Source organism: Garra rufa, chromosome 21 (assembly GCF_049309525.1).
Source record: "Garra rufa chromosome 21, GarRuf1.0, whole genome shotgun sequence".
Lineage (NCBI taxonomy): Eukaryota > Metazoa > Chordata > Actinopteri > Cypriniformes > Cyprinidae > Garra > Garra rufa.
The window spans coordinates 34,426,804-34,498,892 of NC_133381.1; positions in this window are offsets into that span (position 1 = coordinate 34,426,804).

Sequence of the window (72,089 nt, forward strand, 5' to 3'; positions counted from 1 at the left end):
GTCAGTGTTGCCGACTTCATCTCTTAAGCCAAAAACAAAAAAAGCACTAGTGTATCAAAAAATTATTAAAACGGTAATGCAGTCTCCCTGCTGTTTTTCCCTGACACAGGAACTGAGGGCAGCCCTAATTTAGACCCGTAATCAGTCCAAGTCACTTAAAGGAGTAGTTCACTTCCAGAACAAAAATGTACAGATAATGTACTTACCCCTTGTCATCCAAGGTGTTCATGCTGTTCTTTCTTCAGTTTTAAAGAAATTATGTTTTTTGAGGAAAACGTTTCAGGGTTTCTCTCCATATAATGGACTTCTATGGTGCCCCCAAATTTGAACTTCCAAAATTCAGTTTAAATGCGGCTTCAAGGGGCTCTAAATGATCCCAGCCAATGAAGAAGGGTCTTATCTAGCGAAATAATCTGTTATTTTCTTTAAAAAAATAAAATAAAAAAATACGATTTATAAACTTTTTAACCTCAAACACTCATCTTGTCTAGCTCTGTGTGAACTCTGTTTATTCCAGTTCATGACAGTTAGGGTACGTCGAAAAACTAATCTAATTTTCTCCTCCAACTTCAAAATTGTCCTACAATGCTGTTTTTCCTTTTTTTGTAAAGGGCATTTGACCTTCTTTGCATGTTCACTTTGTAAAGACTGGATCAGTACTTCTGAAGCAATGTGGGACTATTTTGAAGTTGGAGGAGAAAATGAGTTGAGTTTTTCGACATACGTCAACTGTCATGAAGTTCACGCAGAGTTAGACAAGACAAGCGTTTAAGGTTAAAAAGTATACAAATTGTACATTTTTTTTAGAAAATAGCTGATCGTTACACTAGATAAGACCCTTCTTCCTCGGCTGGGAGCCCTTTGAAGCTGCATGGGGGGCACCTTAGAAGTCCATTATATTAAGAGAAATGTTTTTTTTTTTTTTGTTGTTGTTTTTTCTCAAAAAACATATCTTTATGACTGAAGAAAGAAAGACATGAATCTTGGATGAGGGGGTGAGTACATTATCTGTACGTTTTTGTTCTGGAAGTAAATTATTCCTTTACAGATGATGGTTTTAAAATCTGAAATCATTCTTGTGATTGAGAGTTTGCAATTTTCTGCAACATGAATTACAGAAACTATTGGTAATGTAACATGCCTCTTTTTAACTTAAAATATCTATAAAGCCTTTGTCACAAAAAAAAAAAAAAACTTTCACTTTCAAATAAATGTTCTTCTTTTGACCCTTTTCATTTATCAAAGGATCCTAAAAAAATGCACTGAAAATATACGACTAGGCAGACGCTACTAATACAAAAAGAAATAGTATTTTTCTACACCTGTATTCGGTCCAAGTTACTTAAAGGCACAAATCTCCACAATGCACTAAAATTGGGTTTGTTCAAATCACTAACTCTACAAACGAACAATAGCAGTAATGATCCCTGCCTTTTATCAAGAAAAGCTTTTAAATATATATATTTTTTTTTTCTTTTTTTTTTTCCTATTACCCTCCTCACAGCTTCTGCTTGCAACAAGCGCAGTCCTGTAAAAGTTCTCAGGTACTCTTGTGCTTTGCTCAAGGCCGATCGATCCTGTTGTCAGCTGTGTCAGCCGGCGAAGGCTCTTCTGAAGTGTTTTCATTTTAAGCCCGGTGCTGCTGCTGAAACACTTTTCTATCTCATATTGATTTTATGTGTCAAAACCCAAACCCCTGCTGTTCGGAATGTTCCAGGACATCGGGTTGGTCTGGGTCTATGGTTCGCTTCTGACTTTGAGGCAGCCGGTGAATTTGAGTTGGCTCACTGATTTTCAAGGGTGGTGCGTTGTTGATGTTGGCAAGAGTTTCTGGCTGGAGTTGAGCTGACTGGATGAATGAAGCAACCCCATCTTCTCTAGTACATTTCATTCACCCCCCACCAGTGCTGCCGGTTGACATGGCATCATCTGTAGTTCGTTATGGATTACAAGGGTGGGTGGTTTAATTTACCCTGATTTAATCCAGCAAATTTTAAGGTTAATTATAATCAAATTTTCAGATTTATACTGTACTGTGTTACTTTAAATGGAATATGTCCTCTGGCTTGTATGGAAATCTCTAATGCATGCGTAAATAATACATTGCTCTGCATCTAAAGGCCTATACATTTCCAGCCGACAAAGCTTTAGCTCAGAAGAGTTACTTAAAGACACAAGCAAACCCACTTGTGACAATTCAAAGTCGTTGTGTGACTATGACTTTAATGCTTATCCAGAATGCACAGAATATATGTCAAAAAGGGATTCATTATTTATATATTCACTATTATGTATTCATTATTTTCCATTTCTACATATTCATCACTTTACATCAGAGTGCGACTTGACAAGCTGGCTTTATGTCAAGAGCTCTGACTAATTAATTTAAGTGCATTTACATTGTTTTTCCAAAATAAATTCAGCCCAAAGCTTGAAAATGACAGTTTTCCACATTCGCATGAATCTAGTTCAGCTTTGGTTGTATAGAAGCCTTCTCTTTCCAATCAGACCGGCTTGCGTGGAAGGGCTGGGGTTATTTTCATTATATTTAGCCGGAGGGGCTCGAATGAAGGCTCCTCTCTTTTGTATTCCCTCTTCCTCCCAACGGTAGCCTGTGGAGAGGTCACGCTAGCTCAACAAACAGACGGTCTGTCTGAAAATGGGGCAGTATTCGCATTCGGATCCATCCCACTGTAATACTACGCTCGCTTTTCCAGTGATTGATTGGGCAGGGTGGTTATTTTGGCGTTTAACAGCTGAACAGCTGGACATCTCTAATTGGATATTTATGGTATTATTTGATGTTCCAGACCACAGAAAACCCAGAGCAGTCATGCAAAGTTAGAGTGTGTTCTTTTGTCATTTTTATCATAGCTTTATAAACTCCTAGAAATATGGAAACTTAAGGGATGTTCACACTGACAACAATTTGAAATGATCAGAAGTCATTCTTATCAGTGAGGGTTTGCAGTTTTCAGCAATATGAGTCACAACAACTGGTGAGCAGAGAAAACTTTATGCAAAATGTAGTGGCATGATGCAACAACTACCAACTAATACTCTTTAAATTACATTGCAAATAAATGCTCAATTAAAATAAATGCTCTTCTTTTGAGCATTTTATAATTAAAACAATCTTTTTAAAAAATGGTTTAAAAAAACATAATTGTAATTAAATTGTAAAATGTCAAATTGTTTTTGCTTTATTTTTTATCATCTATTTGCCCATAGAAGCCCATTTCTGCAACTTATTTAAAAAGATACTCTCAGGTACCCTCAGTTTGTCTTAAAATTCACAATTCAGATTTTTTTCCCCCACAGAATTCCATGATATGAACTCACAGTTCTGACTTTTTCTAAGAATTCTGTGATATAAACTCACAATTTGCACTTTTTCTCTCTCAGAATTTTCCCGTGATATAAACTCACAATTCAGATTTTTTTTCTAATAATTCCATTATATAAACTTTCTCAGAACTCGCAATTCAGACTTTTTTCTCAGAATTGCTCTTTATAAACTCGCAATTCAGACATTTTTCTGAATTCTGTAATTTAAATTTGCAATTCAGACTTTTTTTACTCAGAATTTTCCCGTGATATAAACTCACAATTCAATTTTTTTTCTCAGAATTCTGATATAAACTCGCATTTCTGACTTTTTCTAAGAATTCTGTGATATAAACTCGCAATTCTAAATTTTTTTCCTAAGAATTCCATGCTATAAACTTTCTCAGAACTGCAATTCAGACTTTTTTTTTTCATATAAACCTGCAAATCACTTTTTTCTCAGAATTCTGTAATATAAACTTGCAATTAATTTTTTTTCTAAGAATTCTGTCAAATAAATTCGCAATTCAGATTTTTTTTCTCAGAATTTTGATATAAACTCCCATTTCTGACTTTTTTCCCTCAGAATTCTGATATACTCGCAATTCTTAAATTTTTTTCTAAGTATTCCATGATATAAACTTTCTCAGAACTCGCAATTCAGCCTTTTTTTCTCAGAATTCTGTAATATAAACTTGCAATTCAGACTTTTTTTCTCAGAATTCTGTGATATAAATTCATAATTCAGATTTTTTTTTCTCAGAATTTTGATATAAACTCCCAATTCTGACTTTTTTCCCTCAGAATTCTGATATACTCGCAATTACAATTTTTCCCCCCTCAGAATTCTGATATAAACTCGCAATCCTTTCATTTCATGATATAAACTTTCTCAGAACTCGCAATTCAGACTTTTTTTCTCAAAATTCTGTAATATATACTTGCAATTCAGACTTTTTTTTCTAAGAATTCCATGCTATAAACTTTCTCAGAACTGCAATTCAGACTTTTTTTTCATATAAACCTGCAAATCACTTTTTTCTCAGAATTCTGTAATATAAACTTGCAATTAATTTTTTTTTCTAAGAATTCTGTCAAATAAATTCGCAATTCAGATTTTTTTTCTCAGAATTTTGATATAAACTCCCATTTCTGACTTTTTTCCCTCAGAATTCTGATATACTCGCAATTCTTAAATTTTTTTCTAAGAATTCCATGATATAAACTTTCTCAGAACTCGCAATTCAGCCTTTTTTTCTCAGAATTCTGTAATATAAACTTGCAATTCAGACTTTTTTTCTCAGAATTCTGTGATATAAATTCATAATTCAGATTTTTTTTTTCTCAGAATTTTGATATAAACTCCCAATTCTGACTTTTTTCCCTCAGAATTCTGATATACTCGCAATTACAATTTTTCCCCCCTCAGAATTCTGATATAAACTCGCAATCCTTTCATTTCATGATATAAACTTTCTCAGAACTCGCAATTCAGACTTTTTTTCTTAAAATTCTGTAATATATACTTGCAATTCAGACTTTTTTTCTCAAAATTCTGTAATATTTACTTGCAATTCAGACTTTTTTCTCAGAATTCTGCTGTGATATAAATTCCCTCAGAATTCTAATATACTCGCAATTACCATTTTTATCCCCTCAGAATTCTGATATAAACTCACAATTTGGACTTTTTTCTCAGCACTGCAGGATATAAACTCGCAATTCTTTTTTTATCTCAGAATTCCGTGATATAAACTTGCAATTCTGACTTTTTTCTCAGAATTGCGCTTTATAAGCTCACAATTCAGACGTTTTTTCTCAGAATTCTGTGATTATAAACTAGCAATTTAGATTTTTTTTTTCTCAGAATTCTGATATAAACTTACAATTCTGACTTTTTTCTTAGAATTGCATGATATAAACTTGCAATTCTGACTTTTTTTCTTAGAATTGCATGATATAAACTTGCAATTCTCATTGCTTTATATAAAGTCTTTTTCTCAGAACTTCATAATATAAACTCACAATTATGACATTTTCTCTCAGAACTGCAGGATATAAACTCACAATTCTGACTTTTTCTCAGAACTGTGCTTCATAAACTTGCAACTATGCCTTTTTTTGGAATTTTGTGATATAAATTCACAATTTTCACTTTTTTTCTCAGAACTTTGTGATATTAACTCACAGTTCTGACTTATTTTCAGAATTTCGTGAAATTTGCAAGATAAATAGTTGCAATGACAGTGGCAGAAACGGGCTACATTCTGAGACTTTCAGAAACATTAAAAAATCACATCATAAAAATCTATTAGTGCTGTCAAACGATTAATCATGATTAATCACATCAAAAATAAAAGTTTTTTTTAACATATATGATACCTGTGCATGTGCTGTGTATATTTATTATGTATAAACACACACACACACACACACACACACACACACATATAAGAAAAATATGTTATGTGTATATATAAAAAATTATTTATATATAATATAAATTATATGAATATAAATATATACATGTAAATACATGTAAATATTTTCAAAAATATATATATTGTATGTGTGTGTGTATTTATATATACATAATAAATATACACAGTATAAACACATATATTATGTAACTAAAAATTATTTTGGATGCGATAAATTACGATTAATTGTTTGACAGCACTAAAATCTGTATAAATAGAAATATATTTAAAAATAAATGCAATGCCAGACTTACAGTACATTTCAACTGGTTTCTATATTTTGACAAGTTTCTTTATTTGAGAATATAAAGTTAAATCTAGTTTAATCTAGAAAATCATGCAAACATATTTCAGTTCAAAAAGTTTAAATTAAGAGGAAAATATTGATTATTATATTTATTTATCATTAATATACAATATTTCACTCACGTTGCATGACATCACTACTTGTGGGCAGGGCTTGTCTCATGGTTCATGGACAGGTACACCGCTAGATAGGCATTCTTCAAAGGGTGCCTTCATATTTCGCCTCTCTATGTGCTTTATCTTACTTTCTCCATGTACAAATCATCACATCCCCATCTAATGCTAAAGACCTGCCTCTTATTACCATCCTGTTCCACTGCCCCAACAGAATTTCACCTTTGATTCATCGTGAGACGGTTCAGCAGAAACATGTAATTATTTTCTCTCGCCCTCCCCAAGATCAAAGCAAATGTGGGTGATTGCAGGCAGTCGGAGCTCTTTGAAGATGTTACATGTGTATCAGTTTAGTTTTGTGTGTGGGGGGTACAGAAACAGGTTTGCCTCAACTCCTCTGTGACCAGGGCCCGTCACTCATCTGCACACCCTGACTTCATTTGCTCCTCTTGTTTGCTTTTCACATTTCTTCTAGTATATACAGTATGTCGCTTTCTTCTGTTTTCACAAAAGGTCTGGGGGCTTTCATTTTTGTGTGGTCCTATTTCGGTTTATTTATACGGATGGAATGGATAGGGTAAGACCCTAATGTGATGAGAGACTGAGGTATATACAGTGGTAATAAAGCTGTGTTGTGGTCTTTCATAAAGCAAGATTCTCTCTATGGCTCTGTATACACATCAAAAGATATTATCATCCTTAAAAATACAGATGAGTTTAAACAAGGGCCTAGATTGTGACTAAAAAAATAAAAATAAAAATGTGCAACAATAATTTAAAATCTAGTGATCATTGGTGGTGGTCCTATAAGCTTTTTCTGTGTCCATATGCCGTTATTCAAATATCAGCTTAGTCGATTAGTCGGTTTCTTGCACAGGAAGACACATATGAGATGTCCAGTTCGTTAAAAAAAGACTGTTATGAACTGGTTCTTTTAAAAGGAATGAAAATGAAAATTTGCTGAAATGTACTCATGCAATCCAAGATGATTCTTTGTCAGAACAGAAAATAAAAACGTAGCACTGCATCTCTTGCTCAACAATGAGAGTGAATGGGTGCCGTCAGAATGAGGATCCAAACAGCTGATAAAAAAAAAACACAATCATCCACAAGCAATCCACACGACTCCAGTCCATCAATTAACATCTTGCGCAGGGAAAAGCTGTGTGTACAAAAAAAAAAGTCCTGTCACAACTGGGGGTGGACTTTTTCACCTGAGAAAGCATTATTGTGGATTATGGATTTCTATTTTGACCAGAAGTGATGGTTTAAATTTACAATGCCTTCATGATGGATTTAGCTGTTCACGTAACAAGACGTCAATAGATGGACTAGAGTCGTGTTGTCGATTATTGTTGATTATTTCCAGTGAAGAAAGAAAGAAGTCAAGAAACAAACTCATTCTACTCTACATCTTGGATGGCCTGATAGTTTTGTTTTGTTTTGTTTTGTTTTGTTTTGTTTTATTTTATTTTATTTTATTTTATTTTATTTTATTTTATTTTATTTTATTTTATTTTATTTTATTTTATTTTATTTTATTTTATTTTATTTTAGATTTTCATTTTATTTTAGATTTTCATTTTATTTTTATTCTTTTATTTTATTTTCATTTTATTTTATTTTTTTCATTTTTATTTTATTTTATCCCTTTTTACATCCAATAGTAAATAAAAAAACTATTTTTTTATTTATTTTATTTCATTTTATTTTATTTTATTTATTTTTACCATGAGCCCTGTTAAAGCATGATGTACCCAAACACAGAATTTTCAAAAAATATGGAAAGCCGTTAGAAAGGTACTTACAGTGCTGCTTACAATATTTATTAGACAGTAGATTGTAAAGTCTGGCATTATAATTTCATTTCCTTATCCGCTGATTTTGCCATTTGCTTTCTCCCACCTCTCATTTATATTAAAATCTGTCCTTCAAATCGCTATTCTAGGATATAACGCCCATGATGGGCTTTCATTTGTAACCATAGAAGGCTTATGTCAACCGACAAGCAGACAAGCGTGCTGTCTGCTCAAATAATGAATGAATACATTTCATGGAAAGGACTATTACAATTCCTCAGACTTTTATATTTCCATATAATGTTACACTATCGTTACCGTTCTCATTTAACTTAATGTCGGTTCACGGGAACGAGTGGACAAGTTAAGCTGCAGAGTCCTGTCTGACTGTTGTCCTGAGGTATGGATGTGCACCATGCATGCAGAGCGAGAGATGAGGCCGTCTCGTCTGGACGGCTCAGCCACACAGCTGTGGTCAGCCAAGCGTCCCGCCGCATAAGGACACGAACCCACACGAGTTCAGGAGGGGAGGGAAAGACGGAGAGCTTGAAGGACAGAGGGAGACAGACAGATTGAATAAAAAAAAGATGCTGGTCATTTATAATTGCACATTTTAGGAGACTGGTCAACCACAAAGGACGGTGAGGTCAGTCTGAGAAGCTGTTCTGCATGTGTCTGATCTCGCAGAACAAGACGATGACACATCAGATTTACATAAATCAACCTCACTCAGCTGGAATTTGCCAAGTAAATAATGATCATATCAGAATGCCGGATAAGATCCTTTGCACAACGATATCTGCCCCCTGCATGGAAAATCATGAATCATCATAGTTCATCTGCTTTGTCTGGATTGTTTTAGACTCTTGTCTTTATGAGTCAAGAGTCGGATGTACTGTTTGTGATTAATGAAGGCCTTAATGTAACCCTAACCCTAACCTAACCCTAGTGTCTGTGAACCACAGTCCTTGTTAATGCATCCTAATACATGTTTTAGTTTTTAAAAGAGATAGTTTAGACTAAAATTTAAATTCTGTCATCATACACGTCATTCCAAACCCATATGACCCAAAAATGTTTTGGTTACCATTCAGAAAACAGAGACATTTCTCAAATTATCTTTTATGTTCCAAAGTATGAAAGTAATGCAATTTTGGAACAACATGAGGTAGAGTATAGATGATGATGGTATTTTTATTTTTGCGGCAACTGTAGTTGCTTCCAGAATACAAATTTCCTGAAAATTTACTCACCCCTGTGTCATCCAAGATGTTCATGTCTTTCTTTCTTCAGTCGCAAAGAATTTAAGGTTTTTGAGGAAATCATTCCATGATTTCTCTCCAATAAAGGTGCTTCACGATGCTATAGAAGAACCATTTTTGTCTTAATGGTTCCATAATGGACCTTTAACATCTGAAGAACCTTTCTGTTTCACAGAAGGTTCTTTGTGGCAAAAGAAGGTTCTTCAGATTATAAAAAGGTAAGAGATGGTAAGGACCTTTGACTGAATGGTTCTTCATGGAACCAAAAATGGTTCTTCTATGGCATCACTGTGAAGAACCTTTTAAGCACCTTTATTTTTAAGAGTGTAGTGGACTTTAATGGGGATCAATGGATTAAAGGTCCAAATTGCAATTTCAATGCAACTTCAAAAGCCTCTACATGATCCCAGCCAAGGAATAATGATTTTATCTAGTGAAACGATCAAACATTAAAAAATAAATAAATTAAATAAAAGTATATACCTTTTAACCACAAATTCTCTAGAGGGAAACGATATAATTCTAATTTTAACATTATTTCTTCATTAGAGATTGTTCTTTAAATACAATAAGTATCAGCTGTATACAAAGTGACCAACTTTTGGTTTTCAAATTCTGAAAATTGTTAATATTCAACATTCTGGACATGGAGCCTCATTGAAATCCACATATCTCTGGGAATGAACATTGTAGGGCCTTAAAAAATTAATATTCCAAAATAAAAGTTATTCACCACTAGAATCTGAAATCTTATTGCAATGTCTTTAATACTTCTTGAGTTATAGACACACAAACTTTGGAAAATGAATACTTATGCCACTCAGACAGGTATGTTCAATGCAGTTGTTCACTGACCCATATCTGGTATTGACAACTGAAAATGTGTGCATTTTAATGATTTACTCCTGGAGTCAAATTAAAATTCCAATATCTCTGGAACTGAACCATATAGGGCCTTAAAGATGACGATGCCAAAAGAAAAGTTTGTTAAGACCAATACCTAAAAGGGCATTAAGATATCTTTAATAATTCTTGAGTTACAGGCATGCAAACTTTGGAGAAAAAAAAAAACTTGAAAAGTGCTGTTTCCCCATTTTTGAATGGTCACCATTGGCACATAATGCAACAAAGATAGCTAAAGTCAACATATTTTACTTCTTTTATTTTTTCTCTGTGGACAATTAAGATAATTACGGTGCTATCTTTCTGAAGTCATTTTTACCTCCCCGTATATTGAATCTCAGGTGAAAATTGCCATTTTGACCTCTCACTACAAAACAGTTGATTACTCAGTAAAAATGTATCCATGACATTTAATATTTTGGCTTTCATCACTATGTATGTCTATCTTTTTATCTTAAAAAAAAGCAAAATCAAAAATTTGAGCCGTTTTTGGAATGACCCACATACTGTACATTTTTATTGTTTTTTGAAAATGACAGATTGTTTCACTAGATAAGACCTTGGCTGGGATCTTGAGGAACCATTTGAAGCTGCATTTAAACTGGACCTTCAACTTGTTAATCCTCATTGAAGTCCACTATATGGAGAAAATCCTGGAATCATGCACAGTTGGCTCACATATTGAAATGGCATGTGGACCAGGAACATTAAACCTGAAGGTCACGATATCCTTTGAAAGCATTTCAAATTATTACAATGTGAACACTTTTTTTATATATGTATATTTGAAATATGTTGTCATAATATGTATTTCCTTAATATTGACCAGCACTGAATGACTGTGTTAACTACTGCCAATATTTTAGAAAGGCTACTTGACCTTAAGAGCTGCTTAAAACAATATATTCGGCAATGAAATTTGCCAATGAATTATGTAGAATAAGATCAGAAACCTGTATTAAAAAAGTAAATGGGGCCCATTTGGATTTCATGTTGGGTTTAAGATTTAATTTGCCTGACGTATTTTTATATTCAGTCAAAAGTTCAGCACTCATACTTGACACGACTGAAAAATTCTGAATCTGTCAGAGAGCCCTGTGGGTGCAATATGTTTGGTAGACTGCTGCTTAAAATCCAGACTCATATTAATAGCAAGCATGAGGATTTCATGGAGGCTAACAAGATTCTCTCCTTGGTTCTCAACCTAGCAGACACAAACCTACACACACACACACACACACACACACGTGCACACACGCAAACACACAACCAACTGCCTAATGACATCACAGAGGAACGTCTGGCGAATTGCACACACACTGATCTTCTCCCTTTGCCCTCCGTTCGCTGTCTTCATGAGCCGTATATGAGCTAACTGTTTGCACAGGCCATCTTTAATAAAAAGCGACAAGGATTTATCACCCCTTCACAGCATCACATGAGGCCACTCCATCAGGCCGTGATATCTCTCATACGCAGTCAAACTCACAGCTTATTAATGCAGCCAGGATGCAGGGGGCCTCCAGGAATAACCGGATATTTCTGAGATGAACGGACACTTGTTAAGGATGTGTAGCTTTACTATACGCTTTACTGTACATCTTTGTGATTTATATATTTAACAGGTTGTTAACAATATGTTGTTTTGAAAATTGCTGGTCATTAAGTTATTAATTTATTAAGTATATATTTTGATTTTTTCAGTTTTGAAGTTGAAGTCTGTCTGAGTATGTACTACATGTGATGAGGAATGTACTTCATGACTTGCTATCCTCCATGTCATCAAATTTTATCCAGGAGCCTCATGGGATAGTAAAGTGTCCAGCTGATGCAATCTTTACAAATCTCAGCAGAATAGTAGATTATTTAAATATGTTTTGACTACTGTTTTGTAAATACTATGAATTTGGATTTACGACTCATTTCACATATTTCTCTAGGAGAATGTCATATGAGAGTAGCCATATTCGGACACAGAGTGGAAGTCGAAGAATGTCTGTGGCAATTGTTTGTTATACTCAGTGTTGGGGAAAATAACTTTTAAAAGTTACAATATTACGTTACTCCAAAAAAAGTAACTAATTGCATTACTTAGTTACTTTTTGTGGAAAGTTATGCATTAAGTTATCCAAAAGTTATATTTTTGGTAAATGTAAAGGTCATTTTACACCAAAAGTGGCATAAGCCTCATCCTAAAAGAAGGGCCTACCCTCAGCATTATCTCAAGACCAATTTTTTAGTTTTTTTTACGAGGTGACTAATTCGTATGACCTCACTCGTACAATAAAATACATACAAGTTTTCACTAAAAGTACAAATTCGTATGAGTTAGGTCGTATGGAGTTGTACGAATTAGACACCAAGTAAAATATGTACAAATTGCCGTAAGATCAGGTTGAATTTCTTTCAACATGGAGAGGAAACAAAGTAACTTGCGTTATTACTTATTTGAAAAAGTATTTTGGATATGTTCTTGTAAATTTAAATGTAATGCATTAAGTTACTAGTTACTTCAAAAAGTAATCTGATGTAATGTGTTATCCCCAACACTGGTTATCAAACACAACTACTTTGCACAAAGTTCAACTTTTTCACATCACCACTGGTTTCTGTTGCTCATTAAAAATGAATTACTTCTGGGTGCTTTGTGGCTGAAAATCACTGTCATGGGGTGTTTAACACAACCACTTGTCAAAAAAGTGCGTGATTTAAGGTGACAATGAGACTAAGAGGTAATTTGGTTATGTGCAACTACCAATAAGAGTACTGGAAATAGAAAAGAACACAGACCTCCGACCTGATCTCCTCCAGTGTTTTAATCTCTGTTAGGGCCTGTTTGCACCTGGTATTAAGATGCGTTTTCTGCAATTAAAACAATTTAAACATTTTAATTCTATCTTTTTTTTGACAACTTGTGTTTGGATTTCATCTAGACCCTCTTGTTTCATCACACTCTACTTTGAAGCCAGTATGCTGCGAATGAATAGGATATGAATGGTTATGGTAATTTTTATTATAATATGTGTTTTGGCATAACGAAGTTGGAATCAATTGTTTTGGTGCGCTTTCTCAAAACACGTCCCATAACACTTGTTAGGTCTGTAGGCAGTGTTTTGTGGCTGTTCTAACACATTTAATCACATGAGTGTCTACAATATAAAAGCAAGCTGTTAAAATGCCTTTTTATACCTCTGGAAGTGGTCAAAAATGGACAAGCTAAAATGTTTTAGACTCTGTTTACTCCTGTTTTTATGTCATCAAATTGTGACTTCCATTGATGAAAATGTATTACACCAAGTGTAAACAGGGCCTTAGTGTGAACGCCTCTTAATAGGTGTAAAAGTTAATAGTGAGAAAACCTGCAATACAAAGTAAAATGAAACACAAGACGCATGAAGGCTTGATATGCAAAAACGTTTAAGCCTGTCCAAGATTTTTCTTTTAAATAAGCATTTTTATCATAGTCCTATGAAAATAACACTGCATTTTAAGTTTAAGCAAATTTGACATTTTAACTTAAGTGTAAAATTGACTTTTTTTTTTTTTACTAAAAATAGTTTTTTTGCGTTTTTTTTACTTTTTTAATGATTATTTTTGTTTTAGTCATGTAATTGACATGAAAAGCATTCCGCTAGTAAACTAGAACGAGATGAGTAACACAATGCAAATATTTGCTTCACGTTTGTTATGCACACATCATTATATTGCACTTTCACGTCAGTCGTGATGTCAAATTTGCATCATTTGCATCACCTTGCACAAATTCGCTTATATTTGCGTCTTTGCATTTAGTGTGTGTAATATACTTGCGTGAATAATTAAATTTGCTTTTGGCGTGCACACACTGTTAGACAATGTGGTAATATCTTGTGCATTTTTTTGAGATTTGTATGTTTTTTTGTCTTATTTTTCATTACAAATATCTAAGCATTCTTAAAGGAAAAGTTCACTTCCAGAACAAAAATTTACAGATAATTTACTCACCCTCTTTAAAATTATGTTAAAGAAATTATGTTTTTTGAGGGAAACATTTCAGGAGTTCTCTCCATATAATGGACTTCTATGGTGCCTGCGAATTTGCACTTCCAAAATGCTGTTTAAATGCAGCTTCTAAATGATCCCAGCAGAGGAAGAAGGGTCTTATCTAGCGAAATGATCAGTTATTTAAAAATAAATAAATAAATAAATAAAAAAATAAAAAAAGACAATATATATTTATAATTTAACCTTAAATGCTCGTCTGAACTGACAAGACGAGCATTTGAGGTTAAAAGGTATATATTTTGTCTTTTTTTTTAGGGAATAACTGATCTTTTCACTAGATAAGACCCTTCTTCTTTGGCTGGGATCTTTTTAAGCCCTTTAAAGCTGCATTAAAACTGCAGTTTGGAAGTTCAAACTCACGGGCACCATAGAAGTAAATTATATGGAAAAAAATCTTGAAATATTTTTTCTCAAAAAAAAAACATAATTTCTTTACGACTGAAGAAAGAACATCTTGGATGACAAGCAGGTGAGTAAATTATCTCTCATTTTTTTCTGGAAGTGAACTAATCCTTTAAATCAACATACATTTACTTTGAGAAGCAAAATGTCAAAAGTAAAAAAAAAAAACAACAACAACATTTCGTTTGATTTTGCAAGAAAACAAGACAAAACAAGACAAAACAAGAAATATCTGCCGGTGGGGCAAGAAAAATAATAAGTTTAAAATAAATATTAAGTTTTCCCATTGGCAGTTACTATTTCTTGTTTTAAATGTTTTTTTGATGTTTTTCTGAAAACAAGACTTATTTTGATTCTCAAGTAAATTTTTCTTGATTCAAGAATGTTTAGATGTTTGTATTAGAAAACAAGACAAAAATACTCAATAAGAAAAAAAAATTCACAGTGTTAACTTTAAAAATAGTAAATAAAATAAGAAAAATAAAATCATTATAAATGTTTTTACTTAATCAGAATAGTACTTTGTTGCAAGTTAAAAGCTTAAAATGTCTGAAAACTGAAATCGAACATTTGAAAAAAGGCTAAAAAAGTTTAAAAGTGGCTGGTCTTAAACAAAATGCAAACCATATGCAGCTTGTTCTCATGACACTACCTTTGATTTGCCATATTCAGTGTCCCAGCGCTGGGGGTTGGGATGGCTTTCCCTCGTTAGGGTCCACAGTTTTGTACTTTACATCAGGGATCCACCGCGAGGTGTTCCGGCGGCTGGTTGCTAGGCGATGGTGGCCTGATTAAGGAGTCCATCGGTGGGCAGAGTTATCGCTAATTGACAGCTGCTAGCCCTGAGGGTTTTATTCCAACCCGGAGACCTCGGGATAATGGGAGGGCAGCGCTCCATCGCCCCCAATGCGAGATTCAGCTATGAGGGGGGCACGACTGCTGATGCTGCCTCCACCTCCATGGGAGTAGAGAGAGGGATCAGGGCTAGGATGACAGCCACAGAGAGAGATGGAAATAGCGAGAAGTACGTAAACCAGTGGGAGGTTTATGCCCACAGTGCCCGGTTTTGCATTACCGCCCATCTTTCTCCATCTGGAGCTGCTCCCTGTAGCTTGCCAACCAACCCACTTCAAATAAGATAATCTTATTACCGTCCAGCCTGCAAAACTTGCATTAAAATCCAATTATGTTCAGTCACTTTCTGTGTGCTTACCATCTTTATTAGGACAGTGTGGTAAAGAATAATGTATTTTAGGTAAAAAAATCGTACATAATAATGATTGGTTGTTATCATTCTAATTGTAGTTATTTGAAAAGAGAATGTTTTTTAAAAGTTAGCTTAGTGTGTGATTTTGTAATCTAAATATGCACGCTTGCTTCTCACAGAAATACAAATGCTCATTTTTGAGTTATAGCACCTAATTTCTCCTTTAAGAACATAGGCTTTTCTTAAAAGATAATAGGGTTCCTGCATATTTCAAACCCATAATTTTGCTGCAAATGAATGGAACACAATTACAACCATGTCATCTCTGCTTTAAGTAATCTGTATGACTGATTATTTTCATAGGAAACATAAATTGAATTACATCAGAGAAGCAGGGCTGGCTCTGATGATGCTACCCTGCCTCCATTGCAATTATCTTCATATTACTATAATTATTTGGAAGTATGCAAAATGGATTATTCTCTCCTGTAAACCCTGCTGAGAGGTGATCCTTTTTTTCAGCTGGGACTGTTCTTCATGTGCTGACATTGTAAAGACTTCTTGCAAAACTTGTTTTCATTCAATAACATACTGCCAGTGGAACCCAATATAGATACTCCTTAGGATTCAAATCACTTTTACATTCTTTTTACCTTCGTATCCGTATAAACCTTCAGTGCTTGTTTTAGAAATATCTCAAATCTAAAAGTAAACCATTTAAGCACATTTGCCAGTTGACTTATTATGGGTTCAAGTAGTAAAGCTACTAGAGGCCTAATTCTTTTGGTTTTAGAGGCTTATTTTTATTCTTTCTTTAAAATGTAAATGCTGAGTTTTGTTGGTCAGCAGTGAATTTGAAATTTCACACACATACCCAGCTTTATTTGACGAACTAATTGCCCGTTTGATTCTATGATGTCAGTTTTTTTGGTTATTTATTTTTTATGAACGTTCAATGAATTGAATGCTTGAAATCTGGTGTGCATGCTCTTTAGATATACAGTTAAAGAATCAAGTGTATGTAAACTTTTGAACAGGGTCAATTTTATAAATTCAACTATTATTTTCTCTTGTGGACTATATGTAAACATCTTTTATGTGAAATATCATATTCAGGTCAGTACTAAATAAAAATAACATGCATTTTGTAGATTCTGCAAGTTGTATGTAAACTTTTGACTTCAACTGTATATTGAAAATATTGAATGGGCGAACATTTACTATTAATATTAACATTAGAATCAGTGTCTAGGCTATTGTCGTATGATATGTTCCCTTATTCTCTATTGTCTTTAACTTCCTCATGTGTACATTGGATTTCCTGATTTCTGTTCTGCTTGGACCCAGCTGTATTCCTGCTTGCAGCTATATTCCCCCCTCATTTAGTTCCAGACTCTGTGGTATTAAATCTTAATTTCATTTTATAGGAGCAGTTCACCCAAAAATGAACATTTGCTGAAAATGTACTCACCCTCAGGCCATATAAGATGTAAATGAGTTTGTTTCTTCATTGAAACAGATTTGGAGAAATTTAGCATTACATCACTTGCTCGCCAAAGGATCCTCTGCAGTGAATGGGTGCCATCAGAATTAGAGTCCAAACAGCTAATAAAACCTTCACAGTAATCCAAAAGTAATCAACCTGTCTCCAATCTATCATTACACTGCAAAAAAATGCTTGTTTTCAGCCAAAATATCTAAAAATTCTTAAACCATGAAGGATTCTCTAGACAAGTAAAAATTATTGTCTTGTTTTCAGAAAAAAAGAAGTTAAAATTAAGTGAGTTTTTGCTTGAAACAAGTTTTCTACTTGAAATAAGATTATTTTGCTTACCCCATTGCCAGATTATTTTGCTTGTTTTAAGCAAAAACCCACGTAATTTTGACTTCTTTTTTCTGAAAACAAGACAAAAATTTGTACTTGTCTAGAAAATCCTTCTTGATTAAAGAATTTTTTGATATTTTGGGTGGAAACAAAATCGAAATAAGAAAAGCATTTTTGCAATATAAAACACAATGTGAATCAGTTAAAAAGGTCTTATCTGAAGCAGGAGAGAAACTAGCACAGATCAAGCACTGTTTATAAGTGAAAACAGTCTAAAACCATTCTAAACAAAAATGTCATTGTATTTTGATGTAAGAGGACAACAGGGGATAGACTATTTTGCTAAAGGAAGTGTTACTATGGATTATAGACTGATATGTTGTCCAGAAATGACCGTTTTTAAGTAAAAAAACACTTCACAAGACATTAATTGTGGGTTACTTTAATTATTGTGATGTTTTTATCAGCTGCTTGTACTCACATTCATTCTGACGGCACCCATTCACTGCAGAGAATCCACTGTTGAGCAAGTGATTTAATGCTAAATTTGTAGCATTAAAGGGATAGTTCACCCAAAAATGTAACCCTATGATTTACTCAACCTCAATCCATCCTAGGTGTATATGAATTTCTTTTTCAGTCGAACACAATCGGAATTATATTAAAAAAATGTCCTGGCTCTTCCAAGCACGTGGCATTCCTGTGGATGACGTAGGACGTAAGCAAGGATGCAGAAGTGCATTGGAGAGAGCAAAATAAAATAAGTACAAAACGTTTTTTGAATTTGTAAAAAAAAAAAAAAAAAACGTTGGAGGATTTTGATATAAGCCAAGAGGAGACTGGTTTTCCTTTGTTGTTAACAAAAAGTGGTTCTTGCAACACTAGCATATTCTTACCAGAGCCTATGCTACGCCTGCATCCTATGTCATCTGCTAAAATGACACTCTCTTGTTTATACGCTTGGAAGAGCCGGGACATTTTTTAATATAATTCAGATTATGTTCTACTGAAAGAAGAAAATCATATACTAGGATGGCTTGAGGTTGAGTAAATCATATGGTAAACATTTTTGGGTAAACTATCCCTTTAATGCTACAAATTTTGCATTAAATCACTTGCTCAACAGTGGATTCTTTGCAGTGAATGGGTGCCGTCAGAATGAATGTGAGTACAAACAAGACAATAAGGCATTTTAACTTAAAAACTGTAATTTCTGGCCAAAATATCAGTCTGTAATCCATAGTAACACTTCCTCTAGTGAAATAGTCCATCCTCTGTTGTCCTCCTACATCAAAATACAATGACATATTTGTTTAGAATGGTTTTAGACTGTTTTTGCTTATAAACAGTGCTTGATCTGTGCAAGTTTCTCTCCTGCTTCAGATAAGACCCTTTTAATTGATTCACTTTGTGTTTACACTGCAAAAATGCTTCTTGATCTTATTTCTTTTTGTCTTGTTTTTAGAAAAAAGAAGTCAAAATTAAGTGATATCATGGTTTATAAAGTTTTAAAATTGACATTTGTCCTACACAAATGCATTGATTCACTTCAAAAGGTCCTTATTAACCCCCCCCGGAGCCGTGTGGAGTACTTTTTATGATGCATAGATGCACTTTATTTTGCTTCAAAATCTCAACCCTGGATCACTGCTATTATAAAGTTAGAAAGAGCCATGCATTTTTTTTAAAACTCTGAAATAAGAAAATTATATACACCTAGGATAGCTTGAGGGTTCTTCTGAAGAAAAAAACTCATCTACATCTTGAATGGCCTTAGGGTGAGTAAATTCTCTGCAGAATTTCATTTTTGGGTGAACTACTCCTTATGTTGCAAACTATACATGGTTAAGTAAGAATCTTGCATGACCTGCAATTCTCTACCAAAAGAAATGTGGTATGACCAGGAATTCACGTTATCCACATCTGTGAACCATTGCTTTTAGTCTCTGATGGACAAGTACTATTTGATGGTAGATATTATAAGGAGATTACTAATGAAAAAGCTCTCTACCCAGAGTATTGTAGGTCTGATCTGTTTAGCAGGAACTCTACATAAAGTAACCCCAGCCAGTATCAACAGCCCCACTTCTCGTCCAATGGCAGGGCTGCCGTCACCCTCATCACGAACACAAAGAACTGTTCTTTGATCAGCCTGCTGTGTCTCCGCCAGCTGACTTGATTGTAGTTGCTCATGGTTATGCTTACTCCATTCAAATGCATTTCAGAAGAGTTTGCTTGGAGAAATCTCCGCTACCTGTCACTGCAATGGTTCCATTTCCAGGCCAACTAAATCAATTCTGATGCTTCCGCAAGGCAGCAATAGCAGGAGAAAATGAATGTTGACATAGAAACTGGATACTCAAGTAAACCTCTTTCTTCTGATGCTTTCTGAAAATGTATGCTTTGCTTTCAGGAATAACAGTTGCAGTGATTGCAAAGCCTTTGAGAGGTCTGTGAAACATGGCATACTCAGCTTTGATGATTTCTTATACAAAAAGCAAACAACTTTTGAATACTAGCATGAATGTTTAATAGCTGTGTCACAACTTTTTAGCTCTATCTGTTTATTTATTAAGTTATCAAAATGTTTATTTGAAATCATCAATGTTTGGCTATATAATTTTATTATCTCTGACTTGACTAATCCAGAATTGAGTGAGATGTTACCTGTTTATTTGATGAGGCCTGTATCACTCAACAGTGTACAACTGACCCAAACTTAAAGGCAAAGAAGCAGGAAGACCAGAGATAAAGCCTTTACCTTCCTCTCACTGATATAACACACATGTGTTGTTTTAACCTGGAACAGGCATCTCAAATGCTGTGGCAAACATCTGGACTCACTTGAGCAAATCCAGAAAACCTCACTGGGAAGTTCACAGGAGGAGCCTGATCAATTATTTCAATCAAAGTTAAATTTTGAAATCAGATCCACATTTGATGAAGGGAAATGCAGAGAGTTGATTTGACTGACACCAGATCAGATTTAAGGGGTGTGGCATACTACTACTACTCATGCTAGAAATGCAGCATGTAAAATGTAGTCATATGATTATGTTAAGTATATAACCAGGCCACTGGAATACTATATCCCACAATGCACTGTGTCTAAAGACACTTGTATTACAATGCAGGAAAAAAAACTGATTTATTTTCAGTTTGATAAATTATTTTTTTTACTAATGTCATCAATCAACATAGTGAGGTCAAGTGAGTAATCTGGCATATTACAGTTTAAAAGGTTCTTGTTGCATACTCCTTATAGGCAGTTTTGAAAAAATGATGTATATACTGTGCAGTACTGTACATTATAGTAGGCTAGATTTACATTTCACATTTTAAAGGGACAGTTAATCTAAAAATGAAAACTGTCATCACTCGCTCATGTACATGTTGTTTTGGACCCCACTGAGTTTCATTCTGAGGACAAAAACAGTTCATACATCAACATTCATCTTTTTTTCTTCAGTCAAAAAGAAAGGTTTTTGAGGAAAACATCCCATGATTCTTCTCCATATAGTGGACTTCAGTGGGGACCAAATGGGCTGAAGATCCAAATTGCAGTTTCAGTGCAGCTTCAAAGGGCTCTACATGATCCCAGCCAAGGAATAAGGGTCTTATGTAGTGAAATGATCATTCATTTTCTAAAAAAAAACTGATATACTTTTTAACCACAAATGCTCATCTTGCACTAGCTCTGCGTCTACGAATTGCATAGTCACGTCGGAAAGGTACTGACCAAATGTTAACAAAGTGAGCGTGCAATTTTATTTTTTTAGAAAATGACCAATTGTTTTGCTAGATAAGATCATGTAGAGCCCTTTGAAGCTGCATTAAAGCTGCAATTTGGACCTTTAATCCATTGATCCCATTGAAGTCCACTATATGGAGAAAAACCCTGGATTTCCTCAAAAAGCTCTTCTCTGCTGGCGTGCGCCGATCGAATAAAAGACAATCTTACTGAAAGAGTGTATTTCTCGGCACCGCCAGCGGGGTCCTGCGGGCGGCCGTTTTCACGGCCACAAAAAGCCTCCTGCTCTCCAGCGAGCAAGCCCCATTGAGTGCACAGTGGTGCCGAGGTTTCCTCCCTGGGCAGACCGGGACTAAAAGAGCAATTTCTCACGGCCGTGTAAAGACGTTCTTTTCAGAATGGCTTTCCGGCCTTGCGCTTCTGGGTGCGGCAGTTACCTCACCTCTCTGGACGGACATGAAAGCTGCTTCACATGTCTGGGTCTCGAACATGCTGAGGCAGCTTTCACGGATGGTTCGTGCGTTCACTGTGAACGCATGCCAATGGGGATGTTGAAGACTCGCCGCTCGCTCGCGGGTAGGCCCCCCCTCGCGCCCCACGGCCGGCGGTTGGACCGGAGAAGTTTTCCTGCCGCTGTGGCGAGGCACGAGGGGGATTTACAAGTCACGGTGCCGAACGTACCGCCGGCCCCAAAGGTCCTGCGGTCTTCCGCCCGTCAGCAGACCCCCGTCGAGATGCCAGAGCAGTACGCCTCCCCGCCATTCGGGCTGGGCGTCTCCTTTGGCGCTCCTCAGGAGGAAGAGATGTTGGTCGCTGCATCAGAGGGAGAGTCAGGGAGTGAGGACGCTCTTCCGGCGGCGCAGCGCCCCTCCGTGGTTGCTCCGCCCCTCCGAGCTCTCGGCTATGCTCCTCCGAGCCGCCAGGGGGATCGGTCTATCGGTCTCCATCGCCTGCGGCCGATCCTTCTCGGCTGGACGACTGGTTCCTGGGGAGGGCTCCGGCGGCACCGCCACCCCCCCCCCACGCCCGCTGCCCAGCTCCTCTCCCCTCGCCACCCTTGATGGCGGGGCGGCCAGGGGATATGTGTCGGTTCCCCAGGTCGAGCGCGCTGTGGCAGTGCATCTTTGCCCGCGTGGCGCCGCCACCTGGCGGGACCGGCCGCATCTCCCCTCCAAGGCCTGCGAGCGCTCGTCCGCCCTTGCGGGCCGTGCCTTTCACGCAGTGGGCCAGGCCGCCTCGGCCCTGCATGCGATGCCAACCCTGCAGGTCTACCAGGCCAAGGGTTTAAAACAGCTGCACGAGGGTGGTTCTGACCAAGGCGTAATGCAGGAACTCCGTGCTGCCACCGACTTCGCCCTTCGAGCGACGAAGGTCGCGGCGCGGGCCATTGGTCAGGTGATGTCCACGGCTGTGGTCCAGGAGCGACACCTATGGCTCACTCTGGCCCAGATGGCAGACGCCAACAAAACACGCTTTCTCGACGCTCCCGTCTCCCAGAGTGGCCTTTTCGGCGACACTGTCGAGGACTTTGCCCAGCAGTTCTCGGCAGTACAGAAACAGACGGAGGCGATTAAACACATCTTGCCCCGCCGCAAAGTTCCCATCCCGCCGCCGGAGACGCCGCCTCCGCCTGTACATCGCCGAGGGCACCCCCCTGTGGCCGCAACATCCACAGCTCTGCCCCCTGCGGAGGCCCACAACGCCAGGTTGGCGGAAGGGGCCCGCAAGCGCAGAGCCAGCCGCAGGAGAGCGGCGCCACCCACGCCACAGGGACCGGCCCGAAACACCCGCAAGAAAACTGCGAAACATCCCTGACGCGGGCCGCCAGAGGTGATTGAGACTGCTCCTTAAGGGATGCTGACATCTACACTCCCCGCTCCCGGTGGAGGGCCGGGGGCCACTGTGTACTTCAATGCTGCCGTCGGCCCATCGGTCGACGGTACCCACATTTTCACAAAAAGAGCAAAATTCTCACCTCTGGCCTTCGACCTCGAGTTTCCTTCCTGAGCAGCACTTACACTCCTCGGAACCAGACTCGCGGCCGGCCTTTGCCAGCGCGGGAACAGGGAAGAAGGTAAGCACTACTTAGTGCAGTTAGACACTTCTCCAGGACGTTCATCCTTCTGGGTTTTTTGTCTCCCTCCCTGTCTTCCCCTAGGCTGCCCCACCACGGTCACGTCGGTCAACGTTCCCTTGATACCACTACGCTGGTTGATACAGACGGTACGACCCGGCACCAGGTGTACGCCCAGACTCAGAAGTACCCCTTACATTCTTATTCGGGCAGGCGTGCCACTGTTCTGCCTGCGGAGGTTGCGTTCCTACTGGCGAAGGATGCGGTCCAGCCTGTCCCTCCAGCCGGGACGAGGTCAGGATCTCACAGTCCCGACTTCACGTGTCCAGTTAGAGTGGTGGGTTAACATCCGCCCTGGATGGAGCTTTGTTCCGGTCCCTTCTCAGGCTGTCGGCACACACGCTCACGACGAAGTACATACAAGTATGTTTCCGTCTCCAGGGCTGGGTTGCAGCCATCTGCCTGAAGGGCACCCGTTGTCGCGCCTCGATCTCTCCCGACGCACACCCCTTCCGCGGTCTGCTCCGGGGGTCGAGCGCTTCAGCGCGAGGTGCTTCCATTTGGCCTGTCCCTCTCCTCCCTGCCTTTTTTTTAGGCCACGGGAGCTCCCCTGTCCCCTCTTCGGCAGACAGGAATTTGCGTCTTTCAACCGGCTCTTCGACTGGTGCTTTTCAGCCCACTCGTGAGTACCGTTGTGCGAATATAGGGACCGGTGCTTCGCACCCTGCCATCTGGTCCTTCAGGCCAACCGAGGGAAAATCCTTTTCCTCGGCCGGGAGCCTGACTCGGTCCGCAGGCGGCCCGCCCTATTACCAAACGCGCGCAGTCAGTGCTGTAGTCCCTGAGTTAATCAGGCACAACTCAGCGGTCCCTCTCAAATTCAGAGGCTCCTGGGGCACATGACAGCTCTAGCCGCTTGCCGCTAAGCTCGTTCCATGTGAGACCACTTCAGCACGATCGAGTCCTATGATGGGCATGGCACCTCGGCTCACTCCGGACTGGCGTTTTCCCGCAGTATTGCCGACAAGTCAGCCCGTGGCTTACCACGGGTTGGGTTGCCATGTACGACAGATGCTTACAGCTCGTCCCCATCTGCTCCCACGGAGTCTAACATGGCAGATTTTGCCCCTTGCCATTCACTTGAAGCAGGGAAACTCAAACGTGCAGCCGGTCGGCTCCCACGGCAGTCCACCCACCTGCAGAATGGCGACTCCACCCCGTGACGCAGCTAGTTGGAGTTATATCGGCAAGGCCCAGCCACATCCGCTCGCCCTTCCGATTCCTTCCATTGCCAGCTGCCTCCATTTCAGAGTAACACTGGCATACAGCTGACCTCCGGGGCCCAAGTACGCCCTTCCCCAGCGAGCCTCCTTGCACAGATATTGTGCAAGTCCAGGGAGGATGAGGAGTAAGTCTTGTTGGTAGCGCTGCAGGAGTAGCTCACCCGGACTTAGGTCTTAGTAACCGTTCCCTCGCGGCAGTCCCTCCCTGTAGGGCACGGATTGACACCATAGACCTCTCCGGCCTTTCACAGGCCGTGATAGAAACTATCACTCAGTACCGAGCCCCCTTGACCAGGCAGGCTTACGCACTGAGATGAGGTCTATTTGCTGGCATTCCTCTCGCTGAGAAGACCCACAGAGATACACGATTGCAGTAGTGCTTCCTTTCCTGCAGGGGAGTTGGAGCGCAGGCTGTCCCCTCGACTCTCCGAATATATGCCGCTGCTTTCGCCGCATATCATATGCAGTAGATGGAGCAAAGTAGGTAAGCATTCACTGGTCGTGAGGTTTCGTAGAGGTGCTCAGAACGCACCTCATACCCTCTTGGGACCTCCCCGTCGCCTTCAGGGCCGCGGGACGCTCCAATTGAGCCACTGGCCTTAGTCGAGCTAGAATTCCTGTCATTAAGACAGCGCCCCTGACTGCCCTGGCTTCCATCAAGAGGGTAGGAGACCTACAAGCTTTCTCTGTCAGTGTAGAAAAGGAACACCTCATACCCTCTTGGACCTCCCCGTCGCCTTTCAGGGCCGCGGGTCGCTCCTTTGGAGCCACGGGCCTCAGTCGAGCTAGAATTCCTGTCATTAAGACAGCGCTCCTGACTGCCCTGGCTTCCATTAAGAGGGTAGGATACCAACAAGCTGAGGTTCCCCAGAGGTGCTTAGACCGCACCTCATACCTCTTGGGCCTCCCCGTCGCCTTCAGGGCCGCGGGTCGCTCCATTGGAGCCACTGGCCTCAGTCGAGCTAGAATTCCTGTCATTAAGACAGCGCTCCTGACTGCCCTGGCTCCCATTAAGAGGGTAGGAGACCTACAAGCTTCTCCGCCAGCAAAGCGTGTCGAGAAATTCGGGCCCGGCGACTCTCACGTTACCACTGAGACCCCGGCCCGGTTATGTGCCCAAGGTTCCCACCACGCCTTTCCGCGATAAGGTGGTGGACCTGCAAGCTCTGCCCTGGAGGAGGCAGACCCAGCCTTGCGATGTTGTGTCCATAAATGTGTGAAAATAGAATCACTCGGCACTTCAGGCGCACCTAGCAGCTTTTCTGCTTCGGGGTTCAGCAGAAAGGGAATGCTGTCCCCAAACTGAGGTTGGCTAAATGGGTGGTAGATACCTTCTCCCTGTTATACTCAGGGACAGCCATGATCCTTGGTTCATGGCACCTCACTAGCAGATGTAAAAACCGAGAGCTGCGGGCTGGGCGATACCCTACCTTCGCTTGGTTCTACAACCTTGCGTAGAGGCCGTTCTCCCGTGTCCTAACACAAGGACTGACCGGCTGGTGTCGGCTTGCTGCGCCATTCCCACGTGGATCCGTGCGCTATTTCCCAGAATGTTCCCTCCGGCGAACCCTGGGTCCTCCTGCCCTGCAGTCAGGGCTAGGCGTGGAGTAGTCCTGCACTGTGATCCTGCCTGGGTCTCCTTCGCCCCGCAGGTTGTGGCTATACTTTTCATTATTCCAGCGGAAGATTCCGCTGTTTCCCTCGTGTATCCCTAAAAACCTTTATGGATATATTGAATTATTCTCATTTCCACATGTAAAAATTTCATGTGCTCTGCTCCCCCAACCCATGCTTCAGTACAACTGGCATCCCTGGAAAGGCCCCCTTACTGGGCCTCAGGGCGTTGGGAAGGTTACGTTACACTTCGCCTGCCGGCACGTATACTTGTCAGCACGTGAAGTTGTGCGTAACGCGGTGCCAGGGCCGTGGCCTGTTCCATGGGTCAGTTCCCAATGTAACGTCGAAGTGATTCGACTGAAGGGGTAACGTCTAGGTTACGAAGGTAACCCACGTTCCCCGAAGGAGGGAACGGAGACGTTACATTCCCCTGCCACGCCCCTGGCGTCGCGCTGACGCCGGCTTGATCGGCTCTTCAGCGAAAACCTGTTTGAGTGGTGCGCGCCGCCATCTTATATACCCGTATGTACGGGGCGTGGCCGGCGCGCACGTCCACTCGACAATTTGCAATTGGCCTTTTTGTATATAAGGCTCAGAGATGATCGGTCTCTCAGGCGATTCCCAATGTAACGTCTCCGTTCCCTCCTTCGGGGAACGTGGGTTACCTTCATAACCTAGACGTTTTTTTTTACTTTGTATTTTTGTCTTGTTTCTAGTCAAAATATCAAAAATATCTTAAATTGAGATTAATTTACTAAATAAGCAAAATGACATAAAATATTTATTGTTTCCAAGGGGGGAAAACTATAGTGTGTTTTTCTTAAAACAAGTAAAATTATCTGCCAGTGTGGTAAGTAAAATAAGTAAAAATTTACTTTTGTACCCCCTCCCCCAAATATTACGGAAGTAAAAATAAAATAATAAAAAAAAACACCTACTATAGGGGCCAAAATAGAACTTTATTCAAATAAAAGTAAATACATAAATAAATTGTATCATTTATAAATTACAATTGTAGCTCTACAGCAAAAAATACAAACTAAAATTACACTTTAAATAAAACATTTAAAAATGTGAAATCTTAACAATAAAGCAGACAAGGGTTATGATGTCCACATATTTTTTTGAGGAAATGATAGGAAAGATTATGTGGATATTTTAATTAAATGTTTGGTCAATATTAAACAAGGAATTCAATCATCATGTAAGTGTAACAACTGCATTTACCAGGCCTTTGGTGCCCTTTTCAGGCATTTCTATTAAAATTGTAATGTAAACTGTTAATTTTGTATTAGATTATGTATTTTAACACTGTTATTTAATGACACCATATGGTCATTATTAATCAATAATCATAATTGCCTCTGTGTTTTAATATAATGCATTTTAAGTCATTTTGTTTACTTAGATCTGCTTGTATTCATATTAAGAAAGATGCGTTAGTCGTGAAATTATCACCAACATTAAAACACATTATTAACGTCGACAGAATAAAATAATGTTTCACAGGATTATGAACGTACCTGAAAGTGATGCACGGGCTTCATCGTGGGCTTTTTTTTCTTTCGTTTCTCGGTGCCAGACTGTTGATGTCTCTTTCCAGGACCAGGCATATTGTTCATCAATTATTATCATCATTTTTGGCCAAATAGGCAGCCGTAAACAGAGGTGAGGGCGCGTCATCACATGTGCTTACTAGCCTACTCTGCGTTCACCGTAAAATGCAATATATACGTTTATATTTTTGTTTATTTGTATATGTTATTAATATTAATTTATTATTATAATATATAAAAACAATTTTTTTGAGCAGCTGGGATGGTGCACCCCTGGGAGTTGGTGCCCTACACAGACTGCATACTCTGCATATAGGGAGCGGCGGTACTGGTTCTAAGAATATTTTATTTACCCCACTGGCATATAATTTTACTTATTTTAAGCAAAATTTTATTCATTTAGTCCCCTTTGGTTGAAAGGGACTTTGGCTCTACTCAGTCTTTATGTGAAAAATGTAATGCATGCACTCAGCTTTTACAAATCATGCATTTTTAATGACATTTTGACATGATGAAGTTGATACTTGCAGAATGATACCGTGTGACTGACAGGAGAGAAGCTATGGCCAGTCACCTGATGTGCATTCATTCAAAACGTCTGTCACAGTTCACAGCCATCATAATTTAAACATGACCATCTCCAGCCAGAAACTCATTAGGATTTATAGCAATCCTGAGAGAATGAATACAACTTTGGATTTCATTGATTAGGTCCTGTATGAAATTAGGGTGACATATTATGATATAAATTAAATAGGCATTGAACAAATGCTCAACCAACAGCATTTGTGACAAAATAATGGTTACTACAATATACTTTGTTCTCTGGGGGGAAAAAAATAAAAATAAAAATCTAGGTTACAGTGAGACACTTACAATGAGGTGTGGAGGTTATATAAAGTCCAGCAGGTTGAAAGCAAGAGAAAACTAGGGAGAGTATAGAGATAGAGAATGAAACTATATCAGTTGCTTTCTCTGGCAATCTAGCTGAGATGCAGCCCGTGAAGAATCCGTTTCTGACCTTCTGACCCTGGCCTCAGTGTAGCCTGGGATAGGATTAAATCAGGGCTGGATCTGGGCCAGTGCTTACCCATAACAAATACAGGCTGATAACATATCTTTTAATTACAGGCTCCTGCACCTTCATCAAATTCCTCTAACCAAGCCTCTGAGCCCAGAAGGGTCAGTGCTCCCTCATAACTCTATACATCAGGTCTGGGATAATATGATCGCAAGCAAGGTTGAACAGGGAATTATACAAGCCTGTGACTGCAGCGGCAGCCGCGTTTGTCTGCTGCTTTATTGTGTCAGGAGGTGAAGTATCTTCCCTCTGTCAGCATCATGCAGCTTCTCGTAGTTCAAATTTATCTGGGTCTGCTAACAACGTCCAACAGTGCATATGTTTTTTTTTTTCTCCCCTATAATGTGTGGATATTTCTATCACATCTCAAATAATGTATTGTGTTTAATAACATCCAGCTGGTAATGGTATTTTGATTAATAAACTCCTGTCAGGAAAACATGTCTTGTAAAGGCTAATTTCATAACTATCATTTTACGTTTTTCTTCTTTTTTTTTTTTTTTTTTTTTTTTTCGCAATACTGACTGGACAGACCACCTATACACTCCTAAAAATTAAGGTTCCAAAAGGTTTTTTTTTTTTTTTTTTTTTTTTGCAATGAGGCCATAGAAGAACCATTTTTTGGTTCCCCAAAGAACATTTCAGTGAACAGTTCTTTAAATAACCTTTTTGAAGAATATTTAAAAATTCTAAAGAACATTTTTGAACTATAAAGAACCTTTTCAGCATTTGAAAGGTTCCATGGATGTTCAAAGTTCTTCATGGAACCATCAATGCCAATTTTTAAAGGGGTCATTGGATGGCCATTTTCCACAAGTTGATATGATTCTTTAGGGTCTTAATGAGAAGTCTATAACATGCTTTGGTTAAAATTTCTCAATAATAGTGTAAAAAACTTTTTACCTTGTCAAAATCAGCCTATTTTAGAGCAAGCTATTCTGTTGCCTGTTCCTTTAAATGCTAATGAGCTCTGATCGCCCCGCCCCTCTCTGCTGTGGGATGACGAGCCGTAATGTTTACTTTAGCTGAAATTTAGCTGTGTTTAGCTGCAAAACTTGCTAAATAGCACATTATTAAGAAAGAACATTTGCAAAGATGCATAAAAAATCCTTATACTCACTTCTGCTGTGGGTTAAGCTGCATCACAAATGATTCGCACAAATATAGATGCATATGTAGATCGGGATCAGCGCTTTCTTTTCAAAAACGAAAGTAACGTTAATCCTCTGCGTTTTTAGCGGCTCAGAAGTCAGGAGTAAATGACGACTGCTATGTTCATTATTACATCCAACAACAGAACAACTTGATTTTTCTGTGTTTTCTAATACATTGAGTGTCCTAAGCAGTGATGGAAATGTTACTTTGGAAATATAATAGGCTACAGATTACAGGTTGCCCTATTTAAAGTGTGATAAGTAGTGTAAGTATTTCAATTACTTTGTTAATGTAACTGGTTACATTTGATTACTTTTCTAAATTCCTAATGAATGTTCTTACAAAACTAGACTTTAGCACCTCTTTTTACTTCAAGATTCTTCTGAGGTTAAATACTTCTTTAAAATGATAACAAGAAATGGTAAATATTTATACAAGAAGTATTCAGAATTTCAGATGTAACCCCCTTTGTAATCAATACAATATTTTTAAGTACGGTAACTGTAATTTTATTACACATTTTTCTCAGTATCTGTAACAGATTACAGTTACATTTATTTTGTAATTAAATTACGTAACACCCTTACATGTAACTAGTTACTCCCCAACACTGGTCCTAAGCACATTTTAATTAGAAGTTACTTAAGGGGAGACACTGCAGGCAAAGCCACTGTTTTTATGCACCATGTCAAGTTGGAGATTTTGGGCTTTTTGGTGTTTTTCAGACTAGTGGAAAGAAAACACCCAAAATACACTCTATTTTTCATAGCATTTTATCTATTTGTGTCAATAGATTTCAATTACAATACATATTTTCAAAGGCCATTTTTCAAAATTAGTTGTTTCTCCTACACTGAGCCATAAATGTCCACTTCAGTAACACTTACACACACCAAACTTTACATTTTTATTCTTGTCTATATCCTAAAGATTTTAACAGGTGGATTTGTTCATATATAATTTGCTTGATTTTATACAACATTTTATTCCCCCAAAATGGTAAAAAAAAAAAAAAAAAAAAAAAAAAATGCATTGTTTTCTGTCTGTTCTATTTTTTTTCTGAATTATGGAGTGACAATATTATAAATCCCCTCTGTAAAAACATTTGACTCTAATATGTCAGAAAAATTAAAGAAACATTTTGAAACAGACTTCATCCAGTATTTCGATTTCACCTGCAGTGTCTTAATAAATTACTGAAATATATTTGAAATAATCAAATTCTAATCTAAATTAAAATGCTAAACACAAGCACACAAATAGTCTATTCTAGACTTTTTAAGATGAATTAATAAATACAGGACAAAATTGTTAGTTGCAATGAAAACGCCGGCATAATTGACAGATGAAATTTGTGTTTGAAATAATTTTCATGATGATTTATAGGGTGTATATATATATATATATATATAGAGAGAGAGAGAGAGAGAGAGAGAGAGAGAGAGAGAGAGAGAGAGAGAGAGAGAGAGAGAGAGAGAGAGAGAGAGAGATTAACATTTTTGAAGAATATACAGTTATTGAAATTTTTGGAATCACTAAATTAATCAAGGTTAATAAATATACTGTATCAATACTTAGTTGATATATACAAAATTGAAAACAGAGAGCTTTATCATAACTACAGCAGAAATGGCAGAAATATAGGGGCCTTTGAATATTATATTGGTCAGATAAGGGGTCTTTGAGTCAAAAAGTTTAAAAACCACTATTGTACACAATGAATGAATTAATGAATGAATGAATGTACTGTATGAATGAAAGGACAAAATTGTTTTTGTTGGGATGTAAATGACCGCATAATTGACTAACAGATGAAGTTTGTGTTTAAAATGCATTTTTATATTTAAAATTAAAAGTCTAAGGTCTGAGGCAATAACACAACATGTACACTGTAACCTTTATATACAAAAATCTAGCAGTTGAAATCGAATTCCTGGAACAAAATAATGAGAGACTAGAAATTAGAGTTTATTTTTAGCTACGTTTTGCACTCGTTTCATTTTAGGTAATGTAATAAATACAAAACCATGTGGTTGAATGCTTAATTTATGTGCAAAGTAAATGTGTATTATACCAAATGTTTTGTGCCAATGTGACTAAGGAATTTCTCTCTCTCTTTCACTTCTTTCAGCAAAATCTGGCACAGTTCAGTAGGTACACCAAGCATACATCAAAATGACATTCATTCAAAAACATAATATTCATTGCAAACCCGTATACATTTAGGTAATGAGGCAATTATCTCCCCACAGATGTGTGTTTTAATGGCTAGATGGCAGCTAGCTCCGAGACCACATTAAAATGGTTTCGGGAGTCTTTGGAGTGCCTGCAGACAGTGAGGGATTTCACACCATTTTATGAAGAAGACTTTTACATTTCATGCCAAATAATGAATTCTAAAACAAAATCGCAAAAGAAAAAGATGAACCCGGAGAGAATCGTGGGGTGCATTTTAAACACCAGGCTCCAAAGCCTGCCTCAGGAATGTCAATTATAAAGGAACCTGTCACCATCCACGCTGATAAGGCTGGGGATTTAGATTTAACGCTTCACTCAGGAGAGACACCACAATGTGGGCTTCCACACACATACACACACGCTATGTGCTGCACATTTCTCCCTAGTTTTTTCATCATCATAGTTAATCAATACCTCCAGCACCAATCGATACTGCGAAGCTGGAGGATGATCATTATCCAACGATGGTTGAAAAGTAGTCTGCAAACTTCAAAAATAGAGAAGCAACATTGTTAGGAAGTAACTCCTGCACAGCCACACAGATCAATCAATCTCCAGAGAGGTTAACTACATAGAGGTGACCTGAGTCTACTGTGCAGCAGCCAACACACACACACACACACACACACACACACACGCACACACACACGCACGCACATGAACACTAGACCAGTCAGCAGAACAGGTGTGCATTTGACACCATAACAGAGCACCAGTCAATGCAGATGAAACACAATTAGACGACGGCTCAAATTTTACGCTGTAATGATATTGAACTATTTCGACTCGGGTGACTAAGTGCAGTTGTGTCTTTATATGTTAATGTTAACAACAAAATTGCTCTGCAAATATTTGCAAACAGCAACTAGAGGTTGTGCAGTGAGCTTCTTCGTGTTCAACAATAATACATAATGAAGTATATACACTATTTTACATATAGTGAAACCTCAGATCAGTGTTAAATTACTATTTTGAATTAGGTGATTTTTTTTTTTTTTTTTTGGTGATTTTATGTGCTTTTGTCTTTTTTATATTATTGTTTAGGTTTCATTTATCTCTAATTCAGTTGTACTTTTAGTCAGGTTGTTTTTATTTATTTCCAGGTAGAACATTTAAAGCTTTAGCATAAATGAATGAAAATTAGAAATGATCAGATTAGAAATTTGATTTGATTTTATTTAACACAAAAAGATATATTAGGCAATGTTCATGCAGTTATTTTACCTATAGAAACTTGAGATCAGTGTTTTATTAGTGTATTGTTTCTTTTTAATTTTAATTAAGTTTAGTTTTTATTCATTTTATTTCTAGATAGTAAATGTAAAACTTTAGCATCAATTAATGATTTTTTTTAATTAAATATTTTTATTTATTAAAATATTTATTCATTAAAATATTTTATGTAATTAAATATTTTATTTTATATAAACTAAATTAACCGATTTAGTTTATATACTATTCAAACTTTTAATTAATATTTAGAATTAGCTTTTATTTTACGTTTATATTTATATTTCTTTTTAATTTTTTTTTTTTGTTTGTTTTGTTTTGTTTTGTTTTGTTTTGTTTTGTTTTGTTTTGTTTTGTTTTGTTGTTTTAATAATTTTGTTATGTGCTTTTGACATTTTTTATTAGTTTTAGTTTTTTTTATATAATTATTTAGGTTTCATTTATCTAAATTCAGTCAAGTTTAGTTTGTATTTATTTTATTTCTAGATAGTAAATTTAAAGCTTAGCATAAATTAATGATTTTTTTATTAAATATTTTTCATTTATTAAAATTTTTATTTATTAAAATATTTTTTTATTATTTTTTTTTTTATTTTACTATTTTATTTTAACCCAAAAAGATATATTAAGCAATGCAGCTATTTTAAATACATAGAAGCTTGAGGCCAGTGTTTTATTAGTGTATTATTTATATACTATTCTAGTTTTTAATGATTTTTTTATTAGCTTTTATTTTTGAGTTTATTTAGTTTTGTTTTTAAGTTTAAGTTTTTTTTTGTAATTTTGCTATTTGCTTTTGCCATTTTTTACTAGTTTTAGGCATTTTAAATATTATTTTTTTTTAGTTTTAGTCAAATTTAGTTGTTATTTCCAATTTTATTTTATTTCATCATAAATTAATTATTAATAATAAATTAATAATTTATATACATTTATATATATATATATATTTCAATTATTATTGTTTTTGTTATTTAGCCATTTTATGTGCTTTTGTCTATATTATTTAGGTTTTATTTATTTTTAATTCAATTTTAATTTTGCTCAAGTTTAGTTTTTATTAAGATTATTTCTAGTTAGTAAATGTAAAACTTCAGCATAAAGGAATGAAAATTAGATATTTTGCCTTTAATTGCCCTTTTTTTAAAGTTTTAGTTAACAATAATAACCCTGATGGAGACAAACGCTATCAAATTCCAACAATAAAAATACAATCACCATTACAGCATCATAAAATAGTGGTTTGACAGGCCATATTTAAGTGTACATACAGAGAGAGAGATTTACAGTGATTTACAACTTACATTTGTTTGTCTCTCACACAAACCTGCTAACATGGTCTTATAAGTAATCCTAGGTATTTATAGGAAAAGTGTTTTGCGCAACTGAACTGAAAAGTACATTGCACTGTAATTCACACTCATTAAAACAGCTAGTATTTCCAGGCGGTCTCCCATCCAAATCCCTCGGTTCGCTTCTGAGATCAGCTCATGGTTGTGGCATTATCTGAATTCATTTTCACCCCATTTTGCAGTAACACTTTTCATTCCACCATTGGTGAATGAAAAGTCAAACAACTATGCAAATGATGGCCATCAAATAACATTGGTATATCGCGGGAGTAAATAATGAGGTGATGATGTGACGTCAGTGCAAATATACTAAACACGCCGGGAAAGAAAAACCAGGACAAGTAATTTGGGTTCTTCGATTACCAAGCAGCCCCAGAGAAAATAAATTAGCTGCCCGTGCGTTCATTTGTTTAGAGATATGTGAGGGTTATGTTGAAATGACCTGCATAATTGCAGTCTGAATATTGATCTATATCACTACATTGTGTGCTCATAGTTTAAGGTTCTTCTTGTTTTCCAAGCTCCTCAAGTTAGGGTTTCACATTCATTTCCACGGGTGACCTTTTATATGAAATGCAACATTAGTCTTGTTCTCTGTGGCTTGTCCACTTCGGACAGAGACTAATGTGATGCTTGACCCTCACACTGACCCTCCGCTGGCCACTGCAATCAACTCCACATGCCTCACACTGCTTTGTCCTTTATGGTCAACATACATGATGCATAGATGTAGTTATTACTGTACCCAGGTTCGGTATTCTGTCCTGTTGCTTCAGGTGCTACGGTGATGGATTTGGTATTAGAAAGTGCAGGTATTGTTGTTTTGTATCAATATTTCGTAGAAAAACACAAAAAGCATTGTTTTGGTCTTGCACTGCTACAAGAACTAAAATCCTCATTATCTTCACAAATCCCCCTCAAATTAGTGTGTTTTCAAACAATGCTGCCAAAGCGCAGAAAATGAAACCATTTTGAAGCCAAAACGGTGAGTGACAGGTCAAATAGGCTGTCGTATTAGCATCTTAATTTTGCTCATTGTCAGGTGCTGTTCGTGTCCACACTTCAACAGCTGACTAATAAAGGGCCGGGCTCGTGTTACCTAACAAGCTAGCCTTTAGAACCTAATTGCTTTCGGTTCAATAGCTTAAAAAGTAATTAATTACTGGGGCAGATTGTAATGGAGGTTAAGATGGCATTTTTGCCAGGCTAATGAGATAGTGTGCACACAGGCAAAGCAGATGTGATGGGGTAATGGTGGCCCTGAATACGATTCATCTAGGGCCCTATTTACAGCGCTATTTAAAATAAGTGGAGGGCCCTTCCTGGGAGTATTCATATTAGAAACTATAATAATACTCAAGGGAGGTAACGATGATTTCCAGAAAAATACTATAGCTACTAAATTTATTATGACTACAGTAAAACTGTGGTAGGCCTAACTACGCATTTGTCAATTGTAAATGTATGTCTCAGTCACATTTTCTTAGTTAAAGGAGAAGTTCACTTCCAGAGCAAAAATGTATAGAAAATTTGCTCACCCCCTTGTTATCCAAGATGTTCATATCTTTCTTCAGTGGTAAAGAAATTATGTTTTTGAGGAAAACATTTCAGGATTTCTCTCAATATAGTCGAGTTTGAACTTCAAAATGCAGTTTAAATGCTGCGTCAAAGGACACTAAACGATCCCAGCTGAGGAAGAAGGGTCTTATCTAGTGGAACAATCCGTTATTTTGTAAAAAAAATAATAATAATAATAATAAAATAAAATAAAAAATTGACAATTTATGTACTTTTTAACTTCAAATGCTCGTCTTGTCTAGCTCTGTGTGTACTCTGTGTATTATGGTTCAAGTGAGTTGGGGTAGGTCGAAAAACTCCCATCTCACGTTCTTCTCCAACTTCAAAATCATCCTAAATCTCTGTTTACATTTTTTGTAAAGAGCATTTTATCTTCTTTGCACATTTAGTTTGCAAACACTGGGTGGGTACTTCGGCTGCGATGTAGGACGATTTTAAAGTTGAAGGAGAAAATGAGATTTTTTACCTTACCAGGCCCGGCTCCAGATATGAGCTGAAGGGTGGGCCGAGGGATATTCAAGGTGGGCCGGGGTTATGATGGGGGGGGGGGGGTGACATTATTTTATTATTTTAAAGAGAGGTAAAAGCATATTTTAGTTAAAAAAATTATTGTCTCAAAATTTAGTACACTATAGATTAGTACATTATAGCACACTACACACTATTATCTTAAGAAGTACTAAATAATTTTTAGTATATTAAATATAAAATTACTGTGTGAAAACAGTAATTATTATTTAAGTGCATTATGGAAGTGCACATTTTTTCCATTTGGGGTAGCTGGTGTTACACTGTCTTTGGTTCTATGCTGATTGCTGATTACATTACTCGACCACCACTGCAGCACCTTCACTGTCATTTTGCATTTTTATAGAAATAAAAATAATTTACTGCAGTTGGAAAATGTAAGCAACAATTCTAAACTGAAAGAATCTGACAACAGGGTTACCAGGTCTATTTGACATAACTAGCCCAATTGCCAGTCAAGAACAACCTAAAATAGCACACTGACCATATTCCAAATATCAAAACTTATATACTTCATTTCCAAATCTAAAATAAACATTTTACAGTTGTGCACATTGATCATAAGCACAGCTCAAAGGCTTCCTACCAGTAGCCTTCACAAAACCTAATATCCAGCACTGTTTTATCATAGGTAGAACACAAAATATTTAAATACATATTTTAATACATAATTTAATTTCTGCTATATTTAAAACCTTTAAATAACTGGGGGAAATCAACCCATGGCAACAGTTTAAAAGTAGACCAATTCTGTGGGGAAAAACGCGGACTTGGCAACCCTGCATCCAACACGAGCTGCTGGAGTTAATGTCATTGCACACATGAGTACGAAATTTTCGTCCAAGATTTTTGCACGTTAAAAAAAAAAATACAGGTTATGTTAATCAAGTTTACACACTGCCTCTGAAACTTTCGTCCGTCATAAAAAAATTCAGATTGTGTTTGATTTTCTGCATTTTCGCATCCATAATAAGCATTTTGATAAGGATGGCGAATATGAGAAAACTAAAAAAAAAAACGCATACGAAAATCGGACTCAGTGTACAATGACCTTTAGATTTGACTGATCACAGGTCGAAAGTAAAGAGAGATGACAAAAATAGACTGGAGGATTTGCTGCAATCTTGTACTCACTGACAAATATCTATAAGATGTGCTGCTCCCTTTACACAGTGTGTGTTATCGCAAAATCGAAAGTAAAAGTAAACAGCGCGAGTACTCATTTAAAAGCGATTTCCATACCCTGCATATTGAAAGTGCGAAAATTATATACAATATTAGAATATTTGCGGGTGCGCCGATAAGAAAAATATATGGAGCTCAACTAAAAATCGTGCCAATTTTGTGATTGGCTATGTAGTGTGGGGCTCGGGTGGGCCAAGCTTCTGATTGGCCGGGCCTGTACCTTACCTAACTCTCTTGATAGAGTTACAAGCAGAGCTAAACAAGAAAAGCATTTGAGATTTAAAAGTATATAAATTGTCTTTTTTTTTAAGAAAATAACCAATCATTTTGCTCGATAAGACCCTTCTTCTTCGTCTGGGATCGTTTAGAGCCCTTTGAAGCTGCATTTAAACTGCATTTTCAAACTTACGGGCACCATAGAAGTCCACTATATGGAGAGAAATCCTGAAATGTTTTCCTCAAAAACATCATTTCTTTATGTTAACCTTTAACTACTTTTGCATTTTTCGGATCATCAGTCATCAGAGCTCAGTAAATATTGGTCATGGACATGAAGATTTACTTTAAATTTCATCAGTCTGATTACTCACTAAAAACTAAAAACATTCATGCCATTTCAAGTCTTATTTTGACATAACAAGGTGGTTATTACTGTATATCTAAGTGTTAGTCTTCCCATTAACGCCATTATATTGTTCATTCAGGCTGATTCGAGAATCCAGAACATGCACGAACACAAGATTTATCACATGATTTATCACATGAACCAATCACAGCCGAACATTACCAGTCATATCCAATCAAATCGCAATGGAGGCATTGTCTCCTCTCACGTGACCCCACCAAATTCACTGCATGCATTAGGGGGTCTGTTAAAACTTAATGGGCTCAGGGGAGGCGAGAGAGATGTGGACTCCCACTGTAACTTTACCTGCTGCTGTCGCGCTGAGAAAAACTAGTGATTTATAGACTTTTTAATGTTATATTTTGTAATGCATGCTTTGTTTTATTTTTGTACTACAAATATTTTTCTCATCCAATATTTTGAAACACCCCTTGATGCTGTACATTTTTGACATGACAGACAGACCACTTGCAATGCACAAGAAAGACGGGAAATCTTCAGGGCAGGAAGGAAGGACATGCTGTGTACGTGTGTGACTTTGGGGAAGATTAGGCGTCTTCACCTTTAAACAGGGCTGGAGATAGTCTTTCAAGAGGAGGGGAAATAGCTTGGCTCAGCAGTTTGTTTTCATGGGGCTTTGAGAGCTTCCTCTGGTTGGTTCAGGTTGCCTGGCTCTCAGGCAGCAAAAGCGGCTCATTGTCTCCTCCTTACAAAAGGAAGATCACAATGATCGACAGAGCAGTTAGTCAGTGGAGCTTTATTGGCAGTGTCACAACCCCCCTGGCCAGGAGACGCTGTGACGACTGGAAGTACAAGTGTCCTGTCAGACATACATCATTCTGAGAAATCTGTATTATAGACTGTTTTCACATAAAACATTTAGTTATAAAATTATTGATTAAATGTGGCACAGTCAAGGTGTAGATTTGTGTGACTACCAATAGTTTGTCAGATCTATTATAGTTTTCACTTCAAGCCTGATATTCAGTTCATGGTGAGCTCCAAAAAGGACCTGTTGAACCTCCTTTTACACCATCGCATTTCAGGCCTTTTGGGCAGATCTCTTAGGATTTAACTGGGTCTTCAAACCATACAAGAACAAAGGAGCTGGCAGGCCTTGATCTTGGTTTAAACTGAGGTTTGATCAAAGATAGGGTCTTAGGTCCCATCCTGAGGGCCTGAAATGTGCTCTTCCCCAGTCTGTCAGAGCAGAGGTCACCTCCAGTCCTCAGTGAGGATTAGAGAAGAGAGGCAGTGAGAGAAAGGTTTCACCTGTCTTTTTGCGCTCTTGCAGTGGGTTATATAACAGCTAACTGCCCCACTGTATGTGTGAAAACTTTATTGAATTAATTTAAACACAAAAAGTTTACAAAAATATAAGTATACAAAAAAGAGAAAAACAGCAAAACCAGTCAAATAAAAATACAATGCATTATGTTGCTATTCATTTAATAATTGCTGGCAGTGTAGTCTATTGAGGTTCTGATGCATTGGCAGGCGCTGTAAAACTAGTTGTTAAGCTTTGCACACATGGTGCATCCTGCGAGGGAGAAAAGCTAGTCGAGACTCTGGCCAAACAAGCCCAAGGGCCTTTGCTCTGCAGCCAAATTAGATTAAAAACAACTTGTCTCTGCCGCAAATGAAAAAAGGGGAAGCAGTTGACTGTGTCAGGCCGAGGAGAGGCAATTTCTGTTGAGAAATGGAGACACGCACTTTCTCCCTGCATATTCAAATACGAGCTCCCACACAAACATGTTGGGTTTTCTTCTCACACGCACTCGTTCTCAGCAGCCATCTCTCTTTACTTCTGAAGCTGACATTCCTGGCAGGCAGGGAGCTTTGAAGTGGGCAGTGTGTGAAAGGGCTCCCGTTACAAGGCCGAGCCCTGAGAAAGAGGATCCGTCTGGTGGTGGAGAACAACACTGGCTCAAGGGTTAATCAGGAGTCCAGCACACTACGCACTCTGTCCCCTGCTCACAGCTGTAACAAGACTCTGTATTTGGAGGTTAAGAAAGACCGAACAGCCAGAGCTTTGAAGTTGAGTGGCAGTCGTGGATTGGACCAGAAGATGAGAAGACTTTTCCCTCGTAGCTATCTGTGTCTCATACGCATACATAAACATACATCGGGTCAAAGGGTGTATAGTGTTATTGCGTGTGTATGTACACGTGCTTTTGTGCATGCGTGTGTTATTAAAAGAGCCTGAGTAATCTTTCTCTAACCTTTTCCATCCCTGACCTCAGGAGCGGATCATCAGCCCTCCCGTGGCTTTTTCTTCCCAAGACGCTTTAAAGTTTCTTTTAAGATAAGATTTGAACCCAAAACATGACGGAATTAGAGTCATAATGCATTTGTCTGAACACTGAACACCACCCAGTCACGTTTCGTCATGTTGTATCATTTAATTTGCATAATGTGCAAATCAAAAAATTACATTACAAGCCAGTTGAAAATAGATGCAGTTTTCATTCAGCCCATTTGCTGTTTTTGTTGTGTTCAGATATGTTTTATGTAGTATAGTCTCACAAATCTATAGTCAGACCATTCTGTTTTTGCTTCAAATTTCAATCTAATTTAGATGAAAAACTACTCTGGATGTGATTAAAAACAGCAGTTGCCTCTCATTTTAAATGGAAAGAGCACAGGCCAAGTTTGTTTATGTAAAGAGATTTACTTTATTTGTATTCATTTTTTGATTTACGGTTTGTTTTAAAAAGTTCTCATTAGATTTGTTATTTGACATATTTCAATTTTATGAAGAAATGTGGAGCATTTTGTCTTACAAAAGGGCACCTTGTCATTTGTAAATGATGTTAAATATCATTTTGTTAAAAAAAAAAGTGAGAAAATCATATTGTGAAATCAGTCGTGAATTGTATCGCATCGTGAGTTGAATGAATCGCTACATCCATAAGTTATACAGAAATATTTATACAATTTACACAAGTTGTATTTGTGGAAACGCCTAATGAGACACAATATTTTCTTGTTTTGATTTGACTTTATTAATTGAATTAAATAACTTTTACATTTATTAAATATAAAAAGTAGACAATATGGAATAGTAAAAAATATATATCATATTTAATGTGATAACTTTTATGCACAAGTCCTAAGTAACTTAACAACTCAAATAAAAAAAAAGAAAAATTATTGTACATAACGTCTCATAAACATTCAAAACATGCAAATAAAGGCTAATTAAACATGTATTTTAGTTCATAGGTTTCCCACAGATATCTGTTGAAAATGACTTTGCTTGACTCAAAGTGTTCTTTTGGAACACTCTGCAGCATCAATGATGCAAATAAATAATTAAAAAAATAAATGAATACAATATTTGCACATTTAAACTACATGTGTGTATATATATTAACATTAATATACTTTTTTATTAAAGTGATTTGCCTTATTTGAAACCCTTAAATTTAGTGATACATGTCTCTTGAGATGTTTTATATAAAAATAAATGGGTTATATTTGGTGAAGATATTTGACCCTGGACCACAAAACCAGTCAGAAGGTTTTTTTGTTTTTGTTTTTGTTTTTGTTTTTGTTTTTTTGTTTTGTTTTTAAATTGAGATTTATACATCATCTGAAACCTGAATGAATAAGCTTTACATTGATGTATGGTTTGTTAGGATGATATTTGTCTGAGATATAACTATTTGAAAATCTGGAATCTGAGGGTGCAAAAAAATCTAAGAAAATCGCCTTTAAAGTTGTCCAAATGAAGTTCTTAGCAATGCATATTACTAATCAAAAATAAAAAAAAATAATAATAATAGTAATATTTACAGTAGGAAATTTACAAAATATCTTCATGGACTACATTACTTAATGATTTTTGGCATAAAAGAAAATTCAATCGTTTTGACCCATACAATGTATTTTTGGCTATTGCTATAAATATACCACTTAAAGGAACACCCCACTTTTTTTGGAAATAGGCTCATTCTCCAACTCCCCCCGAGTTAATAAGTTGATTTTTACCATTTTGAAATCCATTCAGCCGTTCTCCTGTTCTGGCGAAATCACTTTTAGCATAGCTTAGCATAGATCATTGAATCCTATTAGACATCTGTCGAAATCTGTCCTATTTAAAACTTGACTCTTCTGTAGTTATATCGTGTACTAAGACCAGCGGAAATGCAAAGCTGCGAGTTTCTAGGCTGATAAGATTAGGAACTACACTTGCTGCCGTAATATGGCTGAAGCAGGCGGAGTATTATCAGAAATGAGTTCCCAGCTAGGTTAGCATTTGCACATGTGCTGCGTGGTATTACTGCTCCTGCTTCAGCCTTATTACGGCAGCAAACTTCCTTGACTATTACGCCGGAATGGGAGTGTAGTTCCTAATCTTATCAGCCTAGAAAATTGAAGCTTTGCATTTCCACCGGTCTTAGTACACGATATAACTACAGAAGAGTCAAGTTTTAAATAGGACAAATATCGAAACTCGTTGGTCATTTTTGAACGCGATGCTATTGGTCTAATAGGATTCAATGATCTATGCTAAGCTATGCTAAAAGTGATATCGCCAGAACAGGAGAAGGGCTGAATGGATTTCAAAACGGTAAAACTCAACTTATTAACTCGAGGGGGAGTTGGAGAATGAGCCTATTTCCAAAAAAAGTGGAGTGTTCCTTTAAGACTGGTTTTGTGGGCCAGGGTCACATATAAGCTTTGTGATTTGGATTCTCATAGATCACCCAAAAATTCCCAAATTCTGTCATCATTTACTCACCCTCATGTCATTCCAAACCTGTATGACTTTCTATGTTATGCAGAAAATAATAGATATCAAAGATATTTTGAAAAATGTCATTTTTTGTTTTCTTGTCCTTACACTATAAGGCAGTGTGGTCAACACTGTTTTGGACCCCATTGACTTTCATTGACAAAAACAGTTGAAACATTCTTCAAAATATCTTTTTTTTTTTTTTGTTCTACAGAAGACAGAAAAGCATGCAAGTGCATCATGCTTTTAAGATAGCTAAAGACCCCTGATTCGCAGGCACAATCAAATAATTGGAACAAACCTGTATACAAGCACTGAAGATCTTATGAGGCCTTTGCTGTCACTGTGCAAACACTTTCACGCAGAGCACAATACACACCTGAAGCCCCCCAGAGTTGCAAACCCCACACGAGACGAAAGATGCCCACATCAACAGCACGGTTGGCTAATGGCAATCTCATACTGACATGGAGCCATTATTCTGAAATTATGAAACCATTAGCGCTGTTCAGCCAGCATGGCCAACATGCATGTTCACATACAAATAGCTTTTATTTTCACTCTACGCTTGGATAACAGAGAGGTGGCGGTTTGAATTTTCCTAATAACGCAATGAAAAGAGATTTAAATAGGGAGTGACGAAATGTTGAAGGGACCACAACACTGCGGCTGAAAACACATTTAGGAATAAATTACAAATTTCATGCCTCGGCCGCGTTCTTTATCAAAACTCACACAAAGACTATCAGAGGACAGCAGTAATGACATAAATATTCATGAGTGTGCTCACCTCAGAATAACAAGCATATATGTTTTCTTAATTATGTCCCCAGTTAACTTTGATAATTCTGCTATTGTGCTGAAACGGCAGAGCAAGTTTTGAAATGGTTATGAATTAGCTTTAGAGGAGACAAACAAGACCTTTTTGTTTGTTTCATTCATACAAACATTTTTATTTCACTGGTATGAATTTAATGAGAGGCTTCTGGTATCTAAGTAAATGCTTTGCTTATAGATATTCATTTATTAGTTTGTTTGTGTGCTTGGTGCACAGTGCTATGTTGATCTATGTAAACTCAACATATTCTCGGTAAACTCTTCCTAAATCCACAGATAAATCTGGGAGCAAGGATCTCCTTGGGAAATATGGTGAGTTCAATGTTCTTGTATCAGTCCATAATTCACAGATGATTCCAGAATACACGGGTTACATTAATCATGGGCAAAACATGCCAAGGTAGTTCATATTGCATTGTCAATGACCTGTGAGAGTTAGTGGAAAAGTATCTGGCAGCCATACGTACATCGTCTCCAGTTCCTCAACACTGCCAAGACTAATACCACTGGCGTATGTTGATGCAGCCTTTCTTTTTGACATGTACAAGATGTTTGATATATGAACTTGACATAGAACTTATTGTGACCTAAAGATATATATCTCAACAGTCACCAGTAACATGTAACCATGAACATCCTGGTGGGTGACATTCGACATGGCATCAAAATTCAACTGAAAGCACAAGATCGGGTTAGTTCACCCATAAATTACAATTATGGTATAATTTACTCACCGTCATGTGGTTTCAAACCTTGGACAATCTATTGAATATCTGGGTTAATAATTATATGGGTTAATAATAATTACAATAATTACAATGGGTTAATAATCACAATCAAAAAAAGAAAAAAATCAATTCAAAAAAATTTAAAACATACACTGCTGTTCAAAAGTTGGGGATCAGTAAGTTATGTTTTTTTAAAGTCTTTATGCTCATCAAGGCTGCATTAATATGATTACAAATACAGAAAAAAACAGTAACACATTCCACCTTTTTTGCAATATAAACTAATGGTTTCTTTTCAAATATACTTTGAAAAATAATTTATTTCTGTGATGCAAAACACTGATTTTCATCAGCCATTACTCCAGTCTTAAGTGTCACATGATCCTTCTGAAATCATTCTAATATGCTGATTTATTATTAGATGTATCAATGTTGGAAACAGTTGTGCTGCCAAATATTTTTTTGGAACCTGTAATACTTTTTTCAGGATTTTTTTTTTTTGATGAATAAAAAGTTAAAAAGAACAGCATTTATTTAAAATACAAATCTTTGCTGTCACTTTTTTTTATCAATTTAACACATCCTTGCTGAATAAAAGTATTAATTTCTTAAAAGAAAGAAAGAAAGAAAGAAAGAAAGAAAGAAAGAAAGAAAGAAAGAAAGAAAGAAAGAAAGAAAGAAAGAAAGAAAGAAAGAAAGAAAGAAAGAAAGAAAGAAAGAAAGAATAACAATTTACTGACCCCCAAACTTTTGAGCGGTAGTGCATATTGTTAGAAAATATTTATGTTTTAAATAAATGCTGCTTTTTTTATGTTTTATTCATCAAAGAATCCAAAAAAAGGTATCACAGGTTCCAAAAAAAAAAAAAAGAATTAAGCAGCACAACTGTTTCCAACATTGATAATAAATCAGCATATTTTAATAATTTCTGAAGGATCATGTGACACTGAAGACTGGAGTAATGATGCTGAAAATTCAGGAATAAATTCTACTTTATATTAAAATAGAAAAACACTTTTTTTAAATAGCAATATTTTAAAATGTTACTGTTTTTGTTTGTATTTTTAATCAAATAAACATATTGATTTCATATGGTTTTAAAAAACTTTTATACCATTTTCAAGAGAAATGTATGGAAGCTTGTTTCCTCCACTAAAAAAAAAAAAAATTTGCGTCGTGACCGCATCACCACCTCGGGTGTGCATTATTTTCTAAGAATTCTACGGCCCGTCGTCAATTATTCCTTACATATATAATTCTGTGTGAGAAGGTAAGCTATAAAAGTTTGGAATGGCATGAGTGGCATCTTCTGACTCATTGAACACTGATGTGGCAGTGCTCTGAGAATGCCGCAGATGCACACATTCATAACGCATTGGCATCAACAGTTACATGCTCCCTGTAGGACTCCAAAATCCCAGCTGAATCCCAGCAGGAGGTGCATTCTAAGATATTGATCAGCAGTAATCTGTTTTCCTGGTGTGGGTGGTGGGAGAGCCGGCCGACCTGCGAGTGGGGTCAGCGAGGCCAGATTCCCTCTCCGACCGGGCAAGAGCCATGCCACATTGATAAATGAGCATCATGACTACCGTGTCACTCCGAGCGCATTAGCACACACGACTGCGATTCGCATTAAACCGTCCAACACGTTTGGCTCTTGTAGTTGTTTGCCCGCTGTGATGTATTTGATGACGGTAAATGAACACAGTTACAGTGCGTGTTGCGTGGCGAGAAACATTCAGTGGCCCGCTGCCCCTGTGGGACTGCTAGTGCGCGTTGCCTTTTTTGTTTACAAAGTTGTTTGAATATTAAGCAGGGCCATTTTTCCAGTCATAATGAAGCAACAATGCATAGCCACACATCTGCACATTTACATATTACACTGTAATTTAGCCTCAGCTCTTAATTTCCTGCCTCATGCGAGCCGAGAGCGTGGCGGGCGCTGATTTGCATAGGCTGCAAGGACGGCCGGGGGGAACGTGTGGCTCTGTGCGGCGCTGTTTGTTTACCAATCATTTGCATTGCATGTAAACAACATCAGAGTAATGGTCTGGAGCCTCGCGCGCTGCCAGTTGTCCGCACGTTCAAAGACGGGAGACGCAAAGCACCGGCGCTCACAGATGGAGTTAGCGGATCCGGAAATCTGCATCATCTCCCTGGCCCTGGGAGCTGTTGTAAACATGGAAAACATGGGAATTTGTGTATGGATTTCGGGTCCAGGCTCCAAACGAATGTACAATATGCCACTTTTTACTCTCATAATGTGTCAGACGGCTCCAACTGTGTTCAGCAGACAGACAGTGATCAATACATTTAATCAGCACAGCCACTGTCACACACCATCAGAGCGTGATAATGCTGTAGGCATCTTTAAGAGGTGGAGAACACATGCATACACGCAGACAGGGGCTTCAACGGTCGGCTGAAAATTTGAATGAAGCGTCAGTGGGTTTTAGTGAATCATAGTAAATCAAGATTAAAATGCTTGGGAGGTAGTGTTTCAAACGAGAAATCTGAGTATTGACAAGGGGTAAGGATTATTTCTGGCGAAATCCCTACTGTTTGACCAAGCCAAGATCATTGCATTCTCATGCAGAAGTGGAAAGCTGAGCTGATTGCTGTTGTGTGAGAGTGAATGAGTGGCATGAAATCGAGACATAAATGTGTTTGTAGTTTCTGTGTGATAAGAAATAAGCATGGAACGCTAAGGTGTCTCTTCAAAGTTAGGAACAGATAATCCAATCTGATGGCACTTTTTGCTCAAGGTGCCCGTGACTGTTATCTGCAACCTGTCTACAAAGAAACATAGCACATTGTATTCTTGTTTGACCTTGTTTAATAGTTTTTTTAAAATGCAATTTAGTGTCTCAAGTTATTTTTGTCATTAAAACTGATCTATTGCAGATTTAATCTTTTACCTTATGTTATATAATGGTCACTTTGTGACTATTTTACAGTACCTTATTTGTTTATATTTGCATCGTTTATTTTCAAATGCTTTCAGATATTATTGTTTTAGCCAAAATTGATCACAGTTTTATAATCTTAAAAAATATGGAAATCCATAATACAAATGTGAATTACTATGTTTAAAAGTAATCTGTAACACTTTACAATAAGTTGTCATTTGTTAACATTAGTAAGTTAACTAACTTGAACAAACAATGAACAATACATTTATTATATTATTTATTCCTGTTTCTTAATGTTAGTTACAACTTATGTTAACAAACACAACTTGTGATTTTAATAAATGTTGACATTAACGTTAACTATTGACAATGGTGACATTAACGTTAAGTTTATTAAATGCTGTAGAAGTGTTTTCTTGGGGAAATAAAATTCTTACTGCCTCAAAACTTTTGAAAGGTTGGTGTACAGTTGAGGTTAAAAGTTTCCATTCCCCTTTCAGAATATGCAAAATGTTTATTAATTTACCAAACAAAGAGGGATCATACAAAATGCATGTTATTGTTTATTTAGTACTGACCTAAGTAAGATATTTCAAATAAAAGATGTTTACATATAGTCCACAAGAGAAAATAATAGTTGGCTCTGTTCAAAAGTTCACATCCCTTGATTCTTAATACTGTTCTCCTAGTCCTTTGTTTGTCCTGAACAGTTACACTGCCTGCTGTTCTTCAGAAAAAATCTTTCATGTTCCTTAAATTCTTTGGTTTTCCAGCATTTTTGTCTATTTGAACCCTTTCCAACAATGCAATGACTGTATGATTTTTAGATCCATCTCTTCACACTATGGGCAACTAAGGGACTCATATGCAACTATTACAGAAGGTTCAAACCCTCATTGATGCTCCAGAAGGAAAAACGATGCATTAAGAGCCGGGGATGAAAACTTTAGAAAAAAATAAAGATGTGCACATTTTCTTATTTTGCCTAAATATCTTTTTTTTTTCTTTTCATTTAGCACTGCCCTTCAGAAGCTAGAAGACAGTTACATGTTTCTAAGAAGACAAAATAAGTTACATTTACCCTGATCTTCAAATCTCAAAGCTTTTGAACCATCTGTAATAGTGCATGAGTCCCTCAGTTGTCCTCAGCGTGAAAAGATGGATCTCAAAATTATACAGTCATTGTTGAAAAGTTTAAATACACAAAAATGAAAGACCAAATAATTTGTTCAGGACAAACAATGAACTAATGAACAACTATCACTAAACAAAAAACAGTATGAAGAATCAAGTGTATGTAAACTTTTGAACGGCTCATTTTTATAAATTCAACTATTAAAATTAATAGTTAAAAAATTTAAATAATTTCTTTTGTGGACTATATGTAAGCATATTTTATGTGAAATATCTTATTCAGATCAGTACTAAATAAACCATAACATGCATTTTGTATGATCCCTCTTATTTTGGTCAAATAATGAACATTTTGCAGATTCTGAAAGGAGGGTGTAAACTTTTGACCTCAACTGTATATCAATTTATTTTTAGCAAAAAATAAAAATACAGTATAATATGATTTGTAAAGAAAGCAATGAAAAATCAAGGTAAATATAATAAAAAGTATTCCATTTTCAAACAAATAATATGTCAGTCAAATGTTTCAAAAGTGTGAATAATTATGTATTTAGGATCCAAAAAATGCTAGGGGGAAAAAATCACATTTCCATCGCACAGTTTTTTTTTTGTGTGTGTGTGTGTGTGTGTGTGTGTGTTCTGTTCATTGTTTTTACTTTTCAACATCAAATGGACACTAGTGAAAGTGTAAAAAGTGTGTTTTAAGATTATTTTCTAAAAGTCCACATGAGAAATCAATGAACACACAACTATAAATTATTTTATTTCAGATTGATGGGTTGGAGTAGCTGTGCAGCATGACAGAAACAGATACTGAATGTACACCTCGTTTTGAAGCATCGCACTGATCTTTTGAAGCATCCACTGATTTGTTGATAACAATGGGAAGGAACTATTCTTGTACCATGTAGTTATGTTTTGACGTTATAGGTTTGACACCAGCTAAGGTGCTGATTTTTCCTCAGTGGAAATGTGATTCGGAAGTTTCTTAACTGACATCGATGCTGAAGTTTTTCATATTTCACACAGCGGTGATTAGCATATAGGCCTACCTGATCCCATACACATACTTTTCTTTGTTTATTGCTCTTTCCCTCCTGCTGTATCTCACACAAACACTGACACACACCACAGCGGCCCATACTTTAAAAAAATGGCTCTCATTTCCTTGGACAGGCCCGTGTGTCCACTCCCCCAGATCTCTGCTGCACTTCCATTTCATGGTGCATGGCCCCGGCGTGTGATTATTCCACTCTCTCAGGTACAGGGGGAGTTAATGTCTGAGGAAACTGATGTCCCTGTCAGCTGCCTGCCTCTCCTCCCCACACGACCTCCCACCCCTCCCCGTGTGGAGCTTGTCACCGCACACGCTGCCGCATCGCCAATATGACAGCACCCCCTCACAAACACACGCATCCGCTCACGCGTGGTCCCACCTAACTATCAATTCTCCACACAAGCGAACAGAGAACCGGGAAGCATATGCCACCAGCCCTTGATCCCCTGGCCTGCATTTACATCCACTCCATGGAGTATCAGCTGGTTAGACGCAGCTGAAACCATACGTATAGGCCTGTAAACATAAGCCTGCCATAAACACAACATAAACAGCCACAGCTGCCATCTGCCTGACAAAGATGCAAGATAACCAGCAGTTATCAGATGAAGTCATTCTGTGCAAAAGTAAGCGCTTTTAGGTGTCTGCGTGACAGGAAGAGAAAAATGTAGAGAGTCTACATTGTATTTCCTGTCAGTATGTGCTCCACTGAATCCCTTTCCCTGCTACAAAGACTTCTAGATCAAAATTTTCATTGTCCTTCACCTTACTATATATACACTGCCTGATTTAATGAGATAATTAAGCAATATCACACAAGCAAGAGTGGTGTTGTTAATCATCTGCAGACTAATATTTAAACCAATATCAGCTGCGAGTGTGATACTGTTTTTTCATAACATAAGAGGAAAAGATGAGCGGTTTAGGTGTCGCTTGAACTGAGGCGCTACAGCGATCTTTCACGACACTTTAAAGAGCCACAAATCGGTAATTATTGTTTGAATTTCTGTTAAAATGATAATATTTGAAAGCTGAGACCTAAAGTAACCTGCTCTGTCTTGTCTGTCTGTCAGTGCATTGTCAGTTTTCTCTTTGCTCCGCAATGTATTTTTCTCTGCGTGAGCACTTGATTTGACAGAGCAGGTTACTTCTGGTATGAAACAAGGTCTCAGCTTTAAAATGTCATTTTTTAAGAAATTGTCAATCAAATTCTCTACAAAGGGTCAATTGACCCTCGCAAGCAACTTAAATTAACAGGCAATCTGATCAATCTAAGCCCGAATCTGCCATTTTCATCTGTGGACTTGAAAAACGGAGTGCATCAGTGTCTTTTGCCAGTTGAAACAAGATTCCCTTTGATGTTCGTTCATGTTTATTTCATGATACAACTAATAAAATGGAAGATATGATTCGTTCACATGCCGCTTAAACTGAGGCGCTACAGCAATCTGTCACAATATATTAAATATCTACAAATCTGTATTTATTGTTTTAATTTCTGTAAAAAATTATAATATTTGAAAGCTGAGACCTAAAGTAACTCTTGTCTGTCAGTGCATTGTCAGTTTTCTCTTTGCTCCACAATGTATTTTTCTCTGCGTAAGCACTTGATGTGACAGAGCAGGTTACTTCTGGTATAAAAGAAGGTCTCAGCTTTAATGCCAAATGTTGTCATTTTTAAGAAATTCAACAATAAATACCGTTTTTATGTTGTGACAGATCACTGTATTGCCTTATTAGATCAATGACACGTGAACCGATCGTCTTTTCTTCTTTACTTAAAGCACAAAAAAAAAATGAATGAACATCAAAACATATTTTATTTTAATCGCAGAAAGATGTCAATACACTGAATTTATCAAATTTAAATCCAACGAAGTTAATCTACTCTTCTGTCTGATTTGTTTGTTGGACAGAATTGTGGATTCAGAATTATGGTTGGTCAGATCGCCTGTCAATCAAGCTGTTTGGGGAAGGGTCAATTGACTTTGCAGAGAATTTGATTGACAGACGATCTGACCAATCTAATGCTGAATTCACCTTTTTCTTTGTGGACTTGACATTAAGAAAACTGGTGTGTAGTGACATCTTTCAGCAGTTGAAACCAGTGTTGTTTTTGACAACCATCTTAGATTTAGTCTTAGTCTTAGTCTTTTGGACTAAAATGCTTATTAGTTTTAGTCAAATTTTAGTCACTTCTATATGTGATAGTTTTAGTCCAATTTTAGTCGACGAAAAGTCAAAAAGGTTTTAGTCAAATTTTAGTCACTTCTATATGTGATAGTTTTAGTCCAATTTTAGTCGACGAAAAGTCAAAAAGGTTTTAGTCAAATTTTAGTCAAAAAAAGGGTAAAAAGTAGTCTTTTAACAAATTAATGTAGGTCAGTAAGTATTTTGCTGTTGGGTAGTGTCACTTATAAGTTGTGAAAATAGCAGATCTATAGTTCAACACATTGTGAGCTTCCGGACTGACTATTTTCAAATACTATTTTTGAAATACACCCATAGGTGCTCTCGCTGTTTGTGACCACCCTGTGTGCAAACTGCCGCCATCATGGTTAATCGTCTGTCTGTCTGAGTGACAACAATGTGACGTGTTGAGCACGTTGTGCGCTGCACGCCAGGTGGTGGGCGTAACCAAACAAGAATAGAATGCTAAAACGCTTGCCATACTAGTATGTCAAAGAGTATTTAATGTTAAAATGGCTTGCCATAGCGGCAGATACGTTTTAGGTTTTAATTGGCATGCACAATAAGCAGAAATGTCATGCATTTTAAACGTCTGACAGACCACCCACTAACAGTCTATTCACATCTCGTCAACGAAAACTCACACACGTCTCGTCATGTTTTAGTCATCAAAGAGCCATTTTTATCTCGTCATCGTCTCGTTATCGTCATGAAAAAAAGTGCCGTCAACGAAATGATTTCGCCATCGTCATCGTTGACGAAAACAACACTGGTTGAAACAAGATACCTTCTGATGTTCATTCATGTTTATTTCATCCTATAACTAGTAATGAGGAAGAGATGAATGGTTTGCCTGCTGCTTGAACTGAGGTGCTACAGCGATCTGTCACAATACATTAAAGAGACAAAAATCTGTATTTATTGTTTGAATTTCTGTAAAAATGATAATATTTGAAAGCTGAGACGTGAAGTATCCTGCTCTGTCTTGTCTCTCAGTGTGTTGTCAGTTTTCTCTTTGCTTCGCAATGTATTTTTTTTTTACTGCGTGAGCACTTGAAGTGCGACGTGAGAGTGCCATGACTTGTCGGACATAGCAACATTTCATTCCTGAACTGTTTAGTTTTTTTGGTTGAGTGATTTAGAAGACAGCCACTTGTCACCACGAACACTGAAAACTCCATGTTGTTTCTTGACCTGTATACCAGCACTCTTGGAATGTCATTTATCCAATAAAATTTGAGGAGCAGAACTAACTGTTGTATATGTTTTTATAGACATACAGTACATTGAGTGCCTGGGCATTTATGAAAACATATAGGCCTGCAAAATCAGGCATGTGGTTCCATTTTGTGCACAATGAAATTATATTTTCATTTTTCAGACTTTGAGTGATGGCATCTGCTTCTCCCAGAGCCAGAATATAAATTTAACTTCACTACAGAATCATATATGTTTTTATGAATGCCGTGAGCATGTTTCTACAGACAAAAAATGCCTGTTCCCAGCGTTCCAGTACATTGTTCCATTAGAACACATGGGACATATGATTTTCTCACTATCAGAGTCTAGAACTCATCTATAATTAACCTACATATCATTTTATTGCAGCGCAAGCCTCTTTTGCAGACTTTTCCCTATGCGTGTTTATAAACTTTCTCTTTCTTCATAATCTGATGACATTTGGAAGTCTCTCTGCTGTGGTGATTAAGTGGAGCTTGGATTACATAGGTTGGTCCGGTGGGGACCTTGGCCAGAGTCATTATCTAATGTTTTCCCATTTGAGTCATGCGATGTAAAGACACCAGCTTTGTCCATTGATCCACTCCAGTCCGTTCTCTCAGTCCCGCTGCTTTTCGGTGAGGTTTCCTAACCATGGCAACCATTGAACATCCAAGCCAGTAAAGACCGCTAAGTTGACCTGAGAGACCGCAAGTCAGTGGGCTGAAATAATGTCAGGCCTAATGTTCTATGACATGCCAGTTTGATCTGGCAAGTTCTTTTAAAAGCGGATGCCCTGAGCCGCGTTGGCAGAGGCCGAGGACTGATAATGGCCAAGGAAAAGAGCCGAAACATGAGCCAGTTAATCAAGAGATGTGCCAGATACTTTCAGCAGCTCCCGAATTCACTGCTTTGTAGCGCCAGACAGCACAGCCGTCGAGCCAGAACTGTTACACTGCAATCCAATCCATTTATTTAAAGATCAATAGTGTTCAATTCAGCACACACTGCATCAAATGATTGGCACACTCAGCGGGAAATGACTGACGCCTTTGCATGAAGTCACATACAGTACAGTGGCAGCAAAACGTATCTGGACACTTAAGCTACACATAAAATGTATGAATTTTATTGCAGTGCATACAAAATATCAAAACAAGTGCTAGACATTTTCTTAGAGCTGACTTCACTTTTTCATTGCCTTTTTGTTATGAATTGTAGCCATCTGGTCCCAAAGTGATTGTAGTGGGTATATGAATATGTTCCACTATGTCTGTCTTTATGTATTAAATGATAAATTACACATCTGTTGTTTTATCATTTAAAACTTCAAACTTATTTCGTAAAAATAAAATGTGCTTGGGAGTCAATTACATGACAGTCATGTTTTTGTCCTGTCTAATAATTTATTCAACAATAAATAGATAGATAGATAGATAGATAGATAGATAGATAGATAGATAGATAGATAGATAGATAGATAGATAGATAGATAGATAGATAGATAGATAGATAGATAGATAGATAGATAGATAGATAGATAGATAGATAGATCCTTGATGAAAAATAATGAATTCCTAATAAATAAATAAATAAATAAATAAATAGAAACAAACTTATGCAAAATAACATTTTATTATTTATATACCTTTTCATTATATACATAGAATATTTTACATTAACAAACATTTTATTTATCCAGTTCATTAATCTTATTCAATCTATCCCTGTTCTTCCTATCTTTAAATACAATAAATTGTTATATAATGCAAAGGCATTCATACATTATTAAGTGTACCTTAAGTGTCCAAATACTTTTTGGGGCCATTAACTTTTAACAGAAATCATTTATAATCTACAGTGAGAAAGATTTTATTTTAGGGAATAAAAAAACAAATGTAAAAGAAAATATATAATCAGTAGATTGTGAAACGGGTCAAAGACATTAAGATGTCCACATCAAAAGGAAATTTACAAAAGTGATTTTATGTCCATAGAAAGCACATTGAATATAAGTAAATGTGCTTTTAAGGTTAGTTGGGGAATAAAATGTCGAAATTTGATTGAAATGTTGTTACATTGGCTTTCAGTGTAACACAATATTTATGTCAAATTCAAAGAACATGCTTATTCTGACTTGATATAAAAGAGTAAGGGAGCATATTACATTTCATTGTGTTTTATGAGTAAAATTTCTTACTGACAAATGGGCAAAACATAGGATAGTGGCAAATTTTAAAAATATAGAATTACAACTAATTAGTATTTGGGGTGAAAGTAATTTGTCTCTTAATATTTTTATGTCATTAATTGATTTTTGTTGTAAGTATGCCTGATAAGATTGTTACAGTGAATGACATTTTCTTCTGTAAATTAGGGGAAAATGTAATGATATATTTATTTTTTGCTCAGAAAAACAAAAATGCAATTCAATTATTGGAGAAACAACAACAATTTAAAGCAGTATTACACTTGTGTTTATGCTTAAATCCTTTTTCGTCTTTGACCCAAACACCAATGTGAGAGTAACATGATTTATCTTTCCACTTTACAATCAGATAAATTGCAGACCTTTGGTTCAATTCCTGATGACTTGAGCTCCAATTGTAAATTCTGCTTGTTTATATGTCAAATTGGTTATTTTCCCACTTATTCTATAGAGGAAATGCATTTGTAATGCATGTTACCTTTTTAACAAACCCAGTTTGTGCCCATGAATTAATGTCTATCTGTACATGCATTATAAATGTCCTGGAATCAATGAAATCTATGTGAATGTGTGCATGTACTGTTCGTTGCTGCGCATTAGGCACATGTATCAGTTGACGTATGGCTTGTGCCTTTGATTTGAATGTATATTCCACTCACGTCCTTGAATCTGCCGCTGCGACTCAGGGCCAGTTGTGAGGACCCTGTGACTGACATCTCTGAGTCCGTGTGTTCAAACATCTCTCCTCTTGTTTCTCTTTTGATCAACGCATGCCATTCTCACTGATTTAGCAAATCAGTGATGCTTGTCAGAGAATTAATTACCTGGATCGGTGCTGGTTGATGCCTCTGGCAGCTGAGAGCGCGCAAGAGACAGAGAGGCCACGGCGTTTTCTGTCCACACACCCAGAAATCCTGCTTAATCGCCCACAATCCATTTCAAAGTCAACTTGATTGGACTTCTGTCTGTAGAATAATGGGGAATTAAGCAGCACCCAGACAGTTACGCTTCATATTTGCATATGCGTACATGCCAGATTAGCTCTTCCTGCCCTCGGTGACAGAGAGAGATCGGTCAAAAAACTGCTGAATCCAACTGTGTGTCAAATAAGCAAAGGTGAAGAGCACACTGCTCCCGTATCTCCCAACTACTTATCATGCACTATGTTTAATATTAGAATAACAGAACAGAATGTTTGAATCACAGTATGTGCTTATCTGAGATCAGAACAAGTAGATATGAAATTGTTTGGACACTTAAAAGGACAGTTTACCCAAGAATGAAAAAGCTTTCATTAATTTCTCAACCTCATGTTTTTCCAAACACATAAGACCTTCTTTAATCTTCAAAATACAAATTAAGATATTTTTGATGAAATCCAAGAGCTTTTTGACCCTGCATAGATGGCAACGCAACTACCACGTTCAAGGTCCAAAAAGGTAGTAATGACATTGATAAAATAGTCCATGTGACATCAGTGGTTCAACCATAATGTTATGAAGCTATGAGAATACTTTTTGTGTGCAAAAATAATGATTTTAATCAACAATTTATTTTCTTCCATTTCAGTCTTCAACTGAGAGAACCACAATGCATGTCCTTACTACCTTTCTTGACCATAAAACATGTCAGTTGCATTGCTGTCTATGCAGGGTCAAAAATCTCTCAGATATCATCAAAAATATCTTAATTTGTGTTCTGAAGATGAACAAAGGTCTTACGGGTTTGGAACGACATGAGGGTGAATAATCAATGACAGAATTCATTGTAGTGAACTACACTCTTAAAAATAAAGATGCTTCATGATGCCATAGAAGAACCTTTTTTGTCTAAATGGTTCCATAAAGAACCTTTAGCATCTAAAGAACCTTTATGTTTCACAAAGTGGTGGAAGTAGGTTCTTTATATCATAAAAAGGTAAGAAAGAAGCTTTGACTGAATAGTTCTTTGTGGAACCAAAAATGGTTCTTCTGTGGCATCACTGTGAAGAACCTTAAGCACCTTTATTTTTAAGAGTGTATCCCTTTAAGTCATGCTTAAAAAAAATTGTAAATGCCATTGCATTAGAATGAACAAAAATTGTATTAATAGTAAAGAAACACATTAGAAGTAAATTTTTAAGCAAATTGTTTCATAAAAAGAATATTATTAGGATTTAAATGAAAAACAGGCCCTAAAAGTGTAATTATATTGGGATATACTCCACTCCACAGTGACTATACATTTGAAAAATCTAAAGAATCTTTTCCGCCTTTAAAGGTTCTAAGGATGTTCAAGGTTCTTCATATAACCATTGATACCAATTAAAAACCTTTATTTTTTAAAGTGTGGAAGTGGTTATTTTTCAAATTGTTACAAGTACTGTTGCTGCTAGTTGTTTTCATGTCCGTGGGTTTTAATGACCCCAATAACATAAAATATAACCCCCTGGAATGCAAATTTTACCAGGGGAAACCCATAAAAATGCATACTTTAACTCCTGGAACATGAATTTTATTGGGCTGCATTTGGGCTGTAGTTTTGACTAGCAAAACCAGGTTTGACTAGAAAACCTGGCAACCCAGGAGCGTGTTGATACTTACGATCGCTGCTGTGGATTGAGATAAAAATCGTTAAATGAAGGCTTGAGTAGATGCTTTAAATATATCAAGATTGTATGTTTCAGAGTCTGTGCTAATGTATAAATGTACATGTGTGGAATCACAATTTTTGTTAAATACATACAAATTCTCATGAGACCACAATGGTTTTGTTGGTCTTTTGGGCATTAGATGGTCAGACTGGATCTTTTTGACCAGCTAAACTAGCAGAATACATAGTCAAATTGAAAGAACATACAGGCTGTTACATAGATTCTCTGACTGATTTATACCAGTATTAAAGGATTAGTTCACTTCCAGAACAAAAATTTACAAGGTATTGTACTACCCTAACTGTATTGACCCGGATTTCACAGACTATGCATGCGCATTGCAGAGACCAGTCAAAACGAGCATTTAAAAGTTAAAAAGTAAATAAATTGCCAATTTGTAAAATAACCAACCGTTTTGCTAGATAAGAACCATCCCATGGCTGGGACCATTTAGAGCCCTTTTAAGCTGTGTTCAAACTGCATTTTGGAAGTTCAAACTTGGGGGCACCATACACCCTGTTGAGAGAAAAAAAAAGAAGCATATGCTGGTTAGGTATGTTTTGGTGCTGAGATGCTGGTTTTAGCTGGTTTATGCTGGTCCTTTACTGGTTTATGCTGGTCCTTGACCAGCAACTTGACCAGCAACATGACCAGCTAAGGACCAGCAAAGGACCAGCAGAGAGAAATCCTGAAATGTTTTCCTCAAAAAACATAATTTCTTTATGACTGAAGAAAGAAAGGCATGAACATCTTGGATGACAAGGGGGTGAGTACATTATCTGTAAATTTTAGTTTTGAAAGTGAACTAATCCTTTAAGGCTTTTGTGCCATGATAGACATTGTTGAAACAGAGTAAGGTTTAATAAGCGATCCATTTACTGCAGGTCTTTTTGTCTTGATGAGGTGAAGCAGCTGCAACCAAGGGGAAGAAAAACACATCCGAGCAACAGAACCGCTCAGCCATTCTGAACCCTCTGACCCCCCGTATCTCATACACATGCACTCACTCACCGAATTGGGTCCGCAACGTCGACGTAACCCTGACCCAGACAAACACAGGCATCAGCGCGCAGACATCACACTCCTCAGCTGACAGATCTCTCCGCCGCCCATCACTCTTTTATTCATGCTCTCTGCACCCAGCCACCCCGCGCCTTTTACCTTGCTCTCGGCAAAACACAGACGGAAAGTCATTTCGCTTTTATCAAGTTGTCATTTCGGTACTTTTTTGTTCCGTCAGACTTGGGCTGTCACTCTCGGCCCGGGCCACATGAGAACTCCATTGTATAACAGCCTGAGGAGCAAGCAACACAAGATTGCAAATAGCTTTTACACTTCAGCAAGCTGTCCCTGATAAATGAACATCATATGAACATTCACTACTTGATATCCATCAGTGATTGGCCACAAAAGATGCACAGAGCAAATGAGTTTTTCAGCAAAAAACAAAATGAATCACTATCAAATCATGTAACATTATTCAAATCAGCGAGTAGTGAAATATGCTGCACATAATGTTATATTAAGATGAACATTGTGTTGAGCATGAATTAGCTCATTTGCAGCATTTGTACAGTGCTTACTCAATTAATAACCTGTTAAATAAACAGAGTGTTTTTCAAATGCTGCATTTGCAGCAGTCTTTTGTCCCCGTTGAACTCTCTAGACTTTAATAGAGCGGTTTTGTGGACGCTTTTAGGGAGTAATGCCACTTACTGTTGTCTGTAATGCAGCCTTAAGGTGTTTTTCTCTAGACAGTCTCAATTTATTCACATGTCCTGCCATCTTCATCAACAACAACAGTAAATGCTTTTGGGCCTCCTGGTTTCGTGTGCCAAAAACAGAGAACCTGTGGCTATGTCTCTTCTTTGCATATTTCAAAAGTAATTCTTTAAGAAAATAGGACAGATCTGAGGTTTTAAGTGATATTTCATTCAACAAATGTACCCCGAGGACTAATATTGGTTTGAGAGTTAACAGCAGCTTTGCATATTTTAATGTAGTGCAATTACAATCAGTCTGGGGTCCAATTAGTATTGTTGTAATTTTTTGTGTCACTTTTTCTATGGTTGTCAGTTCTGACACCTACTAACAAATCTTTTCTTTTTTTAAACATTTGTAATCTTGAAATGATCCTGACAAGGTTTTTACCCCTTTTTCTGATATCTCGACAGCTGTTGTGACATGCACATGGTGGTTGTAAGCATTTACATATGCAGTGCAGCTGCGAATGTGATTTTCATAGATCATCGTGGCTCGTATAATGAATTATGTCAGGGTGTATTAACTTAGTGGTTCTCAACTGGTGAGTCGTGACCTAAAAATGGGTGGCAGGTCTAAATGTAGAAAAATAAAATGCAACTAACCATGCAATTAGCTCAACCATATAATTAGGATAGCAAAATAAATAGCCTCAATTTTAAATGAGGATTTTTTTTTTATTTTTTTTTATTGACGTCAAAGGCTGTATGTTAAGTCAATCTATGGTATTTTGATGCAAATTCCATGGCCATTTAAGAATATTTATTTATATTTGAATACACTCTAAAAAATGCTGGTTTAAATACAACCCAGCGCTGGGTAAAATATAGACAAATCCAGCGACTGGGTTGTTTAGACCCAGCGTTTGGGTAGTTTTATTTAACTCAACTACTGTTTAAAAAAACTACTATATGGCTGCCTTAAAATGAACCCAAAATAGGTTGTCAATTAAACACCAGACTGTATATATAATTTAATTATTATTTATGTAAATTATTAAGAAATGTTAATTATTGAACATATTAATAAATGCTCATTTCCAACCTATTTTGGGTTCATTTTAAACAAGAAATATAGTTTTTATATCTTTGGAGTTAAATAAAGCTACCAAGAAGGTTGGGTTGAACATGTTCTAAGTTATATAATTAAGTTATAAGTAATATAATATAGTTATTTGAAGAATAGGTCCTTTTTATGCTGTTTTAGTAACACTTTAGTATAGGGTCCAATTCTCTCTATTAACTAAATGAAGTTATGAAGTTATGAAATTTTTAATTTATATCTCAAAATTCAGACTTTTTTCTAGCAATTGCGAGTTTATATCTCACAATTGTGACTATGTTCTCAGAACTGCGAGATTTAACTTCACAATTCTGAGAACATAGTCTTTTTTCTACTCAGAATTGGACTTTGTAACTTGCAATTGTGAAAAAAAAGAATTGCGAGATATAAACTCGCTTTTATGAGAAAAAAGTCAGAATTGAGAGTTTTTATCTCACAATTCTGACTTTATAATGAGCAATTACTAGTTTATATAATGCAATTCTGAGAAAAAAAAAAGTCAGAACTGTACGTTTTTATCTCACTATTCTGACTTTATTTCTCACAATTGAGAGTTTATATCACGCAATTCTGAGAAAAAAAGAATTGTGAATCTATATTTCGCAATTCTGACTTTACAACTCACAATTGCGAGTTTTCATCTCACAATTCTGACTTTTTTCTCAGAAATCTGAGATATAAACTCGCAATTACAAGTTATAAAGTCAGAACTGCCAGATATAAAAAAGCTAATTGCAGCTTAATATCTCACAATTCTGACTTTTTTCCTCACAATTGCGAGTTTTATCTCAGATTTGTAACTTTATTCTCAGAATTGTTTAAATCTCGCAATTCTGACTTTATAACACGCAGTTGCAAGTTATTAAGTCAGAATTGTGCTACAAACTTGCAATTCTGAGAACAGTCTTTTTTCTCCTCAAAATTGGACTTTATAATTTGCATTTATGAAAAGAAAGTCAGAATTGCAAGATATAAACTCGCTTTTATGAGAAAAAAGTCAGAATTGTGAGTTTTTATCTCATAATTCTGACTTTATAACAAGCAATTGCGAGTTTATATAAAGCAGTTCTGAAGTCAGAATTGTACGGTTTTATCTTTTATCTTTTATCTTTTTCTCAGAATTAAGAGTTTATATCACGCAATTCTGAGAAAAAAAGAATTGTCAATTGCGAGTTTGCATCTCGCTAAACTAACTTTTTTTCTCATAATTCTGAGATATTCAGAAAGTCAGAATTGTGTGATATAAACTTGCAATTGCAAGTTACAATGTCAGACTTGCGAGATATAAAAAAGGTAATTGCAAGTTTATATCTCACAATTCTGACTTTTTTCTCGCAATTGCGAGTTTATATCTCACAACTGTAATGTTTTTCTCAGAATTGTTTAAATCTTCCAATTCTGACTTTATAACACACAGTTGCAAGTCAGAGTTGTGCAATAAATTGAGCAATTGAGTTTATATCAAGCAATTCTGTGAAAAAAGAATTGTTAATCTGTATCTCGCCATTTCTGATTTTATAACTCACAATTGCGAGTTTGCATCTTGCAATTCTATCAGAATTGCGTGATATAAACTCGCAACTGCAAGTTTAACAGTTAGAATTGCGAGATATAAAAAAGGTAATTGCGATGTTTCTATCTCACAGTTGTAACATTTTTACTTTATAACTTTAACAAGCAGTTGCAAGTTCAGAATTGTGCAATTCTGAGAAGTCTTTTTCTCCTCAAAATTGCACTTAATAATTTGCAACTGAAAAAAAACAAAAAAGTCATAATTGCAAGATATAAACTTGCTTTTGCAAGAAAAAAGTCAGAATGTTCATTTTTATAGCACGCAATTGCAAATTATTAAGTCAGAATTGTGATATAAACTCGCAATTTGGAGAACATAGTCTTTTTCTCCTACAAATTGGACTTTATAATTTTCAATTGCAAATTTTATTTCTCACAATTATGAGAAAAAAAAGTCAGAATTGTGAAATATAAACTCGCTTTTGCAAGAAGAAAGTCAAAATTGTGAGTTTTTATCTCAGAATTCTGACTTTATTTCTTGCAATTGTAAGTTTATATCATGCAATTCTGACCTTATAACAAGCAATTGTAAGTTTGTATAATGCAATTCTGAGAAAAAAGTCAGAATTGTGAGTTTTTATCTAGCAATTGCAAGTTTAAATCTCACAATTCTGAAATAAAAACATCTGCGCATTTGTATCATGCAGTTCTGAGAAAAAAATGTCAGAATTGTGAGATAAAAAGTCACAATAACCTTTTTTTTTTATTATTCAGTGGTAGAAACAAGCTTCCATAGAACTCTCATTGCATGGAAGGAGCTGCTAACAATATTTAATTACAAAAATAAATAGCAAATCACAGATTTAGAATGACAGGAGGACGAGTAAATATTTCATTTTTGAAGAAACTGTTTTTGTTTTTTAAAAAAACATTTTAGGCCACACTATAAAAGTCCTGAAGCAAAATAATTTTTTCGGAATCACCATGTAAACAACATGTGACTACATCCTTTATATCATATCAGTCTTTCTCCATCCATTACCTCACAAAGCCCAAACATGTGAGCACATCCATACACACTCTTTCTATTTAACGCATATAATGACTGCATAAACAGAAACGCGACACCCAAGAGTGTTTGGCACCAGCCGGCTGCTGCAGCAGCGAGCGCTTCTGCTTATCTCCGCCGTTCAGTCAGGGCTCACGAAAAAGAGTTCTGCTCTCCCCTCCGTTCTCTAAAGCGCTGTTGTGTGGTTTGGGATTACCTTCTCTCGCCCTCTCTCTTTCAGTGAGCTGCAGGCTGCTGCACTCCCCTCCTCAGCAAAGCCCTCGCTCTCTCTCCTTTTCTCGCTGTGTCTGACACACTAGCCAGTCCACGGAGTATTACATCATCCTGATGTAATGTCTAACCAATCACATGACTGCTCTGCTAAACCTTCAAGGATTATAGAGCCCTGTAGCTCAGACTGCATAATGAGAGAAAAAGAGAACGAAAGAAAAATAGTAGGAGTGAGAGAGAGAAAGTAAAGGAGTATCAGAGAGATGAGACAATTTCCTTAGGCTCTATTCTGGATCAATTTTTCCTGCTCTTCCTCTTTAGCTCACCCAGAGGATGGCACAATAAAACTGGAGCTTGTGCTTTTGAGATGAACCTAAGAGACATCAGGTTCTCAAGTGGGGTTTTGTGCCTGAACAAAAAATGTATATTATGTTCTACTAGTGCAGTCTTTATCTTCTTGTCTAATTGGGTAAATCCCTATTTTGTAATGGTTATTTTAACAGTTTAGGACCAATTTTAAAAAGTTCACTCTGTCCATTATTTCTACTTTTAAATAAAGTAAGCAAGAAAGTTTTAATAATGTTCTAGTCAGAGTTTTCTCTGCAATTACAATGAATGGGGTTTTCAAGCTTCAAAAGGAAGCAAAAGTCATAAATGTAGTGGACTGTTTAAAGTGAGTTGCACTGAAGTACCAAGTCTGTCCAATTTGTAAACGAATGATTTAAACTGATTCTTTGAAAATGATTCTTTGAAATGATTCAACTCAAAAGCACAATTTGAATGCATTGGACATTGTTTCTTTTCTCACAGGACATTGTTTCTTGTATCATGGAGAGCTGGAATTGATTTTCAGTGAATATTGGCTTATATTTTGTCACGGATTGGCCAGGTTCTACTCCCTCACTCACTCAACGATCACAGTCACCTGATTACTAATCATACGCACCTGAATCCAATCACCAGCACCACATATAAGCACACCACACACCTCACTCAGTGTCCGGGCTCGTTTGCACGAAGCGGACTCATTGTGTTTCTCTGTCGAGTTCACAAACCTCAAAGACATACTTACCTCGCTATTTACCTGTTGAAACTTACCTCTTGTCCCGTCTATTCCAGTACGAAGTCTGTTCTCTGTTCCAGTCAGCTGTGGTCAGCCATAAGCCTGTTCGTCGATCACCAACGGTGTGTGTGTGTGTGTGTGGGTCGGAGTCCTCCTCCCGTCGTTCCTGGAAAGGAAAAGGATCTGTATTCAGTATTCATCTCTAGTCAACGAATATCATACTTGGACTGTTATACTTACCCGGTTCTGCACGTCATCTTATCCACAACGCTCTGCTGATAATAAACATTGTTATATTGATCACTTACCTCTCTTGTTTGGTCTGCTTCCGTAACAGTTAGCCCGGACCAACACAGTATCAGCATGAGCAATCGGGACCCGTTTCAAGAGCTGGTGGACTCGCTCAGGAAGGTTTTGTTGGCTAGTCATGCCACCACACCAACTTCAGCTCATCCCACCGCACCACCGGCACCCAGCACTTCTTCGGCTCCCGTAAACGTCCCTTCCAGTCCCATGGCCCGACCAGCGCCCTACTCTGGCGGGGCGGAGGAGTGCAGCGGATTCCTGTTACAATGTTCATTGATATTCACAATGCAACCTGCTCTCTATCCCACAGATTCTTCGAAAATAGCCTTCATCACGTCTCTGCTTACCGGACCAGCTCTCAAATGGGCGGACACGTTATATCAGCAGGCCGGGCCGGCAACCCATTCGATCCAGGCTTTCGTCGCTCATTTTAAAGAGGTTTTCGGACGCTCTGATGCAGAAGTATCCGCAGGAGAGCAATTGTATCATCTTAAGCAGGGAAGTATGACGACACAAGATTACTCCCTGCGTTTCCGAACTTTGGCCGCTGCCAGCGGATGGAATGAGCGATCGTTACTGACCACGTACCGGCTCGGCCTAGAACCCAATCTCCGGATGCAGTTAGCTGCTTTGGACGACTCCATGGGATTGGAGAAGTTCATTCAGCAGTCACTTCGTTGTTCAGATCGTCTAAGGTCCTACCAAGACCAGTCCGTCACTACTGCACTCCTCCGACCAGTTACATCCGCCAGCCCTCCAGAACCAGAACCAATGATCCTGGAATCAGGGAAAATCTCTGCAGCTGAGCGACAGAGAAGACTGACCCGGGGTCTTTGCATGTACTGTGGGGCTGCGGGACACGTACGACTCAACTGTCCTATGCGTCCTATACGATCTTTGGTGAGTGTAATACGTTCTGAATTGGATAACATGCATCCTCTGACTACCAATGTTCAGTTAACCACCCACACTTCCTGTGTTACAGTCGCAGCCCTCATCGACTCCGGGTCAGCGGGAAACTTCATCTCCAACACCCTCTGTCGCCAGCTCCAGCTACGCACCCAAGCATCAACCACCATCTACCAGATTCAACCGATAACTAACCGGATAAACTCACGGACCCGTATTCACCGGAAAAGTGAACCCATCATCCTACAGATTGGAGTTTTGCACCGTGAGGAGATTCAGTTTCTGGTTCTGGAGGGAGCTACTATGGACATCATCTTGGGGCGCCCGTGGCTGGTGAAGCATGATCCCATCCTCTCTTGGGGCACAGGAGAGGTGATAAAATGGGGAAAAGAATGTACCAACCAATGTTTTCCAGATCTTCCACGTCCTAGACACAAGATACTACCTGTCAACGTCACCTCCGTCGAAAGTCCTGTTGAGAAGCAGTCAGTCCAGATTCCTGCCATTTACTCGTCGTTTCAAGACGTCTTCTGCCCCAAGAGAGCTTCCCAGCTACCTCCACATCGGCCATGGGACTGTGCCATTGACCTAGTTCCGGATGCTCCAATGCCCAGAGGTAAGATCTACCCGCTGTCGCTTCCGGAGACCAAGGCAATGGAGGAGTACATACAGGAGGCTCTCGATCAGGGTTACATCCGACCATCAACATCACCCGCAGCATCCAGTTTTTTCTTCGTGGCAAAGAAGGATGGAGGGCTGCGGCCATGCATCGATTACCGTATACTCAATCAAGGCACCATCAAGTTCCGGTATCCCCTTCCTCTCGTCCCTGCGGCCCTCGAACAACTACGCACTGCCAGGGTGTTTACGAAGTTGGACCTCCGCAGCGCGTACAACCTCGTGAGGATACGTGAGGGGGACGAGTGGAAGACTGCCTTCGTGACCCCTACTGGCCACTACGAGTATTTGGTCATGCCCTATGGTTTGGTCAACGCCCCCTCCGTATTTCAGAACTTCATTCACGAGGTACTCCGGGAGTTTCTGCACCACTTTGTCGTTGTCTACATAGACGATATCCTGATTTACTCCCGGAGTGAGGCCGAACATCGCCTCCACGTTGCGGAGGTCCTTCAAAGATTACGGGATCATCACCTATATCTCAAGGCGGAGAAATGTTCATTTCACCTACCAGCAGTGCACTTCCTTGGATACGTCATCGACCAGAAGGGGGTCCGTATGGACGAGAGGAAGGTATCTGCAGTTGTGTCCTGGCCAGAACCCACCACTATCAAAGAGCTTCAACGATTCTTAGGTTTCGCCAATTTCTACCGCCGGTTTATCAAGAACTACAGCATCATCACCGCTCCGCTTACCAGTCTACTCAAAGGAAAACCACGAACCCTACTCTGGAACCCTGACTCGGCCGCAGCCTTCCATAACCTCAAGGAAGCATTTACACAGGCACCTCTTCTAACCCATCCTGACCCTGATCTCCCTTTCGTGGTAGAGGTAGACGCTTCTACTACCGGCGTGGGAGGGATTCTGTCACAGTATCACGGTACTCCTCCATTGCTTCATCCCTGTGCCTACTATTCCCGGAAGCTCAGCCCTGCGGAGAGGAACTATGACATCGGCAACCGCGAGCTTCTTGCCATCAAGCTCGCTCTGGAGGAGTGGCGACATTGGTTAGAGGGATCCAACCACACGTTCCAGGTGATAACAGATCACAAGAACCTACAGTACCTCCGAGACGCCAAACGGCTCTGTCCCCGTCAGGCAAGATGGTCCCTGTTCTTTTCACGATTCAACTTCACCATAACCTACCGGCCAGGATCCAAGAATACCCGAGCTGATGCTCTGTCTCGCATCCATGATTCTCACGACTTGCCTGACACACCCACGACCATAATCCCCGAAAACATCATCGTTCAACCCATTGAATGGACCAACCCGCCAGCTGTCGCCACTCCGGAACCCAGATCTCCGCCGGGCTGTCCACCTGGTCGCAGATTCATCCCTAGGACCCAGCGGGTAGATCTAATCCATTCAACACATACCTCTCTGGGCACTGGGCATCCAGGGGCCAACAACACTCTCTCGCTGCTGACGGACCGCTTCTGGTGGCCGCACATGGCAAGGGATGTGAGGAGGTATGTCCAAGGATGTAAGGAGTGCGCAATGTCCAAGAGTCCACGTCATCTGCCTGCTGGGAAACTCCATCCCTTGCCTGTGCCGAACCGCCCCTGGTCACACCTAGGAGTTGACTTCATGACAGATCTCCCCTCATCTGACGGTAACACCTGCATCTTTGTTATAGTTGATCGATTTTCAAAATTCTGCCGACTGATACCTCTGAAAGGTCTTCCCACAGCCTTAGAGTCTGCCGAACTGCTCTTCAACAAAGTCTTTAGGTACTATGGCATTCCGGAAGACATCGTCTCAGACAGGGGTCCACAGTTTATTTCACGGGTGTGGAAGTCTTTTCTCAAACTCCTAGGTGTGACCGTTAGCCTCTCCTCTGGATACCACCCTGAGACCAACGGGCAGACGGAGAGGAAAATCCAGGAGGTGGGGCGGTTCCTCCGGACATTCTGTCATGGTCACCAGGACTCCTGGAACCAGTTCCTGGGTTGGGCAGAATACGCCCAAAATTCACTGCGGCAACCCACCACAGGACTCACGCCATTCCAGTGTGTGCTCGGCTTCCAACCACCTCTCTTCCCCTGGAATGGCGAACCATCACAGGTGCCCGCAGTGGATTACTGGTTCCGGGAGAGCGAGAGAGTCTGGGACGAGGCTCACCATCATCTTCAAAGGGCAGTGCGCAGAACCAAGTCCACTGCCGATAAGAAGAGGATTCCTGGTCCCACATACACTCCTGGGCAAAAAGTCTGGCTCTCCACAAGAGACATCCGTCTGCGCCTGCCCTCGAAGAAATTGAGTCCCAGGTTTGTTGGCCCCTTCACCATCGTGGAACAGGTCAACCCCGTCACCTACAGACTCCAATTACCACCACAGTACCGTATCCACCCCACATTTCACGTCTCATTACTCAAACCCTTTCACCCACCTGTGATTCCCTCCACAGAACCTGGTCAGGAAGAGGAACCCCCTCCCCCCTTGGTCCTGGAAGAGGGATCCATCTACTCGGTCCGAGAAATCCTTCTGTCCCGACGTCGTGGTGGTAATCTGGAATATCTCGTCGACTGGGAAGGCTACGGGCCAGAGGAGAGGTCATGGGTACCCAGAGTTGACATTCTAGATCCAGCCCTCATGGAGGAATTCCATCGTAACCATCCTGAATGTCCAGCCCCTCGAGGACGAGGTAGACCACCACGACGTCGGAGGCCTCGGCCCTCAGGAGCGGGCCCTGGGGAGGGGGGTAATGTCACGGATTGGCCAGGTTCTACTCCCTCACTCACTCAACGATCACAGTCACCTGATTACTAATCATACGCACCTGAATCCAATCACCAGCACCACATATAAGCACACCACACACCTCACTCAGTGTCCGGGCTCGTTTGCACGAAGCGGACTCATTGTGTTTCTCTGTCGAGTTCACAAACCTCAAAGACATACTTACCTCGCTATTTACCTGTTGAAACTTACCTCTTGTCCCGTCTATTCCAGTACGAAGTCTGTTCTCTGTTCCAGTCAGCTGTGGTCAGCCATAAGCCTGTTCGTCGATCACCAACGGTGTGTGTGTGTGTGTGTGGGTCGGAGTCCTCCTCCCGTCGTTCCTGGAAAGGAAAAGGATCTGTATTCAGTATTCATCTCTAGTCAACGAATATCATACTTGGACTGTTATACTTACCCGGTTCTGCACGTCATCTTATCCACAACGCTCTGCTGATAATAAACATTGTTATATTGATCACTTACCTCTCTTGTTTGGTCTGCTTCCGTAACATATTTCAGTGTCTTCCTCGTATATAGTCATATATCATATGGCTTCCAAAGGATCAGAATATAGTGCATGAGTCATGAACCACTTTATAATATTTTCATGGTACATTTGTATCATTTTTGAGCTTGACAGCGTCAGTTCTTATTCAGTTTCATTATACAGATTTATTTTCCACTGACTACACGAAAGATGTTTGATCAAGATTAAAATCACTTCATTTTTCAGATTCCATTTGAAGTTTTCTCTTCTGTCTGGTGTCCCAAACTAGCTGGAAGCATTATGTCTGATACCCAAAACTAGGTAAAGAACTTTATTTTGTCTGGTAGCCAAAAAAAAAGTACTATCAGCAGAAAGCAGAATATTATGTAAGTAGGCTAAGTGTAAGTATGTTTAGTAGTTTATTGCCTAGGCTAGAGTTTGTCTGAACTTCATAACTTCTTAGTCTGAACTTCAACTGACCATAAGTCTGGAACAACATGGGGTGTGTAAATGATGAAAGGATTTTCATTTTGAGTCATTGCCTGAAAATGTAAATCTAATTTTCTTGTGATACAGAAGTGGGCTCTTATCATAAAACCGATTAAGCTTTACTTTGTTGAATGCCATTTAGCAGAGGCGGTGAGAAACCGCAGATGTGCCTTGTTTTGAAGTTTTACCACATCTGTGGTTTTTCTCTTCATGTATGTTGAGTGCTTGTGGTTGTAGCCGCATCAAGTGCTTCCATCAGACATCAGAGACAAAGAAAAAGGATGGCAGCTGTTCTCATCTCTGCCTCAAAAACAAAAAGGTGAGACTCAGCCAAGCTGAGCTCATCGCTCAGTCTGTCAGCTCTGGATTAAGCTTTATGATATATATCAGATACGAATTCTGTAGTGATTGGGTGTCACTACAGGTTTATTGTGAAAATGAGCATATAAAAACTAATTCAGTATGCACAAGTCGAGACATTTCTGTCCTAAATAATAATAATCAATGTTAGAATAAGTGTGTCCCAAATAGCATACTTTAATGTACTTGTATACTTAAATGTGTTAAAGAGCAGGTCATCTAGCTACTGGAGTACCTCAGGGCTTAGTTCTTGGGCCACTTCTTTTCTCTGTCTACATGGCATCACTAGGTTCTGTCATTCAGAAACATGGCTTTTCATATCACTGCTATGCTGATGACATTCAACTCTACCTCTCTTTCCATCCTGATGATCCGACGATAGCTTCTCGGATGTCAGCTTGTCTAACAGACATTTCTTGCTGGATGAAGGACCATCATCTTCAACTCAACCTTGCCAAGACAGAACTGCTTGTGGTTCTATTAAACCAATCGTTTCAATACAATTTTACATCCAGTTAAGCACATCAACCACAACTCCTTCAAAAACAGCCAGAAACCTTGGAGTTGTAATTGATGATCAGCTGACTTTCTTAGACCAAATTGCTAAAACTGCCCAGTCCTGCAGATTTGCTTTATTCAACATCAGGAAGATCAGGCATTTCTTTCGGAACATGCTTCACAACTCCTTGTTCAAGCTCTTTTTCTGTCCAGGCTGGACTATTGCAATGCTCTTTTGGCAGGTCTTCCAGCCAGTTCTATCAAACCTTTACAATTAATCCAGAATGCGGCTGCAAGATTCATTTTTAATGAGTCGAAAAGAAGGGCTGCCAGTCTCCATCGGTGTCATGGCTGAAGGATTCCTCGTCTTCGCCTCCAGCC